This window comes from Ascaphus truei, chromosome 6 (assembly GCF_040206685.1).
Source record: "Ascaphus truei isolate aAscTru1 chromosome 6, aAscTru1.hap1, whole genome shotgun sequence".
Lineage (NCBI taxonomy): Eukaryota > Metazoa > Chordata > Amphibia > Anura > Ascaphidae > Ascaphus > Ascaphus truei.
Window position 1 is genome coordinate 88,194,106 of NC_134488.1, and position 72,089 is coordinate 88,266,194.

At 40.4% G+C, this 72,089-nt stretch overlaps 1 protein-coding gene across 3 annotated transcripts; it reads left to right on the forward strand.

Annotated features, from left to right (window-relative positions):
* Positions 1-6,841: 6,841 nt before the first annotated feature.
* On the forward strand, positions 6,842-50,438 carry PER3 (period circadian regulator 3). Of its 3 annotated transcripts, XM_075605018.1 has the most exons (22): positions 6,842-7,170; positions 15,466-15,953; positions 16,473-16,624; positions 17,404-17,519; positions 19,434-19,635; positions 20,158-20,206; positions 22,562-22,704; positions 24,385-24,463; positions 25,529-25,635; positions 27,628-27,784; positions 29,145-29,250; positions 31,723-31,851; positions 32,851-32,977; positions 34,973-35,117; positions 35,441-35,562; positions 39,809-40,012; positions 40,991-41,242; positions 41,663-42,396; positions 43,507-43,690; positions 47,146-47,326; positions 47,651-47,801; positions 48,876-50,438. In XM_075605018.1, the coding sequence occupies exons 2-22, from the start codon at positions 15,655-15,657 to the stop codon at positions 49,029-49,031; spliced, it is 3,795 nt and encodes a 1,264-aa protein (XP_075461133.1). In that variant the 5' UTR covers positions 6,842-7,170; positions 15,466-15,654; the 3' UTR covers positions 49,032-50,438. The 3 variants fall into 3 exon arrangements, with proteins under 3 accessions (XP_075461133.1, XP_075461134.1, XP_075461135.1); XM_075605019.1 differs by lacking the exon at positions 39,809-40,012 and having other exon boundaries at positions 6,846-7,170; XM_075605020.1 differs by lacking the exons at positions 6,842-7,170; positions 15,466-15,953; positions 16,473-16,624; positions 17,404-17,519 and adding an exon at positions 17,913-17,972.
* Positions 50,439-72,089: the final 21,651 nt, after the last annotated feature.

Sequence of the window (72,089 nt, forward strand, 5' to 3'; positions counted from 1 at the left end):
CCCAAGATAATAGGCATACTTATTTTACTTGCAGAAAAAAAAAACATTCTTTGCAGTGGACTCAACACTCAGCAATTGGCTTTGAAAAAACTTTTTCTTTATAGGGCAATTTTACACTCAGCATTTATTTGCTAAAAAAATACCCCTGCTTCAGCACAGTCTTTGTTTCAATTTTCACACTTTTCTGCATATACTCCATTCACAGCTGGTAGCCCTATGCGGTGTGGCAACCTTTATTTGCAAAATCAGTACCACTCGTGGGTCACCATCTGTTTTCACTGCTTCAGCGAAACTTTTGAAAACAAGAAAAACCTATCCCTTTTTAAGGGCTGACTCACTTCTTGAACCCTGACTATGGCTAGAAGGCAAAATCCCTATTTCAATGACCATATTACACTTTGTGATAGGTAATTAAAGGTTTACCTGCTTCAGCAGTCTCTTGGGATTGGGGAAAAGAGTCCATCTGTGGTTTTGTAAGTTTCAGTGCAGTGTAAGTTTCAGTGGTGTGTGTTCCTTTAAATCTGATCTCTGCTGCATGAGGGGTTTTTTTTTCCGAGTTGTTTAGACTGTTTGTAGGCAAAAAAGCATAACAAAAAATTTCACATAAAAACTCCGGTCCTTTTTAACTACAAGGACACCTCTTGTCCCACTTCTGACGACCATATGTGGACGGACATTCACAGAGGTACACAATTAGGAGGCTTTATAATGTGAAATTATAATAGGCTTTATTGTGCCTGTTCCTTTTCATCAGGAAAATTATCCAAACAAGGGGGGGAGGAACAAAGCTTCCATTCACTTGGGAGTAATTCTAGTGAAAACACTATGCAACCAATTCACATCTGCCTAGTCAAGCATTTCTCCCCAGCCCCAAACATAGCATGAAAATAAGCAGATCTAAGCAGTCTCTTAATAATGAAAGTCTTATCTGTTTATCAGCTGTAGAGTAAGCTTCTCTGCTCTCCTGGAACCGCACGGAGCGTGCACAGAAAATCAGTATCCAGGTTTAGAAGTCTTATTTGGGCCTTGTGTCTTGAAAGCAGCTCTGCTAACTTTTGGCAGAGCTCAAAACAAGTGTGTCTCCAAGTTCAGCTCAGGTGTCAACTAAAGAGTTCTCACTTCCTGTTTGAACAGACAGGCTTTTGTAAGCCATCTCAATCAGGCAGGTGGTGTTTAGTAATTAACTACCAGAAGTTAACCACCACACTGCTAGATTAAAGGCACATTACTGAACAGGGATAAGTCCCCTGTTACAATGTCTCTCTGCTATATCATCCTGGATGGCCCTCCGCCGCCTTAATCTCAACATGGCAAAAACAGAACTCCTCATACTTCCTCCCAAATCTGGCCCTACTACCTCCTTCCACATTACTGTCGGAAGTACGATCATTCACCCAGTAGCCCAAGCACGCTGCTTAAGGGTCACACTGGACTCCTCTCTCACATTCTCCTCTCACATTCAAAACGTTTCTAAAACCTGTCGCTTTTTCCTCCGCAATATCACTAAGATCCGCCCGTTCCTCTGTTGCTTGACTGCTAAAACTCTGACTCAGGCCCTCATTCTCTCCCGTCTCGATTACTGTAACCTCCTGCTGTCCGGCTTTCCTGCCTCTCACCTGTCTCCCCTACAAACTATCCTAAACGCTGCTGCCAGAATCGCTCTGCTCTTTCCTAAATCTGTCTCTGCGTCTCATCGCCTGAAATCCCTCTCCTGGCTTCCGATCAAATTCCGCATCTGGCACTCGATTCTCCTCCTCACGTTTAAAGCTTTACACTCTTCTGCCCCGCCTTACATCTCAACCCTTATTTCTCGTTATGCACCATCCCGACTCTTGCGTTCTTCTCAAGGATGTCTTCTTTCTACCCCCTTTGTATCTAAAGCCCTCTCCCACCTTAAACCATTTTCACTGACTGCCCCGCACCTCTGGAATGCCCTTCACCTCAATATCCGACTAGCACCCACTCTATCCACCTTTAAGACCCACTTGCTTAAACAAGCATATGAATAGCACTGTGGATAATACTGGACACATGATATAAAGCTTGGCCCCCTGCAGACGCACTTACCAGAACTCCCTCCTACTGTCTCTGTACATTCTCCCTACCTACCAATTAGACTGTAAGCTCCTCGGAGCAGGGACTCCTCTTCCTTAATGTTACTTTTATGTCTGAAGCACTTATTCCCATGATCTGTTATTTATATTAGCTGTTATTTATTTGATTACCATGTGTATTACTACTGTGAAGCGCTATGTACATTAATGGCGCTATATAAATAGTCATACAATACAATACATGTAAATCATATGTTCCCGTATAACTGTTGAAATGTCCCTGTGTTTTGATTTACATTGGAGAGACAACCAGAGAGGTGAGAAAACGTATTTCAGAGCATACAGTAAGTCCTCTATCAGGAAATCTAAATGGTTCTTCCTGTGGCCAGACACTTCGCGGAGGCAAGGCATAGTTTTTGCAATACCACTAGGGTGGCCAAGTGGCTTCTCCAAAAACGTGATACGTGAAAAAGGTGGATGGTGCTCAAGTGTTTGGTCTATGTATAATCCTTATGAAATATAAACGGAAAATAATTTGTGGTGTCCATAAACAATATCCTTATTGTCCAGAAAAATCAATATTGTTGCTGGGGGCACAGGAACCCTGAAGGCAAAGGGGTAGGATATAATAACCCTCCTCCTCTCCTCATTGGGATAGCCCCTCCATAGAAGCAAAATTAAAGCAGTAGGTACTCACAATAATTTCATCACGAGGACCTTCCAGCGTGCAGCCACATCAATGTCCAGAGAAATCCAAAAGAGAAAGGGATAAGCGCACAGCACTAGAGAGACAAGTGTTAGATGTTTCGTGCCCTCCTACGCGTTTCTCTCCTACTTTATGAAGTCAAAAGATCAGTTAATTGCAGGCAATGCAGATAATACAATAGCTATGGGGGATCAGTATAAACACATAACCCTTAAAAAACCTTCAAAGTTCTACCCCAGTCACTGCAGAGGTCCGTATCTTGAGCCCTTCCAAAAATTGGTTGAGGAGGATCTCAGACAGATAAAGGACAGTGGCAACAAAAGCAAAAGGCAGAATATATCAAAAGAAGAAAGGGAGGCACTGGAGAGATTAGCCAAGAATGAGGAGATAGTTATCAAACCGACAGGGGGGGGGGGGGAGGGGTGGTTATCCTTAATAAAGCTGACTATATAGAGGAAGCAAAAAGGCTACTAGATAACGTAAGTACGTATAAGAAACTGCCAGGGAATCCCACTTTGGAGTATAGCAAACAGATGACTCACATGCTAAATGTCGGCTTAACAAAGGGGATTCTATCGAAGAATGAATTTGAGTTAATTAAAACAGAAAACCCCAAGATGCCGGTATTTTATCACCTACCTAAGGTGCATAAATGCCTAACAAAGCCACCAGGAAGGCCGATAATTTCCGGCATCCAGTCCCTGACACAAAATATGTCTTCCTATATAGACACTTTATTACAACCCATGGTAAAGAAACTGCCTTCTCACCTCAGAGACACAACACAGGTGTTACATATATTGAAAGAAGTAACTTGGGAGCGGAATTATGTTTTGGCAACCTGTGATGTTTCCTCCTTATATACCAGCATCGGACACCAGCAGGGATGCGAGGTCATTGCCTATAGTCTGAATAAGTATGAAGACATGCAGACCAACCAGGTAGGCTTTTTATTGGAGGGCATAGCCTTCATTTTAAACCACAACAATTTTTAGTTTGAGGGCGACCACTACCTCCAGGTTAGAGGAACTGTGATGGGTACCAGGTTTGCACCCAGGCTATGCCAACCTATTTTTGGGTTGGTGGGAGGATCATACCATCTGGTCCAATCCCAGCTATGGTGCAAGCCTGGTACTCTTTCGCCGCTACATAGATGATATCCTCATAATCTGGAACGGCAGTCAAGAGGAACTACTTCAGAGTCCATCTCAGGCTCTAACTCCAACTCCCTGGATAACACCTGTGGTGTCCCGCAAGCCTCTGTTCTGGGGCCCCTACTCTTCTCAGTGTTCATTAATGATCTTCCCACAGCTTGTAAGGAAACCTCAATACACATATATGCAGATGACACAATCCTATATGCACACAGCCATAGCCTCTCTGACCTTCAACACATACTTCAGTCTGACTTTTTGAGTCTCGAAAACTGGATTTCCCAAAACAAACTGTTTTTAAACACTGACAAGACTGTAACAATGGTATTTGGGACCAAGACTAAATTCTTAAAGCTTCCAGCGACTGAGCTCCATATTAGAACCAACACTAACACCACCCTGTCACTAGTTTTAAATACCTGAGCTTATGGTTTGACTCCCAATTAACATTCGGAATGCACATTGATACCCTGACAACCAAGACCTATGCCAAACTAGGGGTACTTTACAGGAACAAATCCTCCCTACGTCTCCTGGTCAGAAAGCGTATCGCACAGCAGGTGCTAATGCCAATTATTGACTATGGAGACATAGTATATGGCACGGCACCTCAAACCCACCTTAGCAAACTTGACACCCTCTACAATTCAATTTGTCGTTTTGTTCTCCAATGCAACTACAACACACATCACTGCGAAATGCTCAAAGAACTAGATTGGTCATCACTAGAGTCTAGGCGCAAAGTTCACCTTTCCTGTCTTGCCTTTAAATTCTTTATGGGCAAGCTACCCAGCTACCTGAACAAGCTCCTCACCTCTACCACTTGCAGCACTTATCACCTGAGATCAGACTCCAAAAGACTGTTCATGGTCCCAAGGCTCAACAAAGTATCCGGCCGTTCCTCCTTCTCTTACCGTGCACCCCAAAACTGGAACAACCTACCAGAGACTCTCACATCCACCACCAGTTTAAGTTCTTTCAAATCTAAGGCTGTCTCACATTTTAATCTGGTCTGTAACTGTTTCATACGCCTATAATATATATTTTCTTTAACTGTGCATGCAATGTCTTGTATATAATGTATACCCTGTTCATTTATGTAACTGTATTTGTAACCATGTATTATTTGTCTTAACTCTGTGCCCAGGACATACTTGAAAACGAGAGGTAACTCTCAATGTATTACTTCCTGGTAAAATATTTTATAAATAAATAACTACAGACTTTCTTTGAGGAGATTAATGTAAATGACCTCAATTTACAGTTCACTCACAAAATGAGTACTAAAAGTGTGGAGTTCTTAGATCTAGAAATTTTCATAGAAGATAATCAGATCCACACCAGGACATTCTTTAAAGAAGTGAACTCCAGCAATTATGTCATGGCCAACATTTGCCATAAACCTACATGGCTCAGTAATGTTCCTTACGGCGAGTAAAGTGGAACTGCTCTAAGAAACAGGACTATGAGGGTCAGGCTTCCCTTTTGAAAGAGAGATTCCTTGAAAAGAACTACAAATCAGGGACAATTGATGCTGCAATGGAAAAGGTAGATAGGATTGATTGGTCTGATATGTTGGTATATAAAAAAAACAAGACAACATATCCGGGAGCAGAAAACCCTTTTATTACAGCATACAGCAAACAGCCAAAACAAGTAAAGGGAATCCTGAGCAAGCATTGGCATATATTAGAGCAGGACCAATGGCTTAAGGATGACATTAGTGAGAAGCCTGACGTCTTATTTTCAAGGGCCCCAAAATGGAAGCAAAAGTTGGTACCCAGTTTTCTGGCCACTAGAAAAGATGAAAGCTGGCTAGGTAGAGCCTCAGAAGGGTTTTTTCAAATGCTTGAACTGCAAAGCATGTAAGAATAACAAAAATCAGGAAACAAAAATGAAGGAATTTGTATGCACTGCTACATTAACAAATTTTGTAATAAAATCTAATATTTCATGCAATAGCAAGGGCATTGTGTATGCACTAGAGTGCAGTTGCCATTTGCAATACGTGGGCAGAACAACACGGAAATTGAAAACTAGAATCAGCGAACATATTAGGAATATAACCATAGGGATAGAGACCCATACTGTTTCAAAGCATTACCAAATAAAACACCAACAAGATCCAAAATGTTTGAAATTTTGGGGCATAGAGCATGTGTTACATGATTGGAGAGGAGGTGATTTTACACAAAAAATCTCCAAACGAGAAACATTTTGGATTTTCACCCTGCAAACACTGGCATCCAAAGGGTTAAATTACGATATGAATATTGCAGCTCTTCTCTAGCATGTATGCATAGTCCCTATCAGAAGTTAAGCAGAAGCAGAGCTAATTCCTTACACAGTCCCCAGGCAGCTCCAATTGGAGCAGGAGAGGAGACTCGGGCTGCTGGAAGCAGAGAGGCTGTTGGAACCTCCCCCCCCCCCCCCCCCCCCCTTGCAAGGAAATCAACAGAGGATGAGTGAATGAAGATCTGCCTAACAAAGACAACAGGAGCTGGCAAGCTGTGTTCAGGGATGGATTGGTCAGGCTTGCCAGCATTCTTGAAACACTGGTCTGTGTGAGCTCTCTGTGGGTTACATACACGGGCAGTGGAGGAGAACTGATGAAACACTGATTGCAGACCTGAGGTCGGTACTTAAAGGGACTATATAAACCCCGTGGGATGTGGACTATTGGTTACACATGGCGAAGGGGCCTTGATACGTTGCTTATTGTTGCTATAGTAACAGTGTGTCTGCACAGTAATCGATCTTGAGTTTTGCACTTCTTTGTGCATTAAAGAAACCTTGTGGCTACCAAAAGGAACACGTGAGTGCATTCCCCTCTCCCCCCTCTCTCTCTTCCCATTGCGGAGTGCTGGTGTAACCAGGTATTCTGTACGTGCACAGCCAGGTGACCAGCCACCGGCTACCGGAAACAGCGCCAATGGTCGCATTCTCCAATCCCGTCCAACCACGCCCCTACCAATGGGAGAGCGGCGGGCTCCAGGATCCGACCAATCGGAGAGCAAGGGCGGGGCCTCGTCACGTTGCAAGGGGAATGTGTGTTGTGTGGGATGTGCTGCTGTTGCTGACAGCTCGGGGAGTCAGACGCGGGTCAGACACTGAGCACAGAACAGGCACTGCTTATCTCTTACATTGAGGCAAGTTTCTTATCACGCAGCCAGATGGTGGTGTCCTGTGTACAGCTGGCAGCGCAGATCGTGAGGTCTCACCTCCGCCTGACATCAGCAGCCTGCATGCCCGACTGGTAAGTGATGTTCACACAATGTGCTGATTCCCTTCATTATCCCTCCGGAGGTTATTGTTGGTGTAATATATTTGCACTTTGAAAGAAAAAAAAAAATAGAATCAAAATCACAGTTTATCATCCAACTCCTTTTTTTATGAACTCATTTCTCATTTATGGGTAATGTGGGCACTTTGCCTCTGAATCTGTTATGTACGCGATCTGCATTTGGTTCCTACCACTGGATAGATAAAATGCTATATAATGTTTACATCTTGTTCTCCTGTTGCTATAAACACTGAGGGGGGAGATGTAATGAGGTGTAAAGAAAGTGCATGTAGAAGTTTGTTTGGATACATTGCTCCATTTTCTGCTTGGGTCAAAAAGTTTACGCCGCCTCTGTGATTTTATTTTAACGCAAATACAAGATACAAAAGTGGCGTAGAGTTTGCTGCATCACATTATAGTCTATGCGTCGGGTAACTGCTTTCTATTGTCATTCACCAAATCGCAAGGCGAGCAAAGAACTTGGAGAAAAGACCTTGATACATAGACGCAAGATAAAAATGTGAGGATTTGTCGGTTTTGCTTAAAATGTAATCTAGTTCCTCTCTGCTAAATTCTTCTGTTGTTGATTTTAGTCAGGATTTCACAGCAGCTCTAGGCCTGGGTTGTGAGTGACAGAGGATCATGTGTATCCCGTGGAAGAGACACCAGTGGATAGGCAGCAGAGTTTATGCATTGGATGCTGGCTCCCTCTTCCTGCTGTGTATTAACTCCATGAGTACTAGAGGAATCTTAAGACTAGCTGTGACAATATTACATTAAAAAACAGACCATCATGAACATAGAAAATGCTATATAAAGTATCAATCCAGGTTGCATTACTAGTTTTTTTTTATGTTATAGGATTGAAGCAGGGGGGCTCCAGAACTGAGCCCCATTAATTTCAGCTCCGGGGACCCCTTGCTTCCAGAGACACTTGCCTCTGTAGGGGGTGCCGGTATCTCTGCAGTCAGGGAACTTGTGTGGCTAATTGCGGCTTTTAAATAGCCCGCGTCACGCAGACCAATTGAAAGCTGTGACATCTTCCCTTGCGGCTTCCTATTGGCCATGGACATTTAAAGTCACAGAGATACCAGCACCCCCTGCAAAGGTGAGTATCTCGGGAAGCAGGGAGTCCCTGGTGCTGAAATGAATGGGGTTCAGCTTTGGAGACCCCCCCCTCCCTGCTTGAAACCTAAAACAAGAAATGCAACCTGGATTGCTTTAAATAGTGCATTTTTGTAATGTATCTCCGCAGATAATGTTTGCCGTTATTGTTGATGGCCACAAACCTCTAAGTTCTTATTTATTTAACCCCCTCAGTACCTGCATAGCATTTCTGTGCCCCTTGCAGCACAAAAGAATGGTGTTTTTATATAGGTCAATACTGGCTATTTCCCAGGATTCGGATGGTGTGAGTGGCAGCACTTATGTTTGATCTGCTTGTGAATGTTGAAAGATTAAAAAAAGGCTGTGTTTGAAATCTTTATTCTGTGAAACAGATGGGCTCTGGGAGCTGAGCACATTAACTGGGTCCTGCCAGAGACATGCATCAGCATGACAATGACAGATTGTCATAGAGCACACAACCAATGAGAATGTCAGAGCTCCTCCTGATCTGTTCATTGGTTCTGTACCACTGACTAACTCCTCAGCTCAGCAATTCACGTGCATCAGACATGCTTTCCAGAAACCCAGCAGTGCTGCAGGGCACATGTTTTTAGTGTCGTTGTTTACGCAAATGGCATATATTTAGGAAACCTTTCTAAACGTTTTCATACAATAGTAATAATGCGGCAGACTTTTCAATGGCTTAGATACTGTGTTCACTTTGTATTTTTCTGTTTTCTGTCGTGTGTTGTTGCCAATAGTGAATCTGGATTGCTAAATCGTTCACTGAATTCACCAAATGTATAACGCTCCCGAACCAACGGTAATTTAACCCGCTATAGACCGTAGTAATTTCCCCTTGTGACTTTTTAGGAAGTGCATTTTTATTCCCTCCAATTGGCGTTATTCACTAACTTCAGTTGCTGTTTAATGCACCCCGATCTGGCATGCGAATTAAAGACCCACATTCAATAGTGTGTTAACCTTCAGCATGACTTGACACCCATTTAGAAATCTCTCTATCTCTATCTCTATCTCTATCTCTCTCTCTCTCTCTCTCTCTCTCTCTCTCTCTCTCTCTCTCTCTCTCTCTCTCTCTCTCTCTCTCTCTCTCTCTCTCTCTCTCTCTCTCTCTCTCTCTCTCTCGTGCGCACGTGACTTTTTATGTGTGATGGTTTAATACATACTGTTACCTAGCTGCCTTACTTAAAATAAGTCAGAGCTACCCTAATTTAGTCACAATATATATATTCTAATTCGCTTCCACCACCGAAAGAATATCAAAATGTAATTTGTAGCGTCTATGGTTCCTGTTTACTAAAGAGAATATATGTACTTGACATAAAAATGTGTTGTAGTAAAAATTTAAATTGATATACAAAATGTGCAGGTTATAATCAGAGCCAAAAGTTATACTTATTAAAGGTGAATCTGGTTCAATTCCCTGTGTCTGCTCCTTGTGACCTTGGGCAAGTCACTTTATCTCCCTGTGCCTCAAGCACCAAAAACATAGATTGTAAGCGCCACGGGGCAGGGACCTGTGCCTGCAAAATGTCTCTGTACAGCGCTATGTAAAACTAGCAGCGCTATACAAGAACAAAAAATTATTATTATAAACAAAACAGAAATCCTATAATTTACCACATGGGTGCGCAAACTGGGTGGTGGGGGCGTGAGTTTTTGTGGGGGGTTACATAGGCCCTGCGCTTCCCCGACGGAACCTAAATTCCGGGGATCGCGCAAGACCTCCGTAACGTTACTTACATTAATTTTCCAGTGACGCATCGCCATGGCAGACCTGGGTCAGGTAAAGTTGCCATGGCAACGTGAGGTCACATGACCCCACTGTGTCATTTTCATGCCGAAGTTGAGCAGGGGGTGAGAGCCGGCTGGGGGCGCAGGTAGAAGAATTTGCACACCTCTGCGCTACCACATAACAATATATCTTTTTGCTCCAAGAGGTCATGGATTGGAATATGAGAATTCACGTATGTTGTTGATATGAGACACTCCTCTGTTTTAAATTCTGATTTCTTAACTCAATTGCAGGGCTTATATCCTAAAATCCTTTAATTGAAAGCAACATATGCCCCCTTTCAGGATGTGTTCTCAACCCACCCTTTTCATTAATCTCTCTGGATAACATTTTTTTACTTTAAAAATTGGCTGAATATATAAAAGACCTCGCAATTGAATTACTCTAGTACTTTGGCGGACACCATCTTCACTGTTGCGTCTGTGTACATAATATGTGCGTCTGTATATGAAACATGACACTTTATCTTCCACTTCTGCACGAGAACAGATATTAGAGATTATTCATAGACCACCCTCTCATTCTTGATATCATTTGATTTGTGTGATCACAATTGTTACAAATATCTATTTGCCATTCTTGCGAATCTCTGTCAGACCCAAGATTCATATTTAGTGACTTTACCCAAACCATTGGGCTGACATCTGGGTCACACCCCCCTGGTATTCAACAGATCACCCAAAGACTGCTTTCCAAGGTACATTTAAAAAGTTTTAGTTTATTTCCCCAATCAGGGAAGAATTGCGACCCCATTTCAATCCCCCACTTGCAAACCCAGGTGTTGACCCCAGATACCTCGGTCCCTAGACAAACACAAATGCAGGTCTTGACCCCAATAAACCCAATTATGGTATTTTTAAGAAAATTTGCAACTTAACATTAACCTCTCATGTGCCCATTGATTGATTAAAATACTTTCTGCCATATTCATGGCAAAAAAGTGTGTGTGTGTGTGTGTGTGTGTGTATCTATCCTGTGTATCTAACAATTACAACAATGTGAGGGATAAGGGGCTTATTTTCCTGTCACGGATGATATCACTAAAAGACTTTTCAATAGTGCAAATGGTAATATATCAAATCGGGATATAAATCTATCTCTCTGGTATTGACATACGTAGAATTGACGTATGAAGAAAGTAAAGCCTCAGATCCTCTCCCTAAATAGGATTAATAAACGTGTTGGACATTAAAACTCATTAGATTTGTTGTAAATCTAAAAGTTGCTATTCACCATTTAGTGAATTTGGACAAGCATGTGTTGTGACTCTTATGGCGTTGATAGATTTTTGTTCTCTGATCTTCTTAGCAGCAGTGGGAATATTTGCCAAAATCTGCAATCTGCTTTTTTTATTCCTGCTATGAAGGAAAAATGTACTGTGAACAAAATATGACTACATATTTTAGGCTTTTTTTTTTTTAGGAATACAGGAACTACTTGGGAACAATACAGTTTATTAGTGGAACTTTTGCATTGAATGATTTATTTTCATACCAACAAATCGCACAAGCAAGTTTTAATTTTATGTACAGTAGTTGCCAACCTTTTATACAGCGCATTATAGTGTCTAAACTTGCAAAACAAACATGAAACCATATTATTTCTGTTATCATTAGACTGATAAGTAAACATTTGTCCGAGGAATCCTAGCCTAAAATACCTTCTATTGGCTGTACAATGGGATACAGTGAGGCAGAGCCAATTCAGATTTCTATAGTTTGAATTTTTTTTTATTATTTGAAAGGCACAGGTCACTCTGTTGCTAACTGCCTTTAAAGCCTTTATAGCTGCAGACCAAGCATAATGCCACGTTTTAAAAAATAAAAATAAATCAGCTCTGTACTTTTACTCTGTTTGTGCTCCCCTTTTCTTTTTCACTTCTATACAACGGCTTAGTTCTTTCTAGATTCATATTGATTTAACATGGACTCCACATTTTATTTTTCAACTGCATAGACTACTGTACAGGCATACCCCGGTTTAAGGACACTCACTTTAAGTACACTCACGAGTAAGTACATATCGCCCAATAGGCAAACGGCAGCGTGCACATGCGCCTATCGGCACGTCCTGAACAGCAATCCCGGCTCCCTACCTGTACCGAAGCTGTGCGCAAGCTGGGAGACTATAGAGCCTGTTACAAATGCATTATTTACATCAGTTATGCACGTATATGATGATTGCAGTACAGTACATGAATCGATAAGTGGAAAAAAGGCAGTGCTTCACTTTAAGTACATTTTCGCTTTACATACATGCTCCGGTCCCATTGCGTACGTTAATGCGGGGTATGCCAGTATTACAATCCTAGCTACAGAAACTGAAAAAATAAATAGTTTTTTCTTTGTGATAGTGTTTAAACAGCAGACCAAGCAATATCCTACATGTGTTGCCACCCCATTTCACAACTGGCGTGCCCCCTCTATTTCCCTGCCTCTTCACATGTATTTCTCTCCCCTACGTCTCGCTCCTCGCTCTCTTCTTCTCTCACCCACCAACAATTACCCCATTCTCAGTCAAACCCTCCCCCCACCTCGCATGTATTTCTCCCCCCTCTATCTCACTCGTACTTCTCCCCCCTCTATCTCACTCGTACTCCCTCTCTTCTTCACTCCCTCACCCCCTCTCTACTCTCACTTTCCCCCCTCCATAAATTTCCCCGCTCACTTAATCCCCCCTCACACTAATTTCTTCCCCCACTCCCCCTACACAATCCCCCCCCCCCCCAAAAATACATACAAAAAAATCCCACCCCCCCATACAAGAAACCTTCCCATCCCCATATACATACAAAAAAAAATCCCCACTCCCAAATATATACAACCCCCCCCCCCCCCCAAATGGGTCCGGAGCATGTATGTAAAGCAAAAATGTACTTAAAGTGAAGCACTACCTTTTTCCACTTATTGATGCATGTACTGTACTGCAATCATCATATACGTGCATAACTGATGTAAATAACACATTTATAACAGGTTCTATACTCTCCCTGCTTCGGCACAGCTTCAGTACAGGTAGGGAGCTGGTACTGCTGTTCAGGGCATGCTGACAGGCGCATGCGCGAGCTGCCGTTTGCCTATTGGGCGATATGTCCCTACTCGCGAGTGTACTTAAAGTGAGTGTCCTTAAACCGGGGTATGCCTGTATTTCTTTTTAGGTAGTAAAGTTTGAGGATTACCAGTTTGCCGTGTTTCACAACACTAAATGTGTCACTTGAAGTGGGGAAATGTAGTGTACAAACCAGACCGTTCCTTCCTTCTTTAGGGAAGGTGTTGATAGTCACATTTGTCAAAGTTATAAAAGGTGTTGGTGTTTTTTTTTTTTTTGTCTTATTAAAACATAATGAAATAGGCCATTTCCTTTCCGCCCATGAGGAAGTTCACGTGTGTGTGTTTTGTTTTTCAGTAGAAACTATACAGCATGAGTTGTATTTTGTACAAATGTACAGTGTGTTCAAGCTGTACTGTACATGCTAATTAAGCATTTGTGATTATATTATAGTATAGAAGAAGCAAGTGGGAAACAACAATATATGTAATAATTAGTATATTTGTTTTTTGTTTTAATTAGATTGAAGTTCCTTATTTTCTATGTCACTATGACGCATGCACTGTCTTTCTAGAATGTACATTGTACTCAATTTGTCATTTATCTCCACACACATGAATTCATCCAGTATTGTTACTTTTAACACCCCACCTTCTTTCTTTGTGTTTGCGTGTGCTTGTATTGTATCATGCTAAGCTGGCAGGACAAGTATATTAATTAGGCAAACACAATTTTATCATTGGCATATGGGCTGAGACCAAAATTGCAGTAAATTGATGCGCTCAAATTGTTAAATATAAGAGCTTTGAAAAACGGATGTCCTCTGGATTCCTTTTAGCTTTTCAAAGAGCTCTTTAATAATAGTATGATTATGATCATTATTTTTATTATTTGATTTTCCCATTAAATGATCTCCTTTTTGAACATTAACGTCACAAGGTTATTGTAGTACAGATAAATGAATAGGGTAGATGCTTTATTAAAATAGTGGATTGTTCTCACATCTATAGGATCCTAAAATGTGACTAATGCATATTTTCTGTGATTTATGCACGGGCATAGATGTAAAGTATTATATTAAAGGATAAAGCCAAAGTACCATTTGCAAAATTTGTATGCACCTTTTTAAGGTAAAGTGTTCGGGGGGTTGGCACGTGTGTGTGGGCTGCAGACTTCTCATTCAGATTGGAACTGACAATGTTTGGTTTTTACTTTGTGCCTCGGGTTTGCAGGAAATACTCGCCACCCTATATTCTGTTAGTGGGTTTGCTGATGGCTCTTGGCAGTCAAGAAAAATCTTTAAAATTCTTTTGCCACAGTGTCAGTCAGTTTAAAACATGTCTCTTAAGCGGTTTTGGGACGTATACCACCTATCCTCAGCTGGCAATCTCGGCTAGCATCATGCAGTGGGGTTAACCTCTGAATTGGCACTGAGCTCTCAATATTTCTTTCTATTAAAATGTTGACTGAACAATGAAAATGTGGTAATAAGCAGTACTCTCTAAACATACTAGTGGCAATATGAACTTGTGTTCTCTGAATCCCATTCTTCCCGCCCCTAATTCAGTTTTATCATTTCCTCACACGTTCTTTATGGTCTCATCTCGCTCCTACCTATATATCTCATATTTCCCAGCACGAGCCCAATATGCACCAGTTGCCTCTATATTTCTCTCATGTCATCCCCTCCGTTCCTCATAATCCCCCTCCACATCTCCATCCTCAGGTTTCACTAAACCTCATGTATCCACCCACACATGTCCTACCACATCTCTCTCTCTCCTATAATCCCACCACATTTTCATCTTGTTCTCCTGTGTCTGCTTATCTGTGTAAGAAAGTAAGTACCCATCATGTTTAAAAGAAAAAAAAGAACTGTACCATGGCAAGGTAAATACACATTTCAATGCCTCGTGATATTCCATGAATACCAACACAGCTCCTTCTGTCTGAAAGGTTACTCTTCCCTAGCATTATAATGTATTATTACAAATTCATTTACATGAATATACTTATAAAAATGATAAATATTTTGTTTTTAGATTTTTTTGGGATTTTTATGGTTCATAAATATTTTGGTGGGTTGGATATAGATCTAATGGGATCAGAAGCAGTTTCCTATCACAGGGTAATCCCACTTCTGTGTTTGGTATGAATGTGTTTTACCTCCGTGTAGTCTTATTAATCACTTCCTTTACAGCTTTGCCACTTTTGAATCATCCTTTACATAATGCAAATTTAACAGCACACAACAGTTAAATATTTTTTTTTTTAATGTTTTGTCTCTTTCTCTTTAGGTAGAAGCTGTTGACCTGTTTCAAACAGGAAACTAATTGTGGGTTGAAAATTGATTTATTGAACGACTGAAAGCTAGCAAGTGCCACAATTGTGAAAGTTTTCCAGTAGATATTGTTTCCCAAAGATTAATGTACTATTCAGAGGTGCACATTCAAACTTTAACAAGCTTATAGTACTTCACTGCAACAATGACCGCTGAACCTCAGAGTATTGGCTTGATCGAAAATGAGAACTGGTCTACATCCATTAACACTGAAGCTGAGAGCCCTCCAGAAAAGACATTTTGCTGCAAAACATTGGAGGAGCAGAACTGTCCGCATCACGAAGACATGGACATGCACTCAAGTGGCTCCAATGGCATTTACTCAAGTGGAAATGACAGCAATGGACATGAATCAAGTGGAACAGATTCTCATGTTAATGAGCCCAGTAGGAGATCAAACTGTGCTTTTAGAAGACCAAGCAAATCAACAGGAAGCAGCAACAGGTGATGAAATGTATTCATGATCATTTTTCAGAGATGAATAACTTTACTGTATTGTTGTTCACAGCTGCATTTTTGGTCATTCTGTGTCAATTTGTGGGAATACGGTCATAATACTTATGACCTATCGTGTGTGTGTGTGTGTGTGTGTGTGTGTGTGTATAGTACAGTATATATAGTATAAAAATATTGAGCGTTTTGGGTCTCAAGAATGCTCTTGTTGGTTAAGAATTTGGATCAGATGATGTCAGTGCAGGTTTGTAAAATTAGTCATTTAAACAGAATTCCTGCGATGCATTTAAGTTACACCTAAACCTGTCATTACTCCTATCCAGATGCTAAAATGGCTCTTGTTCCCAGGTGTAGGTACGACTAGTAGTAAGATTATATTTCAGGGGCACTATGTTGTGGTGTTTCAGCAATGCATTACATGGGCGTATATTTGTGGGTACTCAAATACTTCTGAATGTTGTCATCCAGCCTAAATTAATTGACCCCCTCTTTGGGTTTCTACGTTTGCAGTGAACAAATGGACAGAACTCGTTCACATAAAGAATTAATGAGTATGGTGAAGGAAATGAAAAGAAGTCTCCCATCTGAAAAGATGAATCGCAACAAACCCAGCACGGTTGACGCTCTCAACTACGCCTTGAAGTGTGTCCGACAAGTTCAGGGTAAAAACCCCAAATATGAATCTAGAACACTTTACTAAGCGCATGTACTTTTCTACGTCTAGGGTCGGAATTGAATGCCTCCTGTGATGTATACAGGAGATCAGCGGTGCTCAACTTTATTTCTCAAGACCCCCCCGTCCCCACCAAACAGGTCAGGTTTTAAGGATATCCCAGCTTCAGCACAGGTGGCTCAAGCAGTAGCACAGTCTTTGACTGAGCCACTGCTTGAGTCACCTGCACTGAAGCTGGGAAAGCCTTAAAACCTGACCTTTGGGGGGGGGGGGGAGGGGGGTGTCTTGAGGGCTGAAGTTGAGCAACACTGCAGTAGATTACTATACCTCTGTTGTGGAAATTGGTTGTCAAGAATGTTCGAAGGCAAACTTAACTTGAAAGCAAACCGTTTAAATCCCTTTTTTGCCTTTTTAACTTTACTTCACTAAACCTTTCTAGTATCTTGGGAATATGTGGGTTATTTTCAACCTACTGTATATCATACATACTACAGACAGTGATTACCAACCTTTTTTTTGTTTCATACCCACTCTAATAAAGTACTGTCATGGTCTTTTTGGATGTATTCTCGATTCTTCCAGTAATAGATTTTGTTTGTGTTTAGTAAGAACAAAAGATGTTACTCGCTGTAAATTCTCCTAATAGCCAGTAATGGGTTTTCTCTACATATTTAATATAGGACCCAAACTGTATTCTATGGATTCATTGTTGAATGTGCATAGTTAACTGTCATTAATATATGGTTTCTTATTTTTTTTTTTTTTTAGCAAACAGTGCATTTTTCCAGGTCCTCGGAGACAGTGGAACATCTCGGATAGATTCAACAGTATATACCGTTGAAGAGTTAGAGGCCATTACATCTGAACACCCACCGAAAAACACGGTAAAGTCCTAAGAAAAACCAAAGGATAAATGCTTATGTACTAAATCAATAGCCAGATCTTCGCAAACCTTTTTTAAATTGAGCACCGCCAGTATTGGGTATCAGAGACTTGCCTGCTTAACAGTGTGTCTCTAACATTAGGAAAGGAATGTTCATTCCCTGCTAGATGCTGGGGACCTGTTCATGTATTTGTGTTCCGTCTGAGTCATTCATAATGCTGCCTACCGCACTTCTCCTGGAAATGAAGCCCCGATTTGCATTTGTTTAAAATTGTGTAATTAAGAATGTAATTGCTTCTGCAATATTTGTGCAACATAAACAAGTCCTTGTTATATTAAATGTGATCTAATAAGTAAATTGTGCAAAGTTTTCAGAAGCGGTAGATTCCCTAAGGGCTTCTTCAGAAAAAAAAGAAAAAGGGGAAAAAAAAATACTTCTAGTCATTAATCCAAGGTAAATTCACAAGTTGGATAAATAGATATTTATAAGTTGTCTTAATGAAGAAAAAAAAAAACGCTGTAATGTAAATTAAATAATGCTACCTATTCAATTATAACAGTGTTTTCACAGCTCTTTTAAAACTGTATAATTATAAATAAGCACTCGCACGTGTGTACGGTAGGAAAAACTTTTAATGTTAAGAAATTAAAAGTAAATAGCTGCCATTTAGCTTTCAATGGCAATTATTAGGCAGGTGTAAAAGTTGCATTCAACTATTTCCTCCCCCCCCCCCCCAAAAAAAACCCCAAACTTAGCTTAAAGATTTTAGCTGTCTTGCATGAAAGGTGCAGTCCAACGTGAAATGCTGCTCAGACCACATATGCGCTCCAGAAAGTCATTCAAGTTATGTCCGGATTGCCTTCGATTATCCAAGTATAAAGTCCAGATATCAATGTGCTAGGGAGGAATAAGCACCTAAGGTGTCCACAAATTGCTGCGCATGAACCAACCCATAAGCATGTATTCAAGGTAATGTGTGAGAGGGGCAACTCTCATGAAGGCTACTGCCTATTACCTATTGTACACCGTCTCGGTGGTCCGGCAAATCCATGGTGTGCAGCAACCATTGTGGGTAAGAATCCAAGAAGCGTTTGTGTGAAAAACAGAGCACAACGGGAACTGGCGGAAAAAATAATAAATTATTTTTATGGGAGTTACCCTCTGATCATTATTTTTTCCTCCAGTTCCGGGTTGGGCTCTGTTTTTCACACAGATGCTTCTTGAATGATGGGTGGTTAAATTGTACAGTAAAGAAATCATAAGCAATAATTTAAACAGCAGTTATAAAAATTAAGCCAACTCATCCTGGTCGTTTACTTATTGTATTTTAGAATAAATTGAAAATCAATGTGTTATTTAACAGCAATGACTGTTTTTTTGTTTTTTTTAACATTTCTAAATAAGTTGTGTTATCCCTGGAGATCCTGCAGAAAAAGGATTTCAAATGGCAGACCCATGTAATGTGCCCTGCGGCCAATAGAACGCTGTAACGTTCCCTGCAGCACAATATGTCATTTTTTGGTTTCAGAACCAACATAAAAAAGCCTACAAATATTTCTGGAACTGGGAGAGGTCCAGGGAGCACATGTGATATTTATTATTTTTTTTGGTGAGGGATTGCTGCTTTTAGCTCCAATCACTTACTTTCACTAGTTCACTTTGGTTCAAGCTAGAACTGCCTCTTTCATCACAGTGATACTTGTGTGGCACGTGTAAGAGACTCTGTAAGCATTCAAGAACTAATGGGAGGAAAAAAAACAATTTTATTAAAACAATATGGATGTTTTTTCAGAACAATTTTTTTTTTGTATACACACCCCCTTCGAATTCCGTTCTCTACGTGCCCGTGACCAAATATATCGGTATAACCTGTTTGCAAGTTCTCTAAACCTTGTACTCTTCTCCATTTCACAGGATACCTTTGTGATTGTGTTTTCACTAACTTCTGGGAAAATGGTGCACATCTCTGACCAGGCATCTTACATCCTGAATTATAAGAAGAAAGTGCTGGATTCCTCCAGATTTGTTGAGCTCCTGGCACCACAGGATGTCGGCGTCTTCTACAAGCACACAACCCAATCACACCTGCTACCCTGGAATACAGGGGCAGACACAGGTAATCAGCCCAGCAGTGTAAAGAACTAGACAGAATCGTCACTCGTGCACCTTGTGCATTAATTAATCTGTGTAGCCTATATTTTTTTGTTGAAAATGCTTCACACACGGGAGAAAGGCAAATTGAAAATCAGAAATATGTTTAATCGGCAAACTGTATCCTCTATCAGAAGCCAAATAAATGTTTTTTAGTCCAGTGAATTTATTTTGCTTTTAAGTCCATGTAAATTCTAGAGGACTTATGAACCATTAACCTGGTGTGGTTTTTTAAATGTCATATATATATCTATATCTATATCTATATATCTATATATATATATATATATATATATATATATATATATATATATATATATATATATATATATATATATATATATATATATATATATATATATATATATATATATATATATATATATATATATTTATTTATATATCAAATTCATGCTGGAGATAAATGTTTACTGTATTTTTATTTTAAACAACACAAGTACTTAAATTGTTGTTTTTCTCCTTGCAGCATCGCTGTATGAGTATACTCAAGTAAAATCCTTTTTCTGCAGAATAAGGTAAGCTTAATGGTGTTCTGATTTGAAGAAACAGAACTATTGTTGTAGAATAATTGTAAAGTATTATTTGGAGTAACGGTTTAAAGCTGTCATGTTTCAGAAACTCGTGGGACGCTTTAGCCACATTGTCATAGACTGAAAAACAGTGACCATTTAATTCCCTCAAACTTCCCAAATCATTGAAACGCCACAATTGTATTGTTACAGATTAGTTAGGGGCTTGTAAATGAGGTAAGGATAAGAATGTGATTTCAAACTTGCAGGGGATTGGAGTTGTGAAACATTTTTCTGACATACTAAAATTGCAGCCATTCATTCATGAGACCCGACGAGACACTTTTGCTTCAGTTTGTCTGTGATGTTGAAAAGTGCTGCGGCATTTGACAGTGAAGTGGAGTTGAAAATTCTAACTAAAGAGAACCCCAGATTGTTTACTCAAATGCTGCACATTTTGTGCACATAAATCTTTATTTACATAGTATAGCATCAAGCAGTGAAAGTACCCAGTGTCAACCCCCTCCCCTCCAAGTGCAGCTTCTCATGACTAAACTGAAACTAGAATTCCTTCATAGGCGAGAGCTGCTTTGCGAATGATTAAATTGCAAGTGCGTATTACAGTATTAGTCAGATTGGGGAAGGTTGGTGGTACACTTATGTAGATGCGTATAATGGTCTATCTTTTATACCTAATCCATGCATGACATTAATTTATAAAGAACTATTGCAGTTACATGCTGAGCAGAGCATGAAATATTTGTATAAGTCTTGATCCTGTGTAATGTGTGTGTGTGTGTATAATTAATTTATTTGGTTTAAGGAATATTCATAATTGTACAGATCATAATAAAAAAATTATTCTCATACAAGTGACATTACTCTGCCTTACTTTTTTTCAGCAGCATATTGCTTATTACTTATTGTTGACGTAACAAGAAAATTGTCTCACTATCTGCTTGAGCAGAGATCCGTAGAATACTTTTTGAATACTTGTAAATTTGCAAAGATTTTTCACTACTTTTCCAGAAGTGAATTTTTTTTTTTAATCAAGCAGACCAAATACATGTGCCGTACGTTTTTGGTAGTTTAATTGTTGTACTTTTTAGTGATGCAATCTGCCAAAACCCAGATCGTGCCCTTGTTGGGAGTTCCATTTTGTCCTCTGAGAAGGAGTAACAGTAGACTTTTCAGGTTATCCACTAATAAGAAAACAATTCCATAAAGAGGCATTCTTGCTGTATGTGTGATTGCATTTACTTAAGGAAACACAATTCTATATTGGGGTTCTTTACATCTTGTTGAGATGGGTGAGACTGCATAATTAACATTCCTAGACATGTAAACTTCACATACATTTGGCCACGCTCAGTAGCACTCCTATTGACGTGTGTGGTAGGTATTGGGTTTCTGAGCTTGCTGGGAATGTGTGTTTTGATCTTGGATTACACCAAAGCCAACTAAACATTGTACCAGAAACGAATCACGGATATTATCTCTAGCTATGAATCCTTTCATCCACTAGGTGGAGTACATAGCCGTATTAATAATCTGTACAATTAACTATAGGACCCCATTTTTGCAGTAGTATATTTATGAAGCCTTTAAAAAAAAAAAAAAAAAAAATATATATATATATATATATATATATATATATATATATATATATATATATATATATATATATATATATATACGATTTCCTTGATGTAGTGTTCTTCTATAGCTGGAGGTGTTTGCAGCTAACTTGCAATAGCTAAACTGTTACGAGCATCGACAGAGTGAGGAAACTGACTCCTATGCTGTGCATGACTTCTCACTCCTTTTTGAAGGTGTGTAACTTCATTTGGAGAAAAATGAAAGCTGTTTTCACCGCCCCATATGCAGGCTTCACCAATGTCTGCTACCTATTGTAATATTGTGGCACTGAATAATATTAAGTTAGTACCTTCGGGACCAGAAGTAGGGGTGTATTTCCAACTGGAAAGTTGGTCAATTAAAACTTTTCATGAGTATGATTTCCCACCCAAGGTCAATGCAATTATCACGTAATACAAAACAAAGCATTTTCAGGTTTTCCTTTGGGGAGCCAGTCCTGATACCCAGTGGACATCTATTTAAGAGCTCATGAAATCTCTGAAAGCATTTGTACTTTAATGCGGCTAATGCAGCTCAACGGTAAAATGTAGCATGCGATGTAATGGCTGCAGGGTTTAACTTTTCTAATAGTTGTTTCCAAATGGGGAAGGAATTATACCGGGAATAGAAACTGATATTTGTAATGCCCATCTCCCCGCAATTGGGACAAATAAATCATCGCCACTAATAACGGGATGGGTGTCTTTCTTCTTGTTTTTGCAGGCGAGATAAAGATCGGGATCATGAGATCCGTTACAATCCCTACAGGATGACGCCCTATTCAGTCAGGGTGCACAGTTCTGCGGGTGTCGAGGCAGAGCCATGCTGTCTTGCTTTTGTAGAAAAGATTCACTCAGGATATGAAGGTAAGATATTAACTATTAACGTAAGCGGAGTGTGGCGTAACCTGTTAGAATCAATTTGTAGGCCAGGTTTACTGCTTGTTTTGCAAGGGATTCAACACAACATTAATGAATGTAGAGCTTTTACACACAGCCATTCTATTTTTAAACGTGATTCTCTATACTTTTGTTTGTTCTACACATTGTAGAAGTGTGTGTGTGTATGAATATATACTGTTCTTTGCACACATTTCCTCCCATCCCTCTTTTGATTTGCTGCTGCCTCCTCTGTGTGGATTATTGATTAAACTGCGATAGTTCCGATTTGGGCGCTATCACACCCAAACTCCCATTGAAGTCATAGTGCCCCAAGCAACACTATTGTAGTGTAATACATAACTCCCTGTGATTTGGTAATATAAATCATATGTGCATATGTAACACCCCTAGCCCCCCACCCCCCGGGGGAGATCTGCTGATAATAGGGGGTTTATTAGGGTTATGGTGCTAACCTGTTAGGGGATTCAGGAGGCCTAAGCTTCCGTACCATAGAGAGCTTTGGGTAGGGTGCCGTGCCTCCACCTACAGTGATTCCGCCACAGACGGGATGGCCCCCACAGGAACATATACATATATATAACTCGTGAATAACTACTCACACAACTGTATAACCAACAGTAACTTTACCAGCAGGGTCCAATACAACACTTACTGCATAACAACACTAACAGCCTCTATAAGGGTACAATCTCCTTCTCCACTCACTGGGAGTATAACCATACCCCTCCTATTAGCTCTGTCCCAAATGTTCCTGGGATAGTGTACGTTAGCCACGGTCGTGTGTGTGTGTGGGAGGTAGCGCTACCCCTGAAGTTGGTACCTTCCCTTTGGGCGGTCAAACAGTGGCCTCTCTCAGTAGAAAGGCATCCGCAGTGTCCCACGATGCGGGGCCTCCAAATAAATTCCCCACACTCGTTACCGCCGGCAGCTGCTCACGTGGTTCCTGGGGTCTAAGGAGTTCCACCATGGAGTCCGTCCCGCTTCGCAGCTTCTCTGCTCTTGTCACTAAAGTGAAGGGTTCCTAACTTGTGGGCAGCCCTACACACCAAGGCTACGGTGGCTAGGGATCTAACTGGGGCCCAGGGGGAGTAACATTGACCGAATCCCAGGCAGCCTTACTTGCTCTGAGGATTGTCCTAGCACCTCGCGTGCTCTGGCAGCACTGACTGTGCTTGTCACTGTCCCAGTGTATCATTCCCTGCTCAGTGTCAGAGTTCAAGGACATAGAGTTTATTTACTCCTCCCTGCTTCCTCAGAGTGAGACCTAGAAGAGGTGTAAACGCCCCTAGAGGTGCGGAGGAATACCCTGCTACACATATATAGCTGGACGTATTATTTCTGGCACCGGGGTGACCTCGACCGTGTCTACCCCAGTGCTGGAATATTATCGCTGTGGGGAGTCTGATCCAGAAGCATGGACCCCCTGAGCGAAATAGCGGCAGCACTATCTCCAGAGCCACTGCTTTAGGCTTTATCCGCTGCAGCTCCGGGGACAGCAAGTCCTGCTACATCTGTACATGGTATGATGTGCTTCATGCATCATTCTCATCATTGTCAAAGTTACCAGGGGAATGCAAATAATGAGGTGTAATGATATGTTTTATTTATTTGTGTTTTATGCTGTATTCTACTTATTAATTTTAGCTCCAAGAATTCCTTTGGATAAAAGGATATTCACTACTACTCACACGCCGGGCTGTGTTTTTCTTGAAGTGGATGATAGGTAAGGTATTAATCATCTTCACGTGTTTCTGTTCTAATAACTGTATTCATCTTTTTATGAGTGCGTACTGTCTTCGTTGGTAACAAAATTGATTTTCTATCTCGCTTTTAAAAAGCACTCCAGACTCTGGCAAATATACTAGACAGTGAAAAATGAATGATCACATTTGAAAATCATTTTTTAAATACTTTTGATGAGCTTACATTGTAGTGAACAAATATGAATTGGTCATGAATCTATCAAAATCCACCACTTAAAAACCTTAATAAAATGAACTTGTAATATTGGGCCAACGTGCAGATAATTTTGACATATTGAGTATAATTCCATCCTGATTCAAAGCTACATATTGTAGCTGTTAGGTCCAATCCACCTGGTCAGACCTAGCGCAGGAAACCTTACACACCAAACTTGACTCTACCCGGGGAGCTTTCCACGGCACTGCTATATTCTTAGTCTCAGATATGATAGTATAAGAGCCCGGAGAGGCAAGAATTCAGAGACACAAAATGTGGCTGATTTCTCACTTCTGTTTAATAATTGTACGGAGCGGTATTATATACAGAAAGGCAAGAAGAAAAAAACGTTGTTACAAACTGAGTTCCCACATATAGATTACACATCTAAAATTACATATACCACCTGGAAATGCCTTCCCTGGGCAACTTAAACATTTTATTGCTGGAAATAGGGATACGGGTCAACAGCTACCAATGGGGTCACATAAGGCTGGTGGTTTTATTTTTCGTGTAAGACATACTGAGACCGCTGATCTAAAACTTAACGAAGCTAAAATATTTAACTATTTTAGTCCCTGAGAAGAACAAAGCTGGCACATATTGCTTTAACCTTTTCAGTCCCTGAAGGGAACAGAGCTGACAGATACAATTTTTAACCTTACAGTAGCATTTGATAACGTAGCAGTTGCCATAAGAGAAGCTTTCTTACTTTTGATGTGAGAAAATGAGGGGTGTTCTAAACTAATTGTTGCTGCCTGTACCAACAAATTATGTAGCTTTTTTTTTTTTTGTATTGAATAATTTTGATGTGTATTTTTTATTACAGAGCTGTGCCCTTATTGGGTTACCTGCCACAAGAGTTGGTTGGAACCTCTGTCTTGACATATTTGCACCCAGAGGATCGTCCTTTAATGCTGGCCATGCATAGGAAAAGTAAGTTCCAACATGGTAATACAGACAGTATATGTTATTTTATCCGCCGTCTGGAAGGGAATTTTCTAATCACTGCTTTATATTAAAGTGCTGATCAACCCAATAATTCACTATGGTGCATTACGGGCTAATGCACCCAATCAGGCGTGAACTACCGTGGCCAATTGCAGAGAACGCTGGCTCAGGTGTATTAACCCACAACAGACCTTAGTGAATCTCCCCCCAGGAATCGTACATGAAATTCGTGTTTTTAGCAGCGGTTTTGCCAGACTTCTTAATAATAGGGCCTGTCCTGGTATCATGGGATTTCAAAGGGCAACAATTAAAAGGTAAAGCACAATCAATCCTACTATAATTACAGATGCCTACATTGGTTATCCAAATACTGCTGTATAGTGTAGTTGGTTATCTTACAGCATACACTACAAGTGCAAAAGAAAAAGTGAGGTGCTCCTTTAAGAGGACAATATGTTGATAGTGAAATATTACAAATATATATTAACAATTAAACTTATAAAGGTGGTTTTAAATATTAGTGATGAGATAAAGGGAACGTCGCAGTTCAACCCTATAAAGAGAAGATACAAGATTTTTTTTTTTTTCTACCCACGATAAATTCGTTAAGGTGTGGTTGACACACACTTCAAGAATCTTACAATTAATACCAGCATTGTACCATAAAATATTTTATTTATTTTAAACCTATTGAAGCAATATAATGGAGAAAATACGCTTCTACCTTATGAAATCTATTTATTGGTTGCTGCACGAGTTCCCCCTAAGGCCTCGGCCATGTTAGTTGCTTGCTGGCGGAAGCGCGCTGAGGCGCGCTCCCGCTCAGCACTGAGCCCCTACAGCCGCAATGAGAGCGGCTTTAGTAGGGGCTCACCTGTGCTTCCGTGCGCTTGCGGAAGCGCAGGTCTTAGGGGAATTTAAAATTCCCCCGCTTGCCAGCGATACAGGCCGGTCACGTGAGCGTTTCACCCAATGAGGGCAAACCAGCTCCGTGACGTCACTGGCCCGCCCCCGGCCAGTGACGCGCCCGCCCCCGGACCGCCCCCTGCAGGCCCGCTGACGGCGCGTGCGGTAAGCAACCGCAAGGCCAGGGAAAGCACCCGCTTTCCCTGAGCCTCAGCGCGCCTCAGCGAGCAAGCAGGGAGCATGGACTCAGCCTAATGCTTGAAACCCGTTACACGCAAGTAATTTTATTGTATGGCTATAATCTATTCTTTCATAAGAATAGTATTAAATACAGTAAAACCAAGATGGTCCCTATGAAATAGTTTACTTAACATTGCAGCCCTACTGAATTCTTTATACAAATTCTTGCTAGAAATGTGTGCTGTCCTTTTTTCCTTGTAGTAGTCCTCTCCTATTCTTATTCTTGTAACTAATATTTAAAGTACCCATGGGCAGAGCAATGCACCTATATGGTTTCTACAATCGGTTGCCTTAGTGGAGATGAAGTCCATCAATCTACTATAAACACCGCGGCTTACAGTGTGTGTTTGCAGTTGTGACTTAACTGTGATCTACATCACGTTTCCTAGGTTTCTCCTACTTTAGTGTCTGGAGAATCTATATCATAGGTGAAGGTTGTACATTATATTAAATAGGAGTGTACTGTAGATGATCAGGAAATGGAAAAAGGCAAATGTTTGTGCTACTGCATTAAAAGCGGTTAGTGAATATGCTTTTGAACATTAATGTAAAGTCAGAAAAAGTGTGTGCTGTCGAAGAGGAGAGGCATTAAACAGTGTTTTAAATCCATTGTTTTTGATGATAAAAAAAAAAGCATATAGTGATTTATGACTTATTAATTGGTATAGTTACTATATTGGAAGTATACTGGAAATTAGTGTTGCAATTGGCACTCACTCGGTATGCAATATTTCTATATTCAAATTATCCAGAGAAAATGTGTGTACGTAAAATTATTTGGAGATTGTGAGTTTAAAAGATGATTCTGTATTTTTTGTTTTCTTTAATTAGTCCTGAAGTATGCTGGGCAGCCACCATTTGAGCATTCCCCGATCAGGTTCTGTACACAAAATGGAGACTACATAACATTGGATACCAGCTGGTCCAGCTTTGTTAATCCTTGGAGCAGGAAGGTGGCCTTTATCATCGGTCGCCATAAAGTCAGAACGTAAGCCCACATATTTATTTCCCTATGTACCACTTCTGAAATGAGAACCAGTTATCTGAACTATGCACTTGCACTGGGGGATTTTTTTTTGGGAGGGGGGGCGCGGCACATAGAGGCCCCACGCTCTTCCCACAGGGACCGCGCGAGGCGATGCGTTGTTATGGTGACGTGGCGTGTTGTTCATGACGCCGCATCACCATAGCAATGCGGTGTCAAATGACGCAGCGGGTCACATGATCCCCACGACGTCATTTGATGCTGTAGGAAGGTAGGGTTGGGCGTGAACACAGAGGCAGTGCTGACGGGGGCTCAGGGCCAAAATATTGCGCACCCCTGCACAATGGTCTGTTTGCTTTGCAAGCCCCTTAGGCAACAAAACGGTTAATATTGAAGCTGGAGTTGGAATGTGATAAGAGTTTGGCAGGGGGAACCCCATTGTGAAATGGTGCTAACAGGAAATACATATATTATATATTACCGTTCATGGTGGTCAGACTTCTCTGTCTTCATTTCTTTTGTAAAGTAGGAAGTAACAAGAGTATAGAAGAAATGTGCTTTTCAGTAGCTTTTTGTTTTTACGATGCAGCACTCCAGAAATTTTCTGTGTGGTTGCATCTTTTTATTTTAGCGATGGAATAAGATGGCTCCATATAGCGTGAGTTCTAAGCGAGAATACAAAAATAAATGCAGGGCACTGAGTTATTTTTGCAGTGTAAAGGAGATAAGGGATTCAGAATAAGGTCACAAGTGATCTATAGTACCAGCAAAAATAAATAAATGTATTACATTCAAAATGCACACAAGCCAGGTGTTCCGTTCCCCAGGGAGGACCTTCTTCAGACCTCTGAAGAAGGTCCAACTGGGGAACGAAATGGCAGACTTGTGTGTATTTTGGATGTAATAAATGTATTTTTTGCCCTAAGTTTTTATATATTTTATGTTGTTTTTTTGTTTATGGTTTGAAATGTTCTGGTGCCCCTACTCTTTTCAGTCTTCAATAATGATCTATCTACAGTTTGTAAGGGAGCTTCAATGCACATGTATGCAGGTGGCACGATCTTTTATATGCACACAGCCCTAGCCTCTCTGACCTGAGTCACGTACTTCAATCTGATTTTTCAAGACATTAATACTGAATTTCCCAAAACAAACTGTTTTTAAACACTGACATAACGGAAGCAATGATATTGGGAACTATGGCTACATTTCTAAAACTACCACTGACCGATCTACATATCAGAACCAACTCCAACACCATCCTAGCCCCTGTCACTAGTTATAAATAAGTATTGCTAGGTGAACTGGATAAATTGTCTGTGATTTTAAACCGAAGCGCTGAATATATTTTCTTCTTTAATAGGGGTCCACTCAACAAAGACGTTTTTGCTGCTCCAAGCAGAGAAATCATCAACGTTGACAAAGAGATGAAAGAGTTACAAGGACAGATCTACAAGGTTCTTTTACAGGTATAGAACACAGAAAATGGTTTGCTTCTGTTATTGATTGCTTTGTTAACAAGATACTACACTGATCACTACTCCGTCCTCTTTCTTTTCCCCCTGGTCTCTTTCCTGGCACGTGACAATTTTTTTTTAGATTTCCTCTTCAGAATGGTGTTGTGTACAGATTATACCCATCAACTATCTTCTGTTTTTGATATTGAGATCCATTTGTTGTGCTTCATTTCAACAAATTATTTATTGTACAGGTTTTGAAGTCCACATAGTTGATGCTTTTACCTTTTTAAAACACTTGTCATTGCATAAGAAAATCATTCTACTAAATCTTTAATCCCCAACATATACTTCCTCTTCTCTGGCTGGTAATTTCTTCCTATATTTCCAAGCAAAGTTTTTCCCAACATCTGGTCTGTGGGCCAGCACTAGTCTTTAGATTGAGTTGGTCTATGGAAGAATCACTTCACTGATCCCATTACTTAACAGCATGGGATTGTGGGAGTTATAGTTCTGCATCTGGCTTGTTTTACTTTTAAACACAAGGGCATGTTGGAGGGACTAGAAGTCGTCAAATTTGGGGGTAAGCAGGAGAGGACTACATGTATGTTTTGGAAAGTTATTTCTAGCAAGTTTTTGGCCACAGTTGTCCTTTGCATAATGAAGAATATATTACAAACCATTTAGCATTTAAATAATACAATTACCAGACCCTAGCTTTTGGCACACTCTAAAAACACCAAATCAGTCTCCTTTTTATTTAATCATTTTATTCTATGCGTGTTTAAAACACAAGTCTTGTTTATTTGGTCTATTCATTTTTTTTTTTTTTCAAATAAATAACATTTTGAACAAATGTAATCTGTTTTTCATCTCCAAACTAGCTGGCACTTCATGCCAGTTCCTGCAGATTTTCTTTGCTTTCTGGTCTAGATTCGAAAAGCAGTCTTCAACATACAGTAATTGCAAGTAGCAAACACAAAAGACAGTGAGGGTTTGGTCAACAGTGAAGTTTTTTTCTATGGAGAGGAATAGTACACACACACACAAGCTGGAATAGACATACAAGATTTTATATTATAATATGTATATAATTATATATAAAATGTACTGATGAGTCAAAGCTAGTTGGAAAATTAGTAAAAAGAATTTCCAGTGCCATGTGTTTTCTAATTCTGCAGTCTTCTTTAGGCAATCAAACCAATTTGCATATTATCAATGCCATCTATTTTTCTTGTTTTTGATCCCAGTTTTGATGACAATGCTCTCTTCAGCTGCAAGTTCTCCATTTCCTGTTTTTTTTTCTAGATTTCTTTAAATTGTGATAGTTTACAAATAATACTACAATTGAACTGTATTGAATTACACGCGTATAAAAAGACCCCCGGGTGACCGTCATTTCTTTGTAAAGACCGTTTCCTGTTCATTGCGTAAAGGAAAAACCCCAAACCTGCAAAATAATTCTGAATTTATTTAGGCCACAGCAATTTTCTAAAGGAGGCTTTGAAATGTCACGTCTTTTGTTACTTTTCTTCACCATTGTGATATATAATTGGCTCCTACGGCAAAGCAGAGAAAGTGACATCACCAGTAGTAGATGGCGCTGAATTGCTACAATAATTTGTTCAAAGGAATACTATAGAAATATTTTAGCTTTCATGCCTTGCTAGTTGGAGGCTGGTTTGTGACTCATCAAGCACATGTTTCTTTCAGTTTCAGCCCATGTTGTCTATTCTAGACGCTCTGTCTTTGGAGAATAGTGCAACTTCTTATTTCTGAATGTTATTCAATACTGGTCATCATACGATATGACATGTGCCGACTCTTCCAGCCACCGAAGCGGTTAATTTGTCCCCCTATATACAGGCATACCCCGGTTTAAGGACACTCACTTTAAGTACACTCGCGAGTAAGGACATATCGCCCAATAGGCAAACGGCAGCTCGCGCATGCGCCTGTCAGCATGTCCTGAACAGCAATACCGGCTCCCTACCTGTACCGAATCTGTGCGCAAGCGGGGAGACTATAGAGCCTGGTACAAATGTGTTATTTACATCAGTTATGCACGTATATGACGATTGCAGTACAGTACATGCATCGATAAGTAGGAAAAAAGGGACTGCTTCACTTTAAGTACATTTTCGCTTTACATACTGTACATGCTCCGATCCCATTGCGTACGTTAATGCGGGGTATGCCTGTACGGACACTTATAGTTTTTCAGAGCTTTGATGAGGGAACACAGATTTCAGTGAAGTAAGCACATTCTAAACGCTTTTTCCCTGCAACACAGGAAGCTTTAAAGCACAAGTATTGTTTTTGTTTAGGGTTGAGCTCTACTCTTAACTGAGAATAAATGTTGTATGTATGTATGTATATATATATACACGCACACCCCCCCCCGCCCCCTTTGGTTCTTCTAACTAGTTTCTTACTAAATAGATTTCAGCCATTTACTTTTGTGCACTTTCTCATTTTGTTTAGCCCGTTCATAACAACGGATCCAGTGGTTATGGGAGTTTGGGAAGCAATGGTTCTTATGAGCATTACATAAGCATAGCGTCTTCCAGTGATTCAAATGGAAATTGTGTGGATGAAACTCACAAAGAACCGGTAAGCTTCTCCTGATTTACTTTGTCACTGTTTATAAAAGTAGATTGAGCTCAGTTGAAAGACTGTACAGTATATCATTTTGGCCTTGAGAAACTGGTTTGAGGTATTTAAGAAGTAAACTGGTATATTTGTTTCTAATACTGTCCCACTAGTTAAAAAAAAAAAAAAAGTACTGGTTAAAAGAGATCTGGATCTATCTTCATTCATGCCCATTTTGCTACAGTGCCAAACGAAAAATAAATAAATCACAACACTATTTAGTCACAGCAATATAACATTAGGATAAACCACTAATTCAAAGAAGAAAAGCCTCGCTGTCATGGAATTGGTTTGAAGTAGGAGGCACAGACGGAACATTATATTGTAAGCTCATTGAAGCAGGAATTTATTGGGCCTTTTTTGTTTATCCTTTTTATATTCATTACATTTTCATGTTGCAATATTTTTTTGTGTCCAAAACATGCAATTTATCCGTTGATGATAAATTCTTAACCTTTCAGTGGTAGAAGTCTTGCAGTACCCATGTGCCACCCAACTTCTGGGATTTGTGGCCATGTGTTCGCTGTTGTAGCCATCACGTGACCGGAACCGGCCCCTGGTGATACGAATGGAAATGGAGTGCCCGCCACTTTTGTGTGGATCGGGCTCCACTGGCGAGACAGATCAACCCCATGAAAACTAGCAATAACATGATGTATGCCAGGGGTGGCCAACTCCCAGTCCTCAAGGGCCACCAACAGGCCAGGTTTTCAGGATATCACGGGTTCAGCAAAGGAATGAGCTACTGTTTTAGCCACCCTTCAGGACTGGAGTTGACCCCCCCTGATGTACGCGGAATGGCATATGGGCCTCTGGTGTGCTAGGGCCCATGCTATACTAGGTATATATCATTAGGGTAATCATTCTCCTGACACCTTATACAAGTCATTTGATTAGTTTGCAGTTTGGCTTAGCTCATGGTTTTATTATTCCAACTTTTCTGTTTACATTTTGCTATAGATGACAATAAAACAAGTCTGCTCAGACATAAATTGCATAAAGAATTTAGGTCAGCAGGTGTATATTGACACAAGGAGCAAACCCCTGACCAAGAAGTGGGAGACACTGGACAAAGAGAGACAGAAAGGTGAGGTTTCTTTGGTAAAATAAATAAAATAAAAAGTGGCTTCTTAGTACAGTAGATTGCATACCTGTAAGTTGCATGATTTTAGTTATGCCTGTTAATGAACCAATAATAACTACATTGTCATTTTAAAGCATCAAACCTATTAGTAAATATTATATAGTACAAGTTATAAAGACATGAACATATAAGGAGACAGGTTCTCCTAAAAAGATCCCAGTTTACTGCACAACAAGACTGAAAATAATTAGGGTTCAAATACCCACCAAAGATAAGGTAGAATAGGCTCTAAAGGGTACAATTAAGTAACCGCTCCCAGCACTGTGGGAGGACAATTACCACTAAAAATGCCCGTAGGCAGAAAACAATAAATACTTTAATGTTTATGAAAATTCGGCGCAGTAACACATACTCAAAACTACTATAAAAACAATTAAAACACATATATCGGGTGGTGAAGGGTTCAGGGATATCTAGGGTTAAATCCAGAGTAATAAAGTATGTATCCCCTAGCCAAATCACTGTTGTTCATATGAGACAGTAATGGGAAAATAAGGGTTAATTAGCATAAAGCAATAGTCTCTCTTGTCTCAAGATAGGGTGCTGGTATGGGTAGAGCTGATAGGATGAGTGCTGTAAATACCTTAGTGAAAATATAACAATCACAGTGGACAGTATATAAACAGCAAAAGGTGCAGTGCATCAAATTGTGGTATATCAATCAATACTAGGTCCCGTGTGTAGTATATCACACACTCAGCCCACAGTAGGCATCCAGTAGGATCGCGATGACGTCGTGTAGGAGGAATCACGGGTGAGGTTGTTCCTGATCATAGCTGGTAGGGCGGGAAGAGCTGGGTTTGAATGGTGCAGGTCTATTGTGCTTATTGAGTGCATACAAGCGCTCGGTTTGATCTGATTTGACAGTGTTATGATTGTTCCTACTGGATGCCTACTGTGGGCTGAGTGTGTGATATACTACACACGGGACCTAGTATTGATTGATATACCACAATTTGATGCACTGCACCTTATGCTGTTTATATACTGTCCACTGTGATTGTTATATTTTCACTAAGGTATTTACAGCACTCATCCTATCAGCTCTACCCATACCAGCACCCTATCTTGAGACAAGAGAGACTATTGCTTTATGCTAATTAACCCTTATTTTCCCATTACTGTCTCATATGAACAACAGTGATTTGGCTAGGGGATACATACTTTATTACTCTGGATTTAACCCTAGATATCCCTGAACCCTTCACCACCCGATATATGTGTTTTAATTGTTTTTATAGTAGTTTTGAGTATGTGTTACTGCGCCGAATTTTCATAAACATTAAAGTATTTATTGTTTTCTGCCTACGGGCATTTTTAGTGGTAATTGTCCTCCCACAGTGCTGGGAGCGGTTACTTAATTGTACCCTTTATAGCTTATTCTACCTTATCCTTGGTGGGTATTTGAACCCTAATTATTTTCAGTCTTGTTGTGCAGTAAACTGGGATCTTTTTAGGAGAACCTCTGTCTCCTTATATGTTTATGTCCGTCATCCCTATCCCTTTTGCACCGACTGTAATTACATTGTTTATTACTTTATCAAATATTGCGGTGAGCGGTATTTCACAAGTTATGCATATAGTACAAGTTGGACTGATGTTTTCAAGTGTATGTATAGACAATAGTCATTGGAACTTGAATGGAACAGACTGCTTCCTTTTAACCTGCTTAAAAAAAATGTGTTTCTTATTTATTTTTTATTTATTTATACAATGTTTTACCAGGAAGAATACATTGAGAGTTACGTCTCGTTTTCAAGTATGTTCATCAGTATCCCAGCTACTAGAACATTACCTTTAACAATGATAAAACTTCATCTGAAGTGAAACTTCTTTTTTTAGATTTTAATGCAATACCAAGAGAAAACAAAGCATGAAAGTATGGTTCTCTTAATTGTTTATAGTAAAATAAAATTATATATATATTTTTTTTAACAGCAAAGGAGAATGCAGATACATGTTTGCGACCATATCAGGAAAATGCTGCAGTGGAAGGACCAGCTGCTTCATCTAGTGATGCTTCAGGGAAGGGCCAACAAATCCCATCGTACCAGCAAATAAACTGCGTGGATAGTATTATTAGGTGAAGTTTAAAACATTTCTGCACTAAGCTAATATAAACTTGTTTGTGTTTATTTTTTAATTTTGTAATGCAAGTTCTTTTTTTGAGATCAGATAATACTGAGACTTTCAATATTAGTCTCCTCAGACTATCAATAATAAAGAAAATGATCGTTAGATGAGAGACCCCCCTCCCCCCTTTAAATGAATCTAATTTTAAAAATAGACATCTGCTTTTTCATTTCCCTTATTTCCGCAAAATCATAGCAAGTTTATTGTGATCAGAGCAACTCGGCTTTTCGCATATTGATGGAGAACCGCTTCCTAACTTTTCTCCTATTGTAGGTATCTGGAGAACTACAACATCCCCGCATTGAAGAGGAAATGTGAATCCTCCTCAAACACGTCGTCGTCAGAAGGTGACAAGCAGGTCTCTCACGGGCAGAATGACTTTGAGATTTTGGAAGGTAATAGAGATTAAGGTGTTCATAGGAGTGAAATGTGCCATAATGTTTGTCTAACAATAATTGCCACCTGAAATCAAAAAATGGATTCTCATGAGCAAAATTTCCATTTTTAACTTTAGTTTACAATTATTCTAACATTGAGGAATGGTACAGTATATATAATTTTTTTTACCACCCCACCTTTATGCTATTCTTAAAAAATAATTGGGCCCTTATACATTCGATTAAATTGTTGGCCTTCCTTAATTTGCCAATTGCTACCTGCTAAAATATTGTCTGTTCTAACTGGGTGCTAGAAATCGCTGACTGTAAATTATGTTTACCACCGCAAATTATAGAAGTGGCCATATAACCGTTAATAACCAGTAGTTAAAGAGAAGTGTCTGAAGTTGCCAGAATTTTCAACACCGCTTTGTTGCCGGGAACATCCACAACTCAAGTGCACATTCAGTTGTCTTTGCGGAATCTCTTCATTTTGTTTTTGGGCGCATTATCTTTTTATTGCTTATCTTTTTCCCGGCAATGAAACAAATTTCTTTGTGGTGTCACCTCACACTTTATACCATCTACCTTAGGGACACACTCACAATAAAGCAATTTCTTCAAGGAAGAGAACAATGTATTTACAGACCATGTTCTATTGTTCTATTGTGGGCAAGATACATTGATGATATTGTGATCTTATGGGAAGGCACTAGAGAGCTATTCTAGGAGTTTGTTAGAAAACGGAATGACCATCAGAATAACTTATGTCCATAGTATATAGGGGATGATAAAATTGTCTTCCTGGACTTGGTGATAAGGGGTAGCGAAGGGAAGCTGGAGACAACAGTACATAGTAAAAGTACAGCAACCAATAGTTTGCTCCATGCTGATAGTCACCATCCGAGACCCCTAGTGACAAGTATACCAGTGGGTCAATTCCTTAGAGTCAAAAGGAACTATACCACTGAACAGGAATTTGAGACACAGGCAAAAGCTTATGCAAGAAAGATTTAAGTCTAGAGGATACAGTTCCAACTGTATAAAGAAGGCCTTTAATAGGGCAAAATATACTGGCCGTCCTACTCTCCTGAGCAAAAAGAAACCTCCAAACACTGACAAAACAGTAAGAACCAGTGGTGGCCTATTCATGCCATACTTCAGAGACATTGGCATGTTCTCTTGGAAGATCGTGATTTATGTGAGGTTCTGAATTCAAAACCCTCAGTAGTCAGTAGAAGATCAGCCAATTTAAAAGATATTTTGGTGCATAGTCTCTTTGAATGTGAAGAAAACAACGACATGGCTGGAGGAGAGGGAAAGTGGCAATTACAAGTGCCAGGGATGCAGAGCATGCCAGTATATGCAGACAACCAAAAATGGAATGATTCAAGAACATGGCGTATGAAAAACTTTACAAACTGCAGGACAACTGGTGTGAAATACCAGGGGGTGTGCGTCTACACAAGAAAATATGTCGGCAAGACCTTCCGACCACTCAGGAGAAGAGTATTGGAACACATAGGGGACATTAAAAACAAGAGATGCACCATTGGTAAAACATATCAACTCACAGCACAATGGTGACCTCTCGGGTCTCCTCTTTAAAGGAATAGATCACGTTCCAGAGACCATCAGAAAGGGGAATTGGAATAATGAACTCGAGTGTGAATCCAAATGGTTTTACACGTTGGGAATTCTTTCCCCTCTGGGCATTCATGAGGGGTTTGTTTTCTCACCATTCATTTAAATTGATGTATCTTCTTATGATATCCTGTCGACAGAATCATATTAGAAATGCCACCTTTAACTAGATAGATGTAATAATATCTGTCAGTCCATTACCAACATTAGAAGAACTATTTTCTATCATACCATTATTTGTTATTCCAATAACTAGTGACAAAACAATATTTAGTTCAGTGGACCACATCCGCCTACATAGTGGATCTAATACACCAGAAAAAAATCTAAATTCACCAGATAAATTGTGAACCAAAAGCAAACAGTTTAACAATTCTAACTGGTGATATAGAGACCACTATATTACAGATTTAGACCCGACGGCAGCTCTACCTCCTTTTCACTAAAGAGCCTGTGCACTGTCCGGCACATCATTCCTAAGCTGAAGCAGCGATGTGTATGTGCTACAATAGGGGTTCTTTTTTCCTTATTTCTTATAAGGTCCAGTCTATAATCATTATTACCCCTAGCACCCGGCACTACCATGACTGTTGCAAGAGTTCATCCCCCTTTCCCCTTACTACACTCTCACAATAACTTCAAAGGACAATCTGTTACGAGTGCTCCTCCAATGGAAGAGTTTAACCTGAACGTAGGAAGGTAAGTGGCACTTGCATGGACTTCTATAATGCAACAAATATTTATATGGTTTCTTGGGAGAGGTCAATGTGAAAACTTTGATCATATTAAAAATGTTTTGCATTTCATAAGTCCACGTGAGTGCTGCTTATCTTCCGGTGTTACATTTTGTCTTTTAATCATTTATTTTGGTAATTCTCTCAAGATTTTAATTAAGTAGTTTGTGATGTAGTGCAAAGAAATAAGCACAAATAGCACAACACATTAAAGTTAAACAAAGAAATGATTTGAGGTGTTTGTTCATAATTTGTTACTGCGGTTTAGTGTGGTCATCAGGTATACAACCCACATCCATAATGCCAGATGTTTGCATGTTCATTTCCATGTGCTCCACGTCTGCGAGTTTCTGTACTAAGTGCAGTATATAAGTTCATTCATCTGTGTTAAACCTGAAGTTCGCTAATATGTCCTTCCGATACCCAGAAATATTTTAAGCACTCATTTCAACTGCGTTTCATGTGAAGAATGTTTTTTTTATTTTTTTTTATAAACCGCTATTAGCACTTTATGATACATCTCTTTGATCTGCAGAGAACATATATATATATATATATATATTTTTAAATGATCACCAATCATTTTTATGTTGTGCTGATTTGCATCACTAGCAGCTGTAACACAATATATATCTGTGCATGATCATTATTTCTGCAGATTCATTGTGTACTAGGTGTCTACTGTAGCTTGAAATTTGCATTGTATAAAACACAGGGCCTCATGCAGAGAGCAGCGCTATTTCAAATCTCGCCATTTTTTGGGGAAATTCGCGCAGAAAACTGCCGAAAATGGCGAGTTATGGAAAACGCGCCATTTTTTTTTCTTTTTCAAAATCTCGCCGCGCGCCTGGCGAGAACCTACATCTCACCAGTTTTAAAAATATCCTAATGCAGAGAGCCGCGAACGGCATCTAGCGGCTGTTCGCGCCAAGAAAATGGCGCGATTTGCTACTATTTGCCTCGCCAAGAAAAGTTGGCAATTACATGGAGCTCGCCGCCTATAGGAAAGGGAAAAAAAAATGCGCGATTTTTTTTTTAACACATTTCTGCAGCGCGCATCTCTCCAATTCTAACTCGCCACACGCATTAATGCCAAACATTGCAGAATTCGCACATTTCTGCATATGGAGAATAAAACTCTCCAAAAAAGCTACTTTTTATTAAACTCTCCAATTTTTAAATTCGCTGCTCTGTGCATGAGGCCCACAGCACGTAATTTCTAGTCTGACTTAAAAAAATGTCATGTTGGGGATCCTGTCATAATAAGCTACCTGTGATCTATCCTTTTCATTGTTTTTTTAAAAAATTTTTTTTATTGGAGTATGGTTCATTATTGTTACCATTTGATTACTGAACTACACATTGTACAACAATGCTGAAAAGGTTGTCAAGATGTGTTTGAATACAGAAAAATTCACTGATCTGTACATTTTGTCTGATTTTTTTTTTTCCATTTTTTTTTCCATTTTTTTTTTTAATGAAAAAGTGATGCTGTTAAGTGTGCAATGTAGTTACATGGACCCCAATCAGCAAGCATTGTGTTTCCAAACTATGACCATCATCATGCAAGTTCTACCTTGATGTCTATCAGAATTACAACGTTGTGCTTAGTAGTAACACATGGGGATCGTTTATCGAAGTCTTCCTGCAGGAGAACAAGTGCAGTGCTGCTAAAAGAAAAAGCAAAATATTTTATCAAAGAAAAAAAACTTCTGTATGTAATGGAATAATTTTATTTGATAAACATGTCTGTTTTTACTGCACCTCTTTTCCACTGGGAAAACTTTGATAAGTAGCCCCAACGATGTTTCCAAAAGCCAGAAAGATAACTGTGACTACTTGATTTTAAAATCAATGTCATCACATTTGTCTTGTATCGTTGCAAGATGTTCCTGTCTTAGCGGCACCCATCTCCAAGAGCCCGCTATCAGCTGAATCGATGTTAACAACTGATGCTCAGACAACTGCAGCCGTGGTGGGAGCTCCACTGACCGATTTGACCCTTTCCATCAAGGCTATGAGTGTGGTTTCTGTCACAAGCCAGTGTAGCTACAGCAGTACCATTGTACATGTTCCTCAGCCAGAGTCAGGTACTTATCGGGTCGACTATTTTGAGGAGTTCATTATCATGCTGAATAATTTTATTTTGCCACAGAATTTACATACTGTACAGTATTGGTTCTGTTTACTGCTTATTTCCCAAACTACGGTAATACTCTCAGGAAAAGTTGTTAATTAGGACAGCAGTTTGGTGCTAACCAGCTTGGCTGAGCACTTACCATCAAAAATGTTCTACATAGAGAGCACAAAGGTATCATTATATTTAATAAGATTTGTTTTTCTTAAGTAGGAGATTAAGACGTTTTGAGGGCTTTGAAAGTTCAAGCAAAAAAATCAGTGTCGTCATTGTCTTAGACTGGAGCTTCTTTCAGTCTATCTATTGGTCTCCATTGATTTATGTGCCACAACGGAGGTAAAGTTATCACTTTAAACTCATCCCCTCCAATGGATTAAAAACACTCCAACCTTCTTGATTTCAAAATGTTGGGGAATGTAACCTTTCATTGCTGCAGTGCTACCTCACTGCTTGTAAAGATATTATAGATCTACTATAATTAAAACCATTTCCTAGATTTAAATGTTACAATTCATCATTTGGATCTGAACGCATAATAAATACTACCGTTATATAATGCATACTGCGTTTTTCAGGGGTTCATGCTAAATTTATTTGAAATGTGAAACTGTTTATATAATGAAGATTGCTCAAAATGATGAAGGAAATTTTAGACTTATTATTTTATGGAACGTTTTTCAATTTGTATAGTAAATTATGATGCTAAGCTAACCACAATATATAAATATATATTTATATTTTTGCTGCTTCCTTTCACACCATTTGTTTTTATATGGTTATTGTTTGTATTCTATTTTGCCTGTACAGTCTGACACGTGTAAGTGGTATAATAACATTGTATGTTTTTCTTGGATTGTATCTTATTGTAACTATAATTTTAAAGGTGTCTCTAAAATAACAAAATATATTTTTACTGTGTTGCTTTATTCAGAGGTTATTGCCATAGAAGATGCGACTGGTGGCTGTGAACAGATTGAAATGATATCCTTGCATGCACAAGTTGCCACTGTAGCTCCTGCTGAAGAATTTAAGCAAGTTGGTTTAACAAAGGAGGTTTTATCAGCTCACACTCAGAAAGAGGAACAGAATTATGTGGATAGATTTCAGCAGAGGATTCTTCAATCTCCCTACAGCAGCTACCTCCAGCAAGATAGCAGAAGTAAAGGCTGCTCTCATGAACAAGGTACTGTATACAAGGTACTTTACATTGCAATCTACAGTTTGCCTAACGTATTAGCTAAGTTATTACGAGCACTATGCTTACAAGAAATAAAGTAAGAGTTACCACTTCTGGTGTTCCCCTCTTCATGCTTTAAGATACCAGCATAAATATTTCCACCTTTGCTGTTAAGGTCCTGCCACTACAAATGGGACTATCCCTTAGCCCTTCGCAAACAATGTAGAATAAACTCAACAAGGGAATTCGTGACTGATTCTTGATCTCTCTTCCCCTTCAAAGTTAGTCAGGTTGTAAAACAACCACCAAGCAAAAAGCAGCAACACTTTCTTGTCATTCTAGTTGCCCTAAATTTGATGCCATGTAGACCCAGGCATATTGGTTTAGTCCTATCCATAGCATTGTCTATCTGTTTTATTTTCATAGATGAACCTTTTTCAAGGCAAACTACACCTGCTGTTTGGAAAAAAGGAAAGAAACATGGAAAACATAAGCGCCAGAAACCTATGGAATCGTCTGACAGCAATGGTTCCCATCCAAATTTCCCCTCATGGCTAAGAAGACAAGGACCTCTTCCCCAGGCTTTTCCACCATCTGAAGTGTCCCAACCAAGCCCATCCCATATGGCTTTTCCCCCTCCAATGATGATCCCAATACAACCAACATATTCCATGCCCGGCTTTCAGCTCCCACACATGACCGCAGTGGGAGGAGATTGCACAGCCTCATCCGAATGTGCACAGCAATCAAATATGCCTTGCAACATGCAGCCCTTCCCAGCATTTCCTTCTCCGTATATGGGTACACTCATGGCAGTCGTTCTCCCCAACTACAACATGTATACACAAATCAACACTCAGATACCTCAGCCTTTGTTTCCCTCTCAGTACCCTTGTTCATCTTCATATCCGTTTACTGGTATGCCTCGTGCACCTCAAAGTATGCCATCACAAATTCCCACAGACTTCATGGACCCAACTTCTCGAGCTTCATCTCCTATGTCAGAAGAGGGACAAAAAGTACTAAGTAAAGATCCACCACTGTTCAGTAACTCAAGGAGCAGTTCTCCACTGCAGCTAGTCCTTCTTCAGGAGGAGTTGCCAAAGCTGGTGGAGCCTTCAGAAGGAATCAAGGCAGAAAAACAAGTGGAAATCAAAAGTGTAAGTAATACAACTTTTGCAGCATCCAATGTAAATTGATGAAAGATGACCACAATTTGTTCAACATTCTTTATATAGTTTTTTTGTACTCAAACTATATACAATTAGAGTTCATGTGTTTTATAAAAGAAAATTCTACAACTCTTTGAGTTTTTTTCAAATGTAGCCTACAGTGCTTTATCTGGAAGAGTGCAGACTCGTATATATTAATGTTCTTTATACAAAGTGATTCCTATTTTAGTTATTGGCCACCTATTTTTGATTGCTTCCCTCTGGAGATGTGGCCTTCAGAACCTGGAACAATACTATTGCCAGCATTACGTTCTTTTCTTTATTAGAAGGAAGTACTTTAATGCATCCTGAAACATGTGTTCTGTCTTTAGGTTTTAGATCATAATAGGGCTTATTCATTAAACTGTGACTGTGTCAATCCAGACACTTATTGCATGGAAACTCCCATTGGCCTCAATAAGAGTTTCCATGTGATTTAGTGCCACGATCAGCACTGTTTAATGAATAATCCCCAGTGTTTCTTCCACTGCTGTCTCCTAGATCATTCCTCATTATGTAAATCTTTGGTGGGCAATAGGCGGTGTAGGTGCTGCACCTGCTGGCCGCCCCAGCAACCCTCTCTGTGGGAACAGAGATGTTGCTGCGGTGGATCGCAGCATTTCCATACTCCCTGAGCTGCTTAATGGCTGCATGCTTGTAAATACAGCTCAACCCCATTATAGCGCGATATGCTACAACGCGGATCCGCGTATAACACGGTGTGAGTGGCTCCCTTTTTTTAATATCCTTCTCGATATATATTAATAATAATAATATTTTCTGAGCCAAGAGCCTTTTGTGACGTTCTGTGTTTACTTTTATTACCTCTTCGCACCACTGTGGTATGCATTTTAAAATATTTATTCTTTAGATTTATCCCCAGTTCTCTTTTGGGAACCAGTTTCTATCCACTTAAGGTGTGTAGGGTGCCTTTTGAGGGCTCTGGCATATAATGTTGCCTACCTCCTTTGTGTAAACACTGTTGTAGATCTTATTTTTTTTTTTTTTTTTTCAAATTTGTAACGTTTCTTTCTTGCCGCCTTCTTTATTTTTTTTTAGGCGGAGGACAGTGGTAACAATGACAGCCACTCTACTTCCAGTGAACTTTTTGACCTGTTACTTCAGGAGGATTCCCAGTCTGGTACCGGATCTGCAGCATCAGGCAGTGGATCAGCTGAATCCAGTTCTTTTGGTTTTGGATCTAATGGTTCTACCTCATATGGGACCTCTGGAAGTGGCATAGGTAAGAAATGCTTGAAAATGTGTAATATTATTAAAGCAGTTGTTTGTTTTCCTGTTTCAGGTATTCAGTATCATGGTCAAACAGACAAAACAAAGCCATAGCTCATTATCTACTGTATTTAGGTTTGCTTGAAAACAGTGCAGAATCGAATTATGCTAGTTATAGAGTTGTGTACATTTGCGGAGGATGGACATATCCTATTGGTTCCAAACAAAAGGTGAATATTTTATGGTAAGAAAGAATTCTGGGACCGGTTGACTTTCAGGTCCTTGAGTTCCATGAGTTCCATGAGTTCCATGAGTGCAATAGTATTTGTCAGTCCTTGTATGCATATATTTCTACATGAGAACATCGATACCAGATATGAGCAAAGAAGATCCAAACAAAGAATCCTCCACTAAAATTGCACTCTGTTTCCATGTGTATATAGTTTGGCAGACAGATTATCCCAATAGTTCTACTTGCTAAATAATTGACTATCTATTGATCCAAGATCAGCTACCCAGATTAACAATAAAAAACAATAACATTTTATTACATCTTTAAATTGTGACTCTGTGCAATTATTTACAGTGTATATTGTTTAAAAATCCCTGTTAGAGTGAATTAGAAAGTATTATGTTAATCAAATATATTTTTTGAAGACTTGTAATTACATTAATATGTATGTCTTTCGGTAACATATAATATGTTTTTCTACTTCGACATCTCTCAAACCCACGGAATGTATCCTTATGCGGAATATATGTATAGGTAGTGAATTATCGTATTCTATATCTCATATACTTCCCATAACATAATCCAGTTCATCACACACAACGGCATTTAAATATCCATGCTATCTAGTATACAGGTACTGGGATTTAAAGAAACTGCCACCATCACATATATGAGTTTCTCAAATAGTTGTAAACCTATGTGTTATAGGTAGATGAATATATCCCTAGTGTGTACTTATAAGTATACTAGATTGTAGCATATGTTAAGTATGTCTTGGGTATTGTGTCAATCTTCCAATGTTTATAGTGTATAGAGAATTCTGTAATTGCAGTTTGACTCCTTTTGTACACAGGTCTATCTCTATACACTGTTGCAATATGGAGCCCAAGTTGCAACAGACTCAAATAGCACTGTGCAACAATTGTAAGTCTCAATAGGCTCCACACAAATATAGGGTCCACATGTATTCCCTCACTCCCCGGTCTCGGCGGACCTGATAGTGGAGCAAGGATGGTAACACTTGCAGTTGGATAAAGCAATTCAGGTCACGCCGGACTAATATATACTTATAATCTGTCTAGGAACATTCAGACATATTCGGATACAAGCTGTGTTCCGTGGGGAAGAAGCGTGGTGAAACGCGTCATTGAACGTCGAGTCTGCCGTCCCTGGAGCGACATCCCTACCCCACAGAACACGGCTTGTATCCGAATATGTCTGAATGTTCCTAGACAGATTATAAGTATATATCGGTCCGCCGTGACCTGAATTGCTTTATCCAACTGCAAAGTGTTACCATCCTTGCTCCACTATCAGGTCCGCTGAGACCGGGGAGTGAGGGAATGCATGTGGACCCTATATTTGTGTGGAGCCTATTGAGACTTACAATTGTTGCACAGTGCTATTTGCGTCTGTTGCAACTTGGGTTCCATATTGCAACAGTGTATAGAGATAGACTTGTGTACTAAAGGAGTCAAACTGCAATTACAGAATTCTCTATACACTATAAACATTGGAAGATTGACACAATACCCAAGACATACTTAGAATACGATAATTCACTACCTATACATTTTCCACATAAGGATACATTCCGTGGGTTTGAGAGATGTCGAAGTAGAAAAACATATTATATGTTACCGGAAGACATACATATTAATGTAATTACAAGTCTTCAAAAAATATATTTGATTAACATAATACTTTCTACTTCACTCCAACGGGGATTTTTAAACAATATACACTGTAAATAATTGCACAGATTCACAATTTAAAGATGGAATAAAATGTTATTGTTTTTTATTTTTAATCTGGGTAGCTGATCTTGGATCAATAGATAGTTAATTGTTTAGCAAGTAGAACTATTGGGATAATCTGTCTGCCAAACTATATACACATGGAAACATAGAGTGCATTTTAGTCGGGGATTCTTTGTTTGGATCTTCTTTGATCATATCTGGTATCAATTATATATATCCTCATGCACCATGTTACTTACCTAAAATTAAAGAAAAGAGAAAAAACAATTATTAGGATGAGCGATTTATAAAGTTTATTTTTGTACATGAGAACATCTCAAGAGCTGAAATCACTAATGTTAGGTTACAAAATCACCATGTTTTGGAAATGATGATAAAAATCACATAATTATAGTTAATACTTTTGTTCTCAGCAGTTGTTTCAGTTGTTAACCATTCTTAATGTATTTTACTAGATACAATTTCTACTATGTTTTACATGTAACATAGCTGTGCTTTTGTCCACTTTCTCTTGTCCAGAGGGACCTGCCATTTTAAACAAGTTATATATTTTGTTTGGTTTGTATCTGCGGGAGGGAGGATATTCAGACCTTGTTACAATAGTGCAGAATACTTTTCACCGTTTTTATTTCTATAGATTCTAAGCAGTCGTTCAAAGAGATTGAAACCTGGATATTGAAACATTGGAATCTGTCTATTAAAGAAGTAATCCAAGTCGACGGTTTTTTTTTTTAACAATATTTTTTTTTATACATATATGATTGAAGCGAGTTCTCCGGAGATGAAACCCGTTAATGTCCGCTCCGGGGATCCCCTGTTTCGAGAGATACTTACCTGCGAATTAGGTGCCGGTAGCAATTCTTGGTTACCAGGGTTCACAACATGTCTGCTGTTTAAGCTATTTCCCAGTCTGTGGGCATATAGGAAGCTGTAACGATATCAGTGCGGCTTCCTATTCGTCCATGTGATGTGGGAGCTTCAAACATGAAATCCCTGCTTGCTGAGCAGGAGCAGCTATCAGCACCTACTTTGGAAGTAGGGGCTCCCCAAAGCTGAAATTAACTCTGTTTAGCTCCATAGACCCCTCTTGGGATCTACTCTGAAATATAGCTCCATAGACCCCAGTTTCAATTCCACATTAAAATAAAAAAAATCACCGTCTTGGATTGCTCTTCAATTCATTCTTTGATGAAGACTACATGTAATAAGACATATCTGGCTTCAGTACATTTCCGTGCATGTTCAGCTAGAGTGTTTAATACCATATTTGTATAAGTTGCCAAGTTTAGCTATACATTTTAGTTTGCATTTGTTTGGCAGAGTGAGCGCCATTTACAAGGATTTTTATTTACATGTTTACCAAAAAAGTCTCAAGTTGGCCCTAATTGATGCATATATCTAAACATATTTGTTTTCAAGGTTGTTATATTGCATTTTCTTATTTATTTCTTTTCCTCTCTATATTACGCTCTAAAGGGAGTAGTAATAGCAGCAAGTATTTTGCTAGCAATGATTCCTCCGATACATCCAAGAAGGGGCATAAACAGCAGGAGGTGGTGGAAAGAGATGCTTTCCCCAAAGCAGTGGGAGACTCCATCTGGACTATGATAGAACGTACACCTACACCCATTATGATGACTTATCAGGTCCCTGAGAGGTAAGAAAAGAATATGTAGTTCTTCACCATAAAGTTGATGCTGAATTCTAGTTTGGATTTCTCACATACATGTTCATATTTCATCTCAACAGGAATATGTTTTGCAATGTAGAGGTCCGGCAAATATGCCCTTAATAATTTTTTGTTAGGTGGTTTTTGCTTTTTTTTTTTTTTTTTTTTTTTTTTTTTTGTGGCATTGACCAAGTTTTTACATCACAACTCATTGCATTTATTTGCCCTGGAATACTTCTTCAAATGTGGCTTTTGTTTTTGCTCTTATAAAGCATGGCTTCAATCTATTTAATATCTAATCTGTTCTTGTAGGGATAAAGAAATCTTGTTGAAGGAGGACCTGGAAAAATTGACTGCCATGCGGCACAAGCAACCCTGGTTTACAGAAGAACAGAAGGAAGAGCTTGCAGAGGTGCACTCATGGATTCGGAATCGGACATTCTCCCAAGAAATAGACACTCGTGTAAGGGAACCAACATTTCCTTTCAGACGTTATGGATTAAATTAAATGGGGCATTCCGTGTAGACCGTGCTGATTGACACTTTCATAGTTTTTAGAATAAGCCACTATGAATGAAGGATGTAATAATGTAAAATCGTTCTCATTACTATTTCTCAGTAGTGTATTACTAGTAAATAAAAAAACAGGCCCAGAGCAACATACAAAGTGACACAACATATAGTACAATACTTCAGTGCTAATCTGCTCATGAGTAATGGTCATTTAGTTAAACCCTTTGACCAAAGCATTATAAGCCTGCAGCCAACATCAAGGCATGACCAATTTGCAGGTCCTAACAGTAACCTGATAAAATGCTCATGTACATCTCTTTTTTTGCTGGAGGGAGAAAAAAGCCATACTGGATCGGTGATGCACAGGAATTACTAGTAAATTCACGCAACTAAAATTTGAGATAAAAAAAAAAAGGATGTTCCATTATTGAAGAATCTCATTATAAATACCCGCCTTGTTACTTTGTTACAAAAGTAGCTAGCTTGCAATTTAAAAACTTCAAGCCATTCATTGCAAATGAATTTCACTTAGGTGATGGTCAACGCTAGTGTAATAGAGAAAATTGTGCCTTTTTGTTTTGAGAGTTTTAGAACTTGTGATTTCCTAACAATGGATCATGTGGCTATCCTCAAAGTATTACCTTACAAAGTAAGCCCTTAAAAGCCCGTATTAAGGGAACGTTAGAAGATCCAGCTCGCTGGTGGCCATTTTGAATTTTCCAGAATGTTATAAGGTTTTTGCTAGTGTCCAGGACTGCCAGTAATTACAACAGAAAAGAGAAGGACTTCCTTTTCCATTCCTGATAGAGGAGGAAAGGGATTGAACATAGCCAAGTGATCCCTTTAGTAGAGATTGTGACTGTGGAACCAGAATGTCTGGTGTTATGCAGCCACAGACACCCTAAGAGGGTTACATTATTTTTGCATTGAAATAGCTTGTGCAGTGCTATTATATTATATTATTCAAGTAAAATATTTTAAAGGTACTTGTTTTAACTAGCAAACATCTCATTTTAACATACAGGGATGTGTCACGTGTATGAAAAGTGCAGCAGCGGCTGAGAAAATCACAGTGACAAAGGACCGTTGCCAAGAAGAGGGAGTCACTGCAGCTACTGAACAGCAGCAGTGCTTGAGCTGTCACCTCAAGGCGAAAGACCCCACAAACTCAGAATCTTGAATTTCTTTGTATATACTTTTCTTTGGAGTAGCTGTAACATTATTGAAGTCCATTCACAGCACACAGCGAGCAGAAACTCTGGGTTCTTTTTAGAATCTACTTTAGATTTATCAAAAACTCCAGCAGCTTTTTTTTTCTTTAATAGAAAGACCTTGTGCCAAGTCACATCTACTGCCCACGGTGCAACTAAAACAATGTCATGGACGGTTTCCGTTTAAAACGGCTGTTACATTTCCCAGTGGACCTCTTTATTGTGCGTTTTGGATTGGCCTCACGAATTCTATGAACATCAGGTTATTCACAATGTTTTCCAGATTCATAAGCCTTACGTCTTGTTCTTGCTGTAAAGGTCATTAAGCAAGTAATAGAAATGTGGTGCCCGAATAATTGTGTTTTTCCTGAAATAACTGGTTGATAAAATTTGTATTCTGTAAAAATAAACAAAGATGCCCTGTACTTGTATTCGATGCAATAGGGACCATGTTTTTTTCTAACAACTTGTACAACATTGAAATAGAAAAATAATGTTTGAATTTTAATATTTGTATCCAGTTTAATGAGCACATCTTAACACACTTAGTGCTTAGAATGATTAAAATACATGCTATTGTTTTTAAGGAGTGAGACAGTTAAAATAATTTGATACATCAAAGCTGCAGTACAAGCAATATCCTACATGTGTTTTGTTTTTTTTGTTTTTTTCAATGAATCAGTTCTGTACTATTGGAAAATACTTGTAGCATTTAAAAAATATATATATGTTTCTAATGTAGGAAGCATTTTTGTTTCTATAGAAACCATTTACACAGTTAAAATCCCTTCAACTTCTGACAGGCTCTGGCTCTTGAGCCCAGCCCTCTTTCTAGCAGTGCACTAATTGTATCTAGTAACTGCCTGGTCACATGATCTTCCACACCGAACTTTGCATTCTGGGTAATGTAGTCCTCCAAGAACTGAATTAAATAACCCTGAGCAAAGCGATCAATTACAGGAGAATGGATTGATTTACAATTCAGCTAAAGCACTTGTCGGTGTGCAGATTGTATTGATGCACATATTGAATGGAAAACAAAACGCAGCTTGAACTGCAGCTTTAACGTAATGACTTCTGTTTCTAAGAATGTGGTGAGCTTATTTGGAATGTTTTTATATTAATGATATTCAGTATAAGGGAAGCATTACATCCTTATTACAGCTGTGATCCCTGCATTTGTATATTGGACCGGTTTCCGTATCGCAAATATTTGTGCCACAAGAACTGCAAAACAATATTGTGAGCTTTAAAAAAAAAAATTTTTTACACATGCCGTGGAGATATATTGGTTTAAAGCGCAATGCAATTATCAACCGGTACAAAATATGCTTGAGTGACATGTCACAGGAAATAAAATTAAATGTACAAATGAGCGTTAAACTGGTGATTTTTAGTATTGTACTTCTACAAACACTAAATCCAGTTTTAAGTCTACGTGTATATTACAGAACTTTCCATTGTATTTTATCTGAGGGAAATAACTTGCTGACTAATATTTTTACTAAACTTTTTTTAAACAGACAATGTATATACTGATAAAAAATGCACAAATGCGCACCAGGGATTAATGGAAGGTAATTTATTAAAAATACACAAAAACTGAGGGGATCCAACCCCACCTCAGAACAGCTGTGCAGCTGGACGGCTAAGTACTACCAAGGAGAACACCTAATGGTGACTAAACCCTAAGCTGCACAGTATACAAATACAGTAAAATTTATATAAAAAACATGAAAGAAAAAAACAAACATGAAAACAACCTATCAACAGATTTGTATAGAAACTGCCATAAGGTTGGGCACTGGCAAGGGGAAACGGACACTCACACTGAGACAGTCAGCAGACTCGCGGTGTCTGCACAGGATCCGGATCTCGGCACCACGGAGATGGATAAAAACGCTGCTGTCTCCTGCAGGCTCCGTCTCAGCTTACCAGCATACACGCGTCCTGACGAAGTACTTGGTACGAAACGCGTAGAGGTCACGACAGGTCATCCTGCGCGTGTATGCTGGTAAGCTGAGACGGAGCCTGCAGGAGACAGCAGCGGTTTTATCCATCTCCGCGGTGCCGAGATCCGGATCCTGTGCAGACACCGTGAGTCTGCTGACTTTCTCAGTGTGAGTGTCTGTTTCCCCTTGCCAGTGCCCAACCCTATGACGGTTTCTATACAAATCTGTTGATAGGTTGTTTTCATGTTTGTTTTTTTCTTTCATGTTTTTTATATAAATTTCACTGTATTTGTATACTGTGCAGCTTAGGGTTTAGTCACCATTAGGTGTTCTCCTTCGTAGTACTTAGCCGTCCAGCTGCACAGCTGTTCTGAGGTGTACAGCAGTTTTTGTGTATTTTTAATAAATTACCTTCCATTAATCCCTGGTGCGCATTTGTGCATTTTTTATTATCTTGTTTTTCAGGGTGCCTTCCCCCCTTTCTTAGGGGGGTTCACCTAGATTTGAGAGTTTCTGGGGAGACGCTTTATGTACATGCTGCAAAGGGATCATCCACACCATCACACAGCACGAGCGCTGAATATCCTGTTTTTTTCTACCTTCAATGTATATACTGAACCTGCAGATTTTTCAATATGTGGATGAAATATCTAATGTACCTGTACATTGAATGAAGCTCACATGTTTTCATTGCGAGTACAACAGCCAACATTGGTCCAGGTAAAATATACAAGTGAGGTGCAAATAATTAATCCTGATCTGTAGATGAGTCTTGTCTGATAAATGGATATTAAGATATCAAAGATTTATTTTTCTATATTGCAAGTACAATTTAACTGTATTTCCGCTGTAGGCTTTTTAAAATTTTCTTATCAAATCATTGACATCAACTAACTTTGTTTGGTTTCCGTACAGCAGGACTCTTCAACCATTCTCCAAAGAGGCCAGATCATAAAACATTATTTAGGAGTAGAAGGGCCGCAACATTATTATAATATAGAATTGAAAAGATAAAATGTCAACATTTTGCAAGCATGTAGAACATCTGTACCAAATATATTTACATTATCTTTACTTACAAGTGAATTCTAGTGTGAAAAATGGCACTTGACCTGCTAATTTCTTACTAGTTGCTTGGACAGCTGGGAGTCAGAGGACTGTATGAAGGCCCTTTAGCCAGAGCCCTGCTGTACAGCAAGCCACAATGTAGTCCTCTTTTTACCTGCATACATCGTACTTTTCAATATTCTTGTTCTCCAAGTAATTGTTGATTACACAACCATTTGCTATTTGCCCTACCTTAGAGTAATGTGTTAATGTTATTTATTAATTTTTTTGACCACTTTAACTGCTTGTGTGTTTAGCCAAATCCATCACAGAAAAATATATAACGCAGAAGCCTTAACAGATTTGAAAGTGTAGGTAACAACATGCTTATGAAATCTAGCAACAATAAAACAAACTGGATTAGATTTTTTTTTGTGGTTAGTTGGTCTGTAATTTTGATGGAAATAGATGGTCAAAATTTGGAGTCTTTTTGTTGTTGGGTTGCGACAGGGTTTATATTGGGCCTCATTTACTGCTCTGCGTGATAAATCTTTTCACCTCTGTGACAGAGCCCACTGAACAGCTAGAGATTAATAATGGGTATGACGCTTTAAATTCTGCTGTACCTGCCTCAAATTATTGTTTGGTTATTCCAATATTTCCAGTTTATTTGATTTGAGGCTAAGATGCATGTTGTAGGTATATGCGGCCATTATTAACTCAATTTTAGGACCCGATTCAATATTCTCAGAAACGGCTCATCATACTGCTGAGTTGACTTGATCATCCGCTTTGGAGAATACTGAATCGGGCCATTATTGTTAGATGCTTAACACTGTTTTTCCTCTACTGAAGATCTAAATACATATAATTTAAACTAAAATAGGTTATATTTGGCTTTAATACATTAAGCTTCCCAAATTCCTGCATGGAGGAATAGTGGTTTTACAACTACATACTGTATAGAGCGTAACGATTGTATATTGGTTAGAAGTTACCAAAATCTACATGTCTAAGTTATTATTGCAGGAGATTCTTTGTGAGAGATGTTAAGCTCTGTTAAACTAAACATGCCTTGGTGCCATAGTACTGTATGTAGATTGCTAGGTAAATGAAGAGGTAGTGTGGTGTTGGATGCACAAAGTGCCATCCTCTGTAGAGAAACTTACAATAGAAACCTTCAACTAAAATCTCAGGATAATGTATCGAAAGCTTCTTCTGGTGTAATGTCCCTGCTGTAATAAGCAGTTTGTGATGTAGTTTTTACTATATATATATATATATATATATATATTAGTATGATGCATCATTTTCACATTCCCAGAAAATGCCTATAACCAGCTTCACAATTCGGAATTCATTAAGCAACTCATTGGTGCGCTTAGTCGTTGTGTTATTTAGCATAGTTGTACTTAGCAGCTTTTCTTGCACTTGGCAAGAAAGAAATCCACATATATATTTTGTTTGTTTTTTTGTTTTTTTATGTGGTCAAATGTACACGGGTATTTTCTACGTCCCTTTTTTCTGTTTGTATTTTTTATGTAGTAATGACAGGTTGTATTTTGTCAATTCAGTATATATGTTAACATATTGCTAATGTATCTGAGCACAGAGTGATGTGGTACCTGCCCCCTGAGGGGGCTGTAACTAATGATGGGTATGGTTAAGCAGGGATGACAAATAAGCTCCCTTGACTGAAAATGGATTAAAGATGTTAAGTTGTGTTTGTGTACTGTATATGGACCGCACTGACCCATACAGTAAGCAACTATACATTCTACTGTGAATCCGCAAACAAAATTACAAATTTGTACAAATTAAGAATAAAAAACAGTTTTGACAATTTTCCCCTCAGTCAGTTGTTTAATGTGTTTTTAGACCTTTATAAAAAAAAAAAAAAAAAAAAAAAAAAAAAAGTATCCATGGCAAATTTCCTATGCTTCAGAGTTTTATAATGTACAAGTATTGCCATGATGTTTTTACAAAAATGAATTTTTCCTTTTGGTTTTACAGTACCAGTGCTGAGATTAAGCTTGGATATTTCGATATACAGTACTGTAGCAAATGTTTTATTGCCTATATTTGAAATTAAAAAAAATACAGTAAAATTTGTCTGATTTTATTTCTGTTGGGTGTATGATGCATCTACCTCATCAATAAAACCGGTAACGTGCAGTATTCCAAAAGAATCGACACCCGAGAGAAATTAAGTTAACTTAAAGTTATTTATTTATAAAAGGTCTTACCAGGAAGTAATACATTGAGAGTTACCTCTTGTTTTCAAGTATTACCTGGGCACAGAGTTACGATGACCGGATACATGGTTACAAATAGTTATATTACGTGAACAGGGTTATACGTTACGTATTAAGATATTGCATGAACAGTTCAGCATATTTTATCTTTCAGGCGTATTAAACAGTTACAGACCAGATTAAACTATGAGACCTCTTTAGTTTTGAAAGAACGTAGGCTGATGGCGGCTTTGAGAGTCTCAGGTAGATTGTTCCAGGTGCTCGGTAAGAGGAGGTGCAGACGGATACTTACAGTATCACTATCTGTTTTTATTCTTAATCATATCATCTATTTGGTAAATAAAAAAACAACAATTATGTTGTATAAAATAAAATTGGAGTCATTTTATCTAGTCGACAAATAGCATGGAAAGGATACCTTTTGTAAATAGCATTAACATAAAATAATAACCCTAAATGTGAAGAACATGTAAGTACGCCTTTGTTTTTACGATCTCTGAGGGAAAAACGCAAAGGTGTATATGGAGACTTTGCATGTTTGTACATTATCATAAGATTACCCTTGATTACACAAGATTACAATTGAATGTCTTGTCTGAAATTGCCAGTGATGTGGGATAGAACAGTGGTGCGCAACCCTAAATTTAAATGTCCACTACACGAGCCCCCCACCACCCGTCAGGTAAGTATAACATGCAGATTGGTTTTATGGCAATTGTAACCATTATTTTAAAATGAATAACAAGAAATTATGCAAAAAGAAGCTTTAATAATATATATTGTACATATGTATATAAAGAAAATAATTAATGCAAAACTTGAGCCTCGGTCGTGTGTATTGTGTTCTCAATTTTTGGAATTATAGTTGAAACTGCTCCTCTTACAGTAGATCTGCCTCCACATGAAGTATGGGACACTGCTTTGTTTTTATTACAGAGATGTTTGAGAAAACCGTTTCAAACAAATAGGTTGAGGCAAAAGGAAGGCGAGTATTGCCTTTTATTTGATAAATCAGGATATTATCGCTTTAGGGAAATCCAATGTTTTTCCCATGTTCATGTTTTAAAACTGTTATGCAGTATTAGTTTGAAGTCAATAAGTTGTTCTTTTACATTCACTGTATTTTCTGAGCTTAATCAGATGTTAAAAGAAAAAGGATCACAGATCCATCCTAGACCCTTTTCAGGAAATTCTTCAAATCGTTTTGAAAAATGTTTGTATTCGATTAGTGAGATGAGTTGTCACTATGACTTCAATTTGTGTAAAGTCTGCATCATTGTTATTGACAAACTCCAATAAATATGAGAACATTTAATAATTACAGTATTGAACACAACTTCATTTTTCCATAGACACATTTTCTTTGTAAAAATGTCTACTTTATCAATGAGGATTAAGATGTTCGTTCCTAGACTTTGCAGACTCACATTTCAGTCGTTCAATTTTTTTAATATGTCGGCAAGCTAGAGAAAAGAATTGAAAGCCATTTTTTGTCCATAAGATGTTGAGAAAGACTGTGATTACGGTCCAAAAGAAAAATATTCTAACCTAATCTTTAAGGTCAAACAGACGCCATAGCACTTTCCCACATGACAACCATCTTTAATTTCACAGGATCGTAAAGAGCCTACTGTTCAAAACTTTAGCCTTAATAACATTGACCACACTCATAGCATCTTGCAGTAGTTTGTTCACATCTGGTTCGAGTTGTTTTGCAACTAAGGCTTCTCTATATCAAGCAATGGTGAAAAGTTACATGTGAAGCAATTACTTTTACTTTGGCTTTAAATCCAATATTTGTGCCTGATAATGCAGCTGCACCGTATGTGCAAATCTCTACGCAGCTCGACCACAAAAGATTGTTTATTTGGAAAAACTTATTGACAAGACCGAAAATCATGTAACCGGTCGTTCTCCTTCCATAGGTTCGCAGAGTAGATAATTTTCCAAAATATCACCATCAGAGCAGCACCTCACACAAATAGGAAGTTGAGCAAGATTTGCAACATCTGTAGATTTCTGTAATTGAATTGCAAAATTTGGACTATCAATCTGCTCCAGTTGCAATTTGGTATAATCTGCGAGTGCTGTGAAACTGTGTCTCTTGATAAAGACATGTAACATATTTACCATATTTTACACCGTGCATAACCACAACCATTTTTATGGTCAGGCAGGATGAGAGATTCGCCAATAGTACTGTATGTGGTTTCATTCTTACTATAAAATATGAAACTTCTAATACAGTAATGCTCTTAAGGCTTTTGAAGGAATTGTACGTTTTTCCATAAAAAGTTTGTGTTACCAATGCATTTACATATCTTTAAAAAAAATAAATCAAAACAAATCTTTGCCAATGAATTCAGGATGTTTGGTTTCCTGTGTCTCTTGAGCTTGGTCGGTTCCATGCTCTCGCTGGCTAATGTTTCTACACATAATACGCACATTAAATGTTTCTCATTATTAATGACAGTGTAACTGAAACCATATTGCATGGCGATTTCTTGATATTTCAGATATATTGGTCTTTGTTTGATTTGGAATATGGAGGCGCTTCATCTGGTGCATGTGCTAAATTCAAGGACGTATTGGTGTTCAAAGGTTCATTTGGCTATTTACTTACTTTTGCAGTACCACTAACTGCAGTATGACTATCACCACTAGAAGAACACTTAGTTTTAATTAGCCATTTATCCATGTCGTTAATGTCAATTTTAAATTTATATAGCAAAACAAGAAAAAAAAAGACATATCTGTGTGTGTATATATATCTCTGTGTGTGTGTGTATATATCTGTATGTATGTGTGTGTGTGTATATATCTGTGTGTGTGTATTATTTATTTATTTATTTATAAAATATTTTACCAGGAAGTAATACATTGAGAGTTACCTCTCATTTTCAAGTATGTCCTGGGCACAGAGTAAAACAAAATAATACATGGTTACAAATACAGTTACATAAATGAACAGGATATACATTATATACAAGACATTGCATGCACAGTTAAAGAAAATATATATTATGAGCGTATGAAACAGTTACAGACCAGATTAAAGTGTGAGACAGCCTTAGATTTGAAAGAACTTAAGCTGGTGGTGGATATGAGAGTCTCTGGTAGGTTGTTCCAGTTTTGGGGTGCACGGAAGGAGAAGGAGGAACGTCCGGATACTTTGTTGAGTCTTGGGACCATGAATAGTCTTTTGGAGTCTGATCTCAGGTGATAGGTACTGCATGTGGTAGGGGTGAGGAGCTTGTTCAGGTAGCTGGGTAGCTTGCCCAGAAAGTATTTGAGGGTGAGACACGAAAGGTGAACTTTGCACCTAGACTCTAGTGATGACCAATCTAGTTCTTTGAGCATTTCGCAGTGATGTGTGTTGTAGTTGCATTGGAGAACAAAACGACAAATTGAATTGTAGAGGGTGTCAAGTTTGCTAAGGTGGGTTTGAGGAGCCGAGCCATATACTATGTCTCCATAGTCAATAATTGGCATTAGCATCTGCTGTGCAATACGCTTTCTGACCAGGAGACTTAGGGAGGATTTGTTCCTGTAAAGTACCCCTAGTTTGGCATAGGTCTTGGTTGTCAGGGTATCAATGTGCATCCCGAATGTTAAGTGGGAGTCAAACCATAAGCCCAGGTATTTAAAACTAGTGACAGGTGTTAGGGTGGTGTTAGCGTTGGTTCTACTCAGGAGCTCAGTCACTGGAAGCTTTACAAATTTAGTCTTGGTCCCAAATACCATTGTTACAGTCTTGTCAGTGTTTAAAAACAGTTTGTTTTGGGAAATCCAGTTTTCGAGTCTCAAAAAGTCAGACTGAAGTATGTGTTAAAGGTCAGAGAGGCTATGGCTGTGTGCATACAGGATTGTGTCATGTGTATATATATACATGTGTGTGTGTGTGTGTGTGTGTGTATATCTGTGTGTGTGTGTGTGTGTGTATATATATCTGTGTGTGTGTATATCTGTGTGTGTGTGTGTGTATATATATCTGTGTGTGTATCTGTGTGTGTATATATATCTGTATGTGTGTGTGTGTATATATATCTCTGTGTGTGTGTGTGTGTGTGTGTGTAGGGAGCCGCCTGCATGGATCTCCTGCCTTTCCTCCCTCCCCCCCCCCAGTCACTCACATCCATCGCTGCCTCTGCTCTCCACTGTGTGTGTGTATCAGTGTGTGTCTGAGAGAGTGAGTGTGTGTCTGTGAGAGTGTGTGTCTGTGAGAGTGTGTGTCTGTGAGAGTGTGTGTCTGTGAGAGTGTGTGTCTGTGAGAGTGTGTGTCTGTGAGTGTGTGTGTCCTTAGAGTGTGTGTGTCCTGAGAGTGTGTGTGTGTGAGGTCTGAGAGAGTGTGTGTCTGAGGTCTGAGAGAGTGTGTGTGTGAGGTCTGAGAGTGTGTGTGTGTGAGGTCTGAGAGTGTGTGTGAGGTCTGAGAGTGTTTGTGTGAGGTCTGAGAGTGTGTGAGGTCTGAGAGTGTGTGTGTGAGGTCTGAGAGTGTGTGTGTGAGGTCTGAGAGTGTGTGTGTGAGGTCTGAGAGTGTGTGTGTGTGAGGTCTGAGAGTGTGTGTGTGAGGTCTGAGAGAGTGTGTGTGTGAGGTCTGAGTGTGTGAGGTCTGAGAGTGTGTGTGAGGTCTGAGAGTGTGTGTGAGGTCTGAGAGTGTGTGTGAGGTCTGAGAGAGAGTGAAAGAGTGTGTCTGAATGAGTGAGAGAGAGAGAGAGAGAGAGAGAGAGAGAGAGAGAGAGACAGTGTGTGTGAGAGAGACAGTGTGTGTGTGAGAGAGAGACAGAGTGTCTGAGAGCGACACCAACTGCGCACTGCATCTGTTAGGTATGTATATACAACTTTGTTTTTACTTTGGGCGCCGCAGAAAAATCCTGATCGCCTTGGGCAGCCTTGAACCGAAAAAGTTTGGGAACCACTGGTATAACTGATAAGTGTGCTTTTCTAACAATGTTTTAAAGACTGCCCATTTATCTTCTACATTTTTCCCTGTAAAAACATCATCCCATTGTATTACTACTAGATTAGACCTCAGTTTATTAAAATCTGCCTTTCCAAAGTTGAAGGTCTTTGTTGAACCCAAGTAATCTGTTTTTTGATCATTTATTTCAAATGAGACCATGTTATGATCACTGTTACCCAAATGTTCCAGGACTTGAATATTTGTTATTACGTCTACATTGTTTGATATGACCAAATCCAGAACTGCCCCTCCCCTGGTTGGTTCCTCAATAATTTGGGTCATATAATTGTCTTTAAGCACCCCCCAAAAACCTGTTCCCTTTTGTTGTAACGCTAATCTAATAAATCTATTATAATAGTGTTATCTGTATATAGGCAACCCATGTTGCACAGCTGTGTGTCGTTGCCTCGACGCAATACATACTTTAGAATGCAAATAGGCATGTGCATGCATACACACAGCCCTTTTTAAGATGATAAAATATATATATATATATATATATTTTAATTTTGTTCATATTTTATTTTGTTCAGAATGTCTTGGCGACCCCCAGAAATTTGCCAGCGACCTACTGGGATAGAGCAACATGGGTGTGAGCAGACTACTTTAGTGTTAGTCACTCAGCATACAATGCTTCCAGTGCAGCCAGGGATTCTGGGTAATGACATGCAAATGAGTACACTGTCACTTTTTGCTTCTTATCAATCTTACCATGGATCCCTATAAGCTTGTGTCTGCCGTATTACACAGCTTTCACAACGTAGCCTGGGTTGAAGTGCAAGGTCTGTAAATCTACTCACAGACAGCTATTTTGACCTGTGATTAAGTGTTCAATTGCAAGTCATTACTCAGAATCCCTGGTTTCAGTGGCGAAAGGTTTTTTTTCTTTATTATTGCTGTGTGATGGAGGGTTTTTGAGATATTTATACTTCCTTTGTTTGCTTTGTTTGTAGCCACTACAAGCTTCACAGAATGAGACCCAAAATGTTTAAATAGTTTTCTGAGTGGGTTAGTTTTAAAAGCTGTGGAAAATAGTGGGTATAAGCTTATAAGGATCCATGTTAAAATTAATAAAAAGCAAAAAGTGACACACTGGAAATGTATTTATCCAGAATCCCTGGCTGCAGTGGAAGTATTGTATATTAAAGCTGCAGTTCAAGCAATATTCTGCATGTGGTTTTTTTTAATAAATCCGTTCTGTAGTAAGAAAAATTCTTTCAGCATTTTCTGTTTAAAAAAAAAAAAAAAAAACTTTTGGTGGGGGCATCTGACATATGAATCTGGCTATTTAACCCCTTTCAGTGCCAGTGCCAGTACCTGCTTCTGAACAACTAACATCACCTTTTTTCTTTGTGTGTACATTCGTACCGAGATGAGGTGTGGACTGATACAGATAGACTCTGCAAGCAAGACTGCAGAGCATCTCTGAGGATAAGCACTCACGCAGGGCCGTGTGAGTGGATTATTATTATTATCATTAATCACTATCCCCATTCCAATTGAAGGGAGGTCTGTGAGTTGGGGATTTTATCACTCTCTTCCACTGTATACTGCTTACACCCATTACAGTTTTTACCCCTGATTGATCTTTATTTTTATGTGTGTAACCAGGTCCCCCGCTGTGGTGATGGGCCCCCCTCGCGACACTCACCGAGGCAGTAGGGAGGTAGTAGCCGCTTGTGGGGAGATGCGGGGGCGTATGCGCGGATAGCGAGACTCCTTGAAGGGGCCGGTTGGCAAGGACGCGGTCGGACGCGTTGCTAGGGCCCTGTCGGGTCCCGGTGCAGGGCGCCGCCATAGGCAATTGCGCACGCATGCGCAGAGGACATTTCGGCATGGGGAGAAGACGGGGAAGGTTGCGCATGCGTAGGATAAGCGCGCGAGATGCCACCAATGAGAGGAGGGCTCTGTAATGGGACTTCAAGTCCCATGAGCCTCTGGAGCGGCCCCATGATGCCAGGGAGCCAATAGGGCTGCAGGAGCTCTCTGCTTGCGACCAAATAGATACATTTCGTGGGGTTTTGCAGACAGGCAGTGGTTGAGAGGAGCAGCTAGGGGAAGGAGGTAGGGTGCAGGAGTCAAGGACTCCCTGCACAAGGCCAGCACTCCCCTAGGCCCCAGATAGCCCTGAGTCACCCTAGTTGAGTGTTATAGGGACAGGCCCTGGGTTAGGGATCCTGCACCATTAGCTATCCGCTAGTTAGGGATCCAGCGGATGCTGTGCTTCCCGCCACGAGGCTTGGGCATAAGCCCTGGCCTTTAAGAGAGCTGGACTATCTTCAAGGAGGTCAAGCAAGCCGGGACTGCGGCCTGCTGGCAGCAGACAGATCCTCGCCAAGGTATAGACGGTGCGGAGCTGCGGTGATATTATGCACGCCGGAATTCACCCCACGCGTAGGAGGATATCTCGGCGGATCCAATCCCAGTGGTATAGCAGCACCCGTGGCTGGAGCCCGGGGCAGGTACCGTTATAAAGTGCACCGACAAGGCCTATCATCAGACATAGTGACTGCGCAGTCACACACGTACATGTAGATGACTTGGTAGTGTGAGACAGTGGGATTACTGGACACGGGGTGGGATCATTCCGTGGGAAGGACGCATAAGGTGTTGGCGTCCTCCGTGACGCATAAGGTGTTGGCATCCTGCGAGACGTCGCAGTTAGTGTCTCCTCGTGAGAGGGACACCTATTATTCTATGTTGTTTTGTCTGTTAGTAAAGTCACCAGTTAATATATATATGCTGTGTATGGTATTATTGATTGTCCTGCGAGGAACCACTCCCCCTATGGTGGGAGCCATCGCAGGTGGAGGCGCTGCATTGTTGTAAGTGAGTACCCCTAGTATAATTGCCCCAGGTTCCCAGTGGCGGAAGCTCAACCCTCCTGCGAGCCAACAGGTAATGCACCACACCTATGGTAACCTTGTATGTTCCCTTGCACCCCACACTATATCTGCGATTGGGGGGGGGGGAATACCCGTTACATGTGTATATTCATACCAAGGAAGAGACTGTACACCATCAGCCGGGAAGAGGAAAAGACAGCTCGCTAAGAAGAAACAAAGACACCTTTATACAACAGTGCTCAAACTAGGCCGTGTGAGTATTTATTATATCACATCCTCATATGTTATTTTCCCGAACCTAGTACTATTATTGGTGGTTCGATTGGGGCAGACTCCTCGAACATCAAGTACACTAGCCCTGACTTGAGTATAAAAGGTTTTATTGTCCATACTGTGCTCCCCAACCTTTTTTGTTTTTCATTCTATTTTAACAAGCATGTTTGTTCCTATAGCAATCATTTACATTCCCCAGATCTAAAGATGTCGCCAAACTTCGCCAATCAATAGACGGAGAACGAATTGACCGGCAGCTATGCAGTTCTTTAGGTTAGTAGAGATTGCCCACATGAAACTATTGAAGTAAAAAAAAAAAAAAAAAAAAACGGGAGCTTGAATTGCAGCTTTAAGTAACCTATTGGGAAAGGTAGGTTTGTGAACCTGTCTGATGGGGATGTGTTTTTATTTACCTAAATCTTCTAAGACATTCTGCTCAATAGCACCACCTAGTTGTTAGAATTGTGTATTGCTTCAATTCAGATTTCATGTTGGTGATGGACTTTTGTTAGTTATTAGAAACTAAAATGTGAAAACTAAACACTAAATACTATGTTCAGATATGCCTGATTTATAAGGTATCGCCAAGTTTAAATATTTACTGTAGTGACGTTAAATACATGGGAACTGTAAGATGCATTAACCTTTTAAACCTAGCTTAATTGAAATAACGTACACCAGACACACACATAAGGTGATGGTAAGGCCGCAGCACAATTTATTAAACCATCATGACAATACATAACTCAAACCATTGACATATTTAATAAATAACAATAGCTACACCTCCCCAGTTAGGAACCTAAATTACTATCACAACCAAATCAACAAGTTAACTGTTCTGGAGACCGTGCTCAGAAATAACAAACCAACAAGCCCATTCATACCTTAGTTAGGCTCTGCCATTCCAACAAAATAAATGGATTTCCTAACCCTTCTTGATTCCCTGTACAAATGCCTAAACCAGTATCTGTTATATGTACAAAACCCTTCCTAGGCAGACCACCACCACCTTCTAGCTCAAAATTTTGCGCCACCAGTGCTTTATTTTCTGGGGGTATGCAGGGATATGCTGTATCCCCACCTTTTTCATATGACTACTGTGTAAGCCGGGGGGAGGGGGGGCGTGGGTGTGCCGATTTGTGGGAACATTTGTCCTCTGCTGCCATCCAACTTTTCGCTCTGGTGGGCCGCCATCATCTTCTCCCGCCACCTGTCGTCATCTCCTGTTAATCGCCTCTGCCACCGCCCTGCCCCACTGCCGAGGTCCTCCACAGAAGCCAGGTATTGAGGGGATGATGAGGAGCGGGGGTGAGAGGAGGAAATGAGGGGATTGTTGGATAACCACAGTAATAAAATCTTTTGCAGAAGGTATTAATGACAGTAAATCATTAATAGTCACCCAGCAACTTGACTCTAAGATAAGTATAAACTCAATTCCACTTGTTCCTGAGGAACACACATTTTGTACTTGAGGATTTTTTTTTACTACCTCTGTTAATTTTTTAAACACTACTCAGGGAGCCCAAAACTTTCTCATGGGCACCCAGGGGGCTTAATATGATGCAGGAACTGCTCTGGATACCTCCTGCCTTCCAGCCTGAAGGTGAACCTCCTACATGGGACCAGATATAATCTGCCTCGTTTCTGTACTCCCTTTCTAGACGGTGCTGCAGACTTCTTGTCCGCTCCTGCTGATGCTCTACTCCGCGCCATGAGACCTCCTTCCACTCTGATGTGCTGCTGCCACCTCTGACCTCGCCTTGTTTGAGATTTCCCAGTTTGCCCTCCGTCTTGCTCAGGCAATTGCACTGACAGGCAAGCTGCAGCGTAAATCGATGGTGCAGCATATAAGAACACAGCGCTTTCTCCTGTATCACAAGCATTAAAGGCTCCAGCTCTGCCTCTCAGAACATGGTATTAGACCCTTGCTGCTGAGATAGTTATCGAATCTTGATCAAATCTTCCTCACAGGTAATTGATAATACCTTGCTGCATCTGTCCTTTATTTCTATCCCCAAATTCCCACCCAAACTTGACTCCTCCCTGCCTACCACTCCTCAGCCAATGACTTCACCCTTCCCCTTATCCTAGCAACACACCTTCAACCAATCACTAAACACCTGCCTTACCTCTACTTGGTAACCTGCACATTTCCCGCCTAATTCACCAGCTAACCATTAACCAATCATCTTTCAACCCCTTTGACTGAGGTGAATCAGGAGTCATCTCCAGTTCCATGTCGTCCTATGGCTACTTGCCTTTGGGGCTTTCATTCTGGCATCTACTTTTAAAAACATTTTAATATATTACTGTAAACAACAACGCTATATTTAAAGTAAAGAACTTACAGAAGATCCCTACAAATTGCACTCAAAGTGCATAGGATTTATACATTTAGATGATTCAATGTGATTATTATTCAATGTGATGCTGATTATTTTGTTTAAACGCCATACATAGTGACTAAAATCACCTTTTGCATGAATTACATTTTGGGCACTTATATGAGAGAGAATTGTTGAAATCGAAATCATGTGGGTGAAACAATCTCTGTGCATCATTTTCAGAAGTGTTTTCCTGAAGTATAGCTGATTAAACCCAGAAAACCAATTTTTCATAATGTTTTGATTTTAATTGGTCATATATCCATTTTAGTGTAAATTGTGGGGTGGAAGGTAATGAAATGTAATCAATATTATGTTTCTTTGAGAGGGCATTTTATTAATTTAAATTGCTTAGGCCCTTATTCTGTAAACTGCGATAGTGTCGGGAAAGCTTCATTGAGTTCTATGGGACTTTCCTTGCAATAGTGATTGGCGCTTTTGTATTTTACAGAATAGGGCCATAAAGTCTTATTATAAACAGAAGTTGAAATGCTTATTAGTGAGAATACATTTTAGGTTGTTCAAAGCAGTAAAGAGTGTGCTAGTTTGCATGCAGTTACTCAGCATCCTTGTCTGCAATTTGGGCACTTGATGACATTTTTCAACTCGGTGAGTGTCGCAGCCTTGGCGAACCTGTCCTACCTGTCGAACAAATGCACTCATGGGTTTTCTATACCCTGTATAATTTGGAGATTTTCTCACATCACCTACAACAACTTTATTCCGTCTGAGCAGAAAACAGGCTTCTTTAGATAAATAAGAGACATAACTAAAACTTTCCTTTTGATATCATACAAGTAATATAGAGACAGAGACCGGTTTCCCAATTGGCCTGTCAGGCCTCAGCCCTGAATTTTAGGCGCCCCTGGCCAGGCCAGACCCAATGGGGCCAAACTTGTGTCTAGTTTTATTTTTTGGCGTAGCTGAAAACATCTCTGAAATCCATCCGTTTCTCTTCCATTCCCTACATTCTGGCCCTAGGCCTGTGCGCCGCCAGAAAGTTAGCGGCGGTGGCGGCATCTTGTTAAACTAAAATAATCAGCGCCAGTGACAGCGTGAATCAGCACACATTATTTAACCATCGGAATGAGATTGTCGGTGGCATAATATGCAAATTGTTTTCAATCATTGCTGGCTGCCATTGTTATCAGAAGCTTTTCATTAAACCCTGACGTCACACTGACTTGAAACCCTAATTGTGCACCCTGATGGGGGATGACGACAGCGTGTGGCGCGCTGGTAAGAGCTGTTTGTAAATAACAGTGCAGCAGTGCTTTCATTTTAAGGTGGCGGCGTAGGTGACAAAAATGTATTTTTGTGATGGGGGTTGGGGGGGAAGGGGCGGGTTCCCGGCCTAAGGCCCCCAATTGGGTAAACCGGGCTCTGGATACTGCACACACTTTCTTGGAACATATAACATTATTGTTAGATCCATATAAAGAATATGTACAATTTTCATATTCTAAAAAAAAAATGTGCCACCCTATAAAAAAAGGCATGTTTTCTGATCTAATATTGTTATTAGTGTTCTACAGATACAGTTTTGAAACCACTATTTGAATCATTTATTTTCCGGGGTGAGGATGATAGCCAGCTTTAGCTATCTATTTTGCCACTTTATCATCTGTCAGCAAGGAGCGATGATTCACTGGAGAGTAATATACGAGACAATGAGAATTCTAGATCTGGTAGAAAATATATCGATTTGTGTCTTGGATGTTAGAAATAATCTTTCTTCAGTATTTGAGTGCATAAACCTGCAAATGGGGCGAACCACAAAAAACATGTCTTTTATCTTTAGCTTTGCTACGCAGACATATAATTTAGCGACAGACACTTTATTCATATTTTTGCATAAGCACAATATGAGTGTAAATATTTGATTTTAGCCTTTTTTTTGTTTAAGCTCTTCATAAATGATGATGATGTTCCGGATTTATTAGGCTTGGTTTGGAAATAAGGTTGTTTTGAAGAGTGGCAATACTGATGTTTTAATTAATTTGCACTATCATGCAAATTGTGTTGAAAGTGATGAAGGTTTTTGGCATATATCTTTGATTCCCAATCCCTCGAATTATAAACCCATATCCTGTTTTTCCCATTCTGTACTGTTTGTAAAGTTTGAATTTCTGCACACTTTTAAACATATTGTTCTTGTCCTATAAATTCATCCTACAAACCTGTCCAAGGGTCGTGGCAATATATTATACAAGGTATTGGTCACTTCGTTCATTGCCGTGATAGGGTTTTGCTTGGCTGTTTGTGTAAAGAGAAGTCTAGTACCTTACAAATTACTACTGAGCCAGACGAAGCAATTAACATCAGGAAAGAACAAGTGTCTAGGTTCATGCTATTCAACCTCTAATCTTAAAGTGGCTGACAGGGTGCCACTGCAAAAATTAAATATTACTCCATAACTGTTTTTAATCATCAGAAATATGTTTAGTATAGTAGGAGCAGCACCTTTTATACCTGGTGTCCATACAGGCAAACTGTTCTTATTTGTGAACCTGTAATTTTTTTTTTTTTTTTTTTTTTTTTTTTTTTTAAAAAGCATTATTTTTGTACGGGAAACAAAAAGATTTACAAATGCTCCTTGAGATGACCCTTTATCATTACAAAACTTGTCAATGACGTTGCTATGGAATTCAGCCAACCTCTGGCCCATCCTTTATTGTCCACTAGCTGAGAGACCCGGCGTTGCCCGGGAGTTAAATTTCCCGCTAGGAAAAGGGGGGGGAAAGGGGGGGAGTGGAGGGGGGAGTGGAGGGGGGAGGGAGGAGGGACAGTGGAGGGGAGGAGGGGAGGGGGTGAGGGACAGTGGACAGGAGGAGGGGAGGGGGTGAGGGACAGTGGACAGGAGGAGGGGAGGGGGGGAGGGACAGTGGCCAGGAGGAGGGGAGGGGGGGAGGGACAGTGGCCAGGAGGAGGGGAGGGGGGGAGGGACAGTGGCCAGGAGGAGGGGAGGGGGGAGGGACAGTGGCCAGGAGGGGGGGAGGGACAGTGGCCAGGAGAAGGGGAGGGGGAGGGACAGTGGAGGGGAGGGGGGGAGGGACAGTGGAGGGGAGGGGGGGAGGGACAGTGGACAGGAGGAGGGGGGGGGGCAGTGGACAGGAGGAGGGGGGGGACAGTGGACGGGAGGGGGGGACAGTAGACGGGAGGGGAGGGACAGTGGACGGGAGGGGGGACAGTGGACGGGAGGGGGGGGGGACAGTGGACGGGAGGGGGGGGGACAGTGGACGGGAGGGGGGGGACAGTGGACGGGAGCGGGGGGACAGTGGACGGGAGGGGGGGGACAGTGGACGGGAGGGGGGGACAGTGGACGGGAGGGGGGGGACAGTGGACGGGAGGGGGGGACAGTGGACAGGAGGGGGGGACAGTGGACAGGAGGGGGGGACAGTGGACGGGAGGGGGGGGGACAGTAGATGGGAGGGGGGGACAGTAGATGGGAGGGGGGGACACTGGACAGGAGGGGGGGACAGTGGACAGGAGGGGGGGACAGTGGACAGGAGGGGGGGGGACAGTGGACAGGAGGGGGGGGACAGTGGACAGGAGGGGGGGGACAGTGGACAGGAGGGGGGGGGACAGTGGACAGGAGGGGGGGGGACAGTGGACAGGAGGGGGGGGACAGTGGACAGGAGGGGGGGGGGACAGTGGACAGGAGGGGGGGGCAGTGGACAGGAGGGGGGGGCAGTGGACAGGAGGGGGGGGCAGTGGACAGGAGGGGAGGGCAGTGGACAGGAGGGGGGGGCAGTGGACAGGAGGGGGGGGCAGTGGACAGGAGGGGGGGCACACACACTCACACACAGTGACACACACACACAGTGTGTCCCCCCACACACACACAGTGTGTCCCCCCACACACACACACAGTGTGTCCCCCCACACACACACAGTGTGTCCCCCCACACACACACACAGTGTGTCCCCCCACACACACACAGTGTGTCCCCCCACACACACACAGTGTGTCCCCCCACACACACACAGTGTGTCCCCCCACACACACACACAGTGTCCCCCCACACACACACACAGTGTCCCCACACACACACACACACACACATTCACACACACACACACACACACACACACACACACACACACACACACACACACACACACACACACACACACACACACACACACACACACACACACACACAGTGTCCCCCCCCCCACACACACAGTGTCCCCCCCCCCCCCACACACACTGTCCCACCCCCCCCCCCCACACACACAGTGTGTCCCCCCCCCACACACACACACAGTGTGTCCCCCCCCACACACACACAGTGTCACACACACACACACAGTGACACACACACACACAGTGACACACACACACAGTGACACACACACACGTCACCTCTCCTTCCGGCCGCCGCCATCTTAGTTAGTCCGCGAGGGAGGAAGGGGGTCCTTCCGGGCGCCGCCATCTTAGGTGCCGCGTGGCAGGTGCAGGCTGCCTGGCCACTGCCTGTCGGAGCACCGGGGGGAGGTGAGCAGAGCACCGGGGGGGAGCTGAGCGGAGCACCGGGGGGGAGCTGAGCGGAGCACCGGGGGGGAGGTGAACGGAGCACCGGGGGGGAGGTGAGCGGAGCACCGGGGGGAGGTGAGCGGAGCACCGGGGGGAGGTGAGCGGAGCACCGGGGGGGAGCTGAGCGGAGCACCGGGGGGGGGGGAGGTGAGCGGAGCACCGGGGGGGGAGGTGAGTGGAGCACCGGGGGGGAGCTGAGAGGAGCACCGGGGGGGAGGTGAGTGGAGCACCGGGGGAAGACACGGGGAGAGAAGGAGGTGCGCGCGGGTCACGATGACTTGGATTTCAGGCTGATATTCGGGGAGGAAGAGGCGGAGCCTCTGGGACCGGCGAGTAAGAGACCGGGAGATGTGCTGCTAACACTGTGAGCCCCACAACACCCCCCCCTACCGTGTGTGTCTGTGTGTCTGTGTGTGTCCTTTGGCCCGTCACTCCGCCTCAGGCCAATGAGAGGTGTGCGGGGGCGGGCGGGCCAAGGGACCAATGAGATTTCCCCTAGGGACAGAGGCCATGCAGACAGGCATACAGTGCTTTCACAAATATAGTATAATATAATAAGATAAGATTGGAGAATAAGAGCAGAATAAGTTCTAAGGAAACATGTTCAGTGTGTAACATTTAGCTTGCTACTTAGTTCACTACAAGGACCTCATGAATGCATCGGTATGCAATATCACACACACACACACACACACACACACACACACACACACACACACACACACACACACACACACACACACACACACACACACACACACACACACATACCAGAAGTCATACTACTAACCTTAGAAAATTTAAGTGGAAAATCAAATGTGTGTTTTGCATTAAATCCTACTTCCAGGTGTTGAGATGTGGTTTTGATGATTGCCTGGGTTTAGGTTTCTAAGCCCTTTTTATTGAGAATTGGCTGGGTAATTACTAGGGATTGGTGAAATATGGATTTGAGAATAGGGCAAACTTGTATAAATGTATGACGTTCATTAGCTGTGAACCAAAAGTTGTCAACACACATTTCCCCATTGAAACCCATTTAATGTATCAAATTTAGTGACTTTCACGTTTTACTACACAGTTGGGGAAATTTTTTGCTTCAGTACTTTAAAACTGTGCTGGTGAACTTAGAAAAAAAATGTTGAGCTCTTTATTTTAGGGGGGCGGGAGGGAAAGTCACCTGAATTAAAGTGGGCCAAACATGCACATTTATAGTAGTTACTGAAAAATGGGACCATGGGAAAAAGCTTCAGTTGGTTTCATTGGTATTCTCTTTCTATACTGCATATGGTGTTGTTTCTTTGCATTTGTTTTGCATATGGGATATTTTACTAAATACCACAAAGGGCCTTAATTATGATGCAACTCCAAAGATGTGGTTGGTGAACACTTCAGAGCTTCATCAATAAAGTCCTAAGGGGCATATGCACATGGCACCGGTGCAGGTTATTGCAAGTCAATGAGTGGACGCTTGATGCCTGTGCCCCAGTCATTACTCTAGAAATATTTCAGCAGAAAAATCTAATTGCATGCAATAGACTTTCCTGTTAAACTTGAAATCCGCCAGCTGAGATACAAACTTCTTAGCCTAAAATGTGTAATGGACACAACTGTTTTTTGTATTTAGATATTATAGGCCATATAAATGAAGTGGTGCAAAGATGTAAGGCACCTGACAGTCCATTCAAATGAATGGATTGCAATTGATTGTATGGCTTTTTAACATAAATATGGTCCTAGGTGGCTGGCTATACACAGACAGAATGCAATCTGGTAAGAAATTGTTAACAATAGCTAACTCCCATTCATGAGTCACAGGTTTGTGAATCGACCTTTGTGTTAAATGATTCATAACTACAGTATATAATCATGTGCAAAATACTTGACCATTTAACAGTGTTTAAAAATGTTTCTTCTTATTGTTTATTAGTAAAGCGCCAACATATTCCGAAGTGCGGTACAATCGGGGTTACAGAGTTATGTATGTTACATAAACAGAATGCCATACAAATAAGGACAAACAAGTGCATGGGTTATGGGTAATAGGTATTTCATAAAAAGTTTACATGTTATTTCTGAAATAATGTATGTGATGTTTATGGGGCCTATGTATTAATTGTCACAAATGGGTTTTTTTGGGCGCACATCAGGTGCACAAAAAGCTCAGTTTCAACTGTGTGAGTGTACACACCCGGCTGGGGCTTTTGCGGGGCCTCTTAACTAGTCCTTCGTGGCACCTCCACTTCCGACGACACAGCGTCATGGCATTGCAGTGACACGTGATGTCACATTGTCATGGTAACTTGATGCAATGTGACATCGCGGCACCATGACAGTGAGATGCTGCAGGAGGAGATGCCGCCGGACATGGTAAGAAACAGTTACAGATGCCCCGCGTTCTCACCCGACAATCAGTTTCATTGTTGTGGGGAAGAGCATGGGACGGCTGTAACCGTGTAGCTCAGTGCAGAGTCATCAAGCTGGCTCTGCCTATGTATTAACCTGAAGCTTCTCATACTGGGCTAGCAACATCAAAAATTATTTTTTTTCATTTGTTGTGGTGAACAGAAATGGATTGTGCCAGGCGTACGGATGTAAGTGACCTCTGATTAAGCAAGGAGATCACTCACAAACTACACCGGGTTGTCATAGGAACGGCAAAACAATAGCAAGCCTGAGAGTGGCACTTTCTCAGATGTCACCAAGCTGGGACCCGGGAGGAGAACCGCAGGAGAAACCCAGGAAGGCTAATTATCCGAAGACAAGGTAG

Excerpts from the sequence above, each read along its gene's own strand:
- PER3 (XM_075605018.1), top strand. The coding sequence starts at position 15,655 with ATGACCGCTGAACCTCAGAGTATTGGCTTGATCGAAAATGAGAACTGG. Across the intron at positions 35,118-35,440 it reads TGCGTGGATAGTATTATTAG|GTATCTGGAGAACTACAACA; the intron begins GTGAAGTTTAAA and ends CTCCTATTGTAG. Across the intron at positions 42,397-43,506 it reads AACAAGTGGAAATCAAAAGT|GCGGAGGACAGTGGTAACAA; the intron begins GTAAGTAATACA and ends ATTTTTTTTTAG.